Source organism: Lissotriton helveticus (assembly GCF_964261635.1).
Source record: "Lissotriton helveticus chromosome 1_1 unlocalized genomic scaffold, aLisHel1.1 SUPER_1_unloc_18, whole genome shotgun sequence".
Classification (NCBI taxonomy): domain Eukaryota; kingdom Metazoa; phylum Chordata; class Amphibia; order Caudata; family Salamandridae; genus Lissotriton; species Lissotriton helveticus.
Window position 1 is genome coordinate 2,034,029 of NW_027611657.1, and position 72,089 is coordinate 2,106,117.

The window sequence follows — 72,089 nt, forward strand, 5'->3', positions numbered from 1 at the left end:
AGCAGTGGGAGGACAGTGGTGTCTTTCTCTCAATCAGTTCTTCCTCGGCGTCTGTAGTAAGATCGAGAGATCCACCCCTAGGCACCACCAACTCTGAATGCTGTATTAGCGCAGAGTATTGGAGTGACCAGGCAAGGGATAGGGGTTTAGGAGATAGGAACTGCGAGGAGCGAGATTTCAAAAAGAGAACACACATAATATTCAGATGGAACTTGAGTTTTGAGTTCCCCATAAAACTTCCCCCGCTTTTGAAGGATTAGGTTTTTTACCCTGTTTGGTGAACTTAGAAGAACTCTCTCTCTCTCTCTCTATTCTGCTTTTTTGAGGGTTTCTGCTTCTATACTGGCTCTCTTAAAATTAGGCTGTAAGATAAAGGTGATTAGGTGAAGTCACTTGTTCCACGCTAACCTTTTAACACCTTAGCTACACCCGATTCTAGACACTGCTACAAGGATACGTTCCGTAAAGAGTTTCATTAAACATTTCTCTCCCTCTTCTTCAATATTTCAATGCCCCAGGTTAAGTCATCTGGCTGCGAAAGATAGTTATATGAACTGAACAATAATATTCATGAATCATGTTCTTTACTCTTCAGTCAAACGGGTTTGTCTCTATGGAGCTGCCTTCCCTGGAATTGTTTCGACTAATAATGGTCTTTAGTGGTAGCACAAGAAATCAGGTTACATTTTGGCTCTTACTTCTAGTTAGAACCAAAACTATGACGAGGCTTGAAACGCCAAGGAATCAGCTCTCTCTGCCTCTCTCCGCCCTCACTAGGGGGGCATCCACTCTGTCCCAAGTGAAGGCTGGATCACTCACAGCGTGAGCGTACTCACCACCAAAGAGCTCAGCTGAAGAAATGTTGGCCAACAAACTCCGTCAACAAAATGAAGTAATCCAGTTTATCGCGGAAGCTCAGGAAAGAAGGGGTTACTCCGATCATTTCCAGGAGTAGCAATTGTAAGTGAGAGCACTGTTCCAGTCCTAGTCAGTGAGGCTGTTCTTGTTTTTGCGGGCTGGTCTGGTGGGGGTGGGGGTGTTGGACCAGGATGCTGAACTTGATGAGGGCTTGGTCTGTCCAGGAGACTGGTGAGGGCTCCTCGAATCTGATGTTGTTAAAGGTGGTGAAAATAGGATTCAGGAGGAGTCCAGTGACTTGGTTTGGTCCCTGTACTCTTTGGGTTAGACCCATGTTTGCAAAGTCTTATTTTAAGTTGGAGTTGTCGTAGCCTTCCAGACAGAACTTCTCGTCTCCGAGTTGGATGATATTGCTAGTGTCCAGGGCTAGTGGTGTGACGATGTCCGTTATGGAACCAGTGAAGTTTGTGTGCGGTCCTGGTGGTCTGCAGATGAAAATGCCGCTTAGGGTGAAGTTGGCTGTGATGTAGTGTCTTTGGAGGTGGTGTCACTAATGGAGTTCTTGTGGATGATGGTGATTCTGCCTCTGAGCTTGTGAAGTCTGTCTTGCCTGGTGATCTTACACCTGGATGGGGGAAGTGGCTGCGGAGATGCCAGGTGCTGATGCAGGGTTCAGCCAGGTTTCCGTGAGGAAAAGTAGGTCAGTGTTTTGTTGTGCAGTAGGTCCCAGATCTCTTTGGCTTGGTTGGTGAGTGAGCGGATGTTGATGAACTTGCATTCGAGTGCGGAGTGTTGTGTGACTAGTTGCGAGACTGTGTGTGCGAGAGAGTGGGGTGTTGGTTGCTGCTGGTGCGGATGCGGTGAGTGTTGGGTGTGGGTAAGTGCATGAAAACTTGTAGGAAGCGGAAGAGAACGCTCCCTCGATGTTGTGTGGGGCAGTGAGGCACCAGCTTGTGGAAGGGTGGCTGGGGTTCAGGGCACGGAGGGTCCCAGTAGGTAGTAGCCTGTTTACGGGTGCAGAGGAGGAGAGGCCGGTCCAGGGGTGCAGAGGAGGAGAGGCCTGTCCAGGGGGGAGAGGAGGTGAGGTCTGTCTGGAGGAGGGGCAGAGGAGGAGAGGCCTGTCCATGGGTGCAGAGGAGGTGAGGCCTGTCTGGGGTTGCAGAGGAGGAGAGGCCTGTCCAGGGGTGCAGAGGAGGAGAGTCCTGTCCAGGGGTGCAGAGGAGGTGAGGCCTGTCCATGGGTGCAGAGGAGGAGAGGCCTGTCCAGGGTGCAGAGGAGGTGAGGCCCATCCAGAGGAGGTGAGGCCTGTCCATGGGTGCAGAGGAGGAGAGGCCTGTCCAGGGGAGCAGTGTCTCTCTTCGGGCCTGTGCATAGCGCCCCGAGGCCCAGGGTGGAGTCAGAGGCGCTGGATGGGGTGGAATGAACTCTGAGCTCCTCTGTCCTTAATGAGAATCCTTCACTGAGAGGCCTGTCCAGGGGTGCAGAGGAGGAGAGGCCTGTCCAGGGGTGCAGAGGAGGAGAGGCCTGTCCAGAGGAGGGGCAAAGGAGGAGAGGCCTGTCCAGGGGTGCCAAAGGGGAAAGGCCTGTCCAGAGGAGGGGCAGAGGAGGAGAGGCCTGTCCAGGGGTGCAGAGGAGGTGAGGCCTGTCCAGGGGTGCAGAGGAGGTGAGGCCTGTCCAGAGGAGGAGAGAAGGAGAGGCCTGTCCAGGGGTGCAGAGGAGGTGAGGCCTGCCCAGAGGAGGGGAAGAAGAGGAGAGGCCTGTCCAGAGGAGGAAAGGCCTGTCCAGGGGTGCAGAGGAGGTGAGGCCTGCCCAGATGAGGTGCAGAGGAGGAGAGGCCTGCCATGGGGTTCAGAGGATGAGAGGCCTGTCGAGGGGTGCAGAGGAGGAGAGGAGGAGAGGCCTGTCCAGGGGTGTAGCAGAGTTGAGGCCTGTCCAGGGGTGCTGAAGAGAAAAGGCCTGTCCAGAGGAGGGGAGGAGGAGAGGCCTGTCCAGGGGTGCAGCGGAGTTGAGGCCTGTCCAGGGGTGCAGAGGAGGTGAGGTTTGTCCAGGGGTGCAGAGAAAGTGAGGCCTGTCCAGGGGTGCAGAGGAGGTGAGGCCTGCCCAGGGGTGCAGAGGAGGTGAGGCCTGTCCAGGGGTCAGAGGAGGAGAGGCCTGTCCAGGGGTGCGGAGGAGGTGAGGCCTGTCCACAGGGCAGAGAAGGTGAGGCCTTTCCAGGGGTACAGATGAGGAGAAGCCTGTCCAGAGGAGGAGAGGAGAAGAGCCCTGTCCAGGGGGCAGAGGAGGAGAGGCCTGTCCAGGGGTGCAGAGGAAGAGAGGCCTGTCCAGGGGTCAGAGAAGTTGAGGCCTGTACAGGGGTCAGAGGAGGTGAGGCATGTCCTGAGGAGGTGAGGCCTGTCCAGGGGTGCACAGGAGAAGAGGCCTGTCCAGAGGAGCAGTGTCTCTCTTTGGGGCCTGTGCATAGCGCCACAAAGCTCGGGGCAGAGTCAGAGGCGCTGTATGGGGTGGAATGAACTCTGGGCTTCTCTGTCCTTAAAGAGAATCCTTCACCGAGAGGCCTGTCAAGAGGAGGGGCAGAGGAGGTAAGGCCTGTCTACGTGTGCAGAGGAGGAGAGGCCTGTCCAGGGGTGCAGCAGAAGCGAGGCCTGTCCAGAAGTGCAGAGCAGGTGAGGCCTGTCTAGGGGTGCAGAGGAGGTGAGTCCTGTCCAAGGGGGTGCAGAGGAGATGCGTCCTGTCCAAAGAAGTGCAGAGGAGGTGAAGCCTGTCCAGGGGGTGTAGAGGAGGTGAGGCCTGTTGTCAAGGGTTGGGTTTTACTGACAGTGCCGACACTCCCAGGAGCAGAATGATGAGATTTATCGAATTCCACCACTGGTTTTCCCACAGCCACCAACTGAAGAGGTAACTAGTGGATGTGCGAACCCAGCCGGGGGAAAGGGGAATGGGACAGAGAAGAGACTGCCTGACCTTCTGGCTCTTCCACTCTACTCTTCCTTTCTGCCGTACTCTGTTTTATTCCTTTCTTACTCTATCTTCAAGTATGAGTGGAAATAGCTGTAAAAGAAAAGCACACTATTACTAATTTCCTTCAATTCCTTCTCCACTTTCTTACTCTCTTTCTATTTCCTTACCCAGAGTGCCTATGGCTTTTGCTCCTCATCTATTCTTCAATATAATTATTTTATTATTTGGTAACCTGCATTATAAACAACATTTTAGCACCCTTTAACTCTGTGAGTTCATTTATTCTTTTTCACTCATTCGTTCATTCACTCTCTGCCTTACTTTCTTATCTTCTGAATTCTTCTTACTTCTCCCTTAGAAACCTTCTGGAGCCTCCGGCGTCAACCAAGCAACAAAGAAATCAGGAACTGAAGTATTCAATGGGTAAGTATTAATTCTTCTCTTTATATTTCTTTTTTCCTATTTACTTTAAATTGGTATTTCTCTCTAGTTCTAAATTACCAAACTAACTAACCGACGCACCGAAGAGCTCTAACCTGTGCCTAAGCCTGGCACAAAATTGCACTATTTATATCTAACTAGACAACAGAAAGAACGTGACTAATCTCTGAAAATCCGTTGGTGAAGTGCATTTGGTTCTAAAATCAACCGGCGCACTTCACAGCAGGTCTAGACCTCACGCCCGTGTCCAGGAACTCAGGACTAGACCGGCAACTTCCACCGTGGTCCTCCCTGTTGGTAGTACAGGGGAGAATGCCCGGTTCCGAGCTATAATGACCCGCGACCTTTTGCGAGCAGGTGATCTTTGCAATGCCGGTTCAATGGCAGATACTGCAAGACAAAGAAGAGCTTTGATTCCTTTTTCCTGCACCCTGACACCTGTCCAGGGGGTGCAGAAGAGGTGAGGCCTGTACTGTGCTGAGGAGGTGAGACCTGTGCAGGGGGTGCAGAGGAGTTGAGGCCTGTCCTGGGCCGGGGGTGCAGTGGAGGTGCGGCTTATCCAGGAGGTCTATGCCGAGGGATTGAAGGGCAGTGTGTCACTGGCGTCTATAAGTGATGCTGTCATATCAGTGCCCCCTAAGCCTGGAAAAGACCCTGTAAGTGTACATCTTATTTCCCTCTGCCACTGCGTCACAGTGATAAGAAATTCCTGCCTGATGTGATGCGACTCGGCGATCCCTCCTACTAGAGAAAATAGTCTCCCCTGTACAGTTGGGATTTGTCCCACATAAATCCACAGTGGTTCATCTCCGGACGGTATTCGCAGTATTCGCAGTGCTGCATCAGGTAAACCCAAACATGAAGTCAGCTGATGCCGATAAGGCGTTTGACTCCCTGGAGTAGCCTTTTATGATCGAGATGTGTAGGCGGCTTGGTATGTCAAGGAGTTTGAGATCATGTATGAAGCTGCTGGACACACAGCCTATGGCCTGCGTTTACATAAATGGGCTCAACTCAGACGCCATTCAGATCGCCTGGGGCACTGGGCTTAGTGTTATAATTTCTGATGTCTGCGTCTCAAACTGGAAGGTCGCTAATTTGAATCCTGGTTGGTGCACTAGGGAATAGTGACTTGTATATTTTTACAGTGCTGTCACGTCTGCCCGTGAGAGACAGCACTTGGAATAGGAAAGACAATAGTTTAAAGAAAGGATTCACCAAAATATAAAATAGGCTACACAAATTATAGGATGGGCTGTACAGAGTATAAGATCAGGCAAGCATAATTTGCAAAAAGTAAAAACGCGTAAATTCTTACTGTGCTATCAGATTTTAAATTTTTAGTAACCGCAATCATACTGTAGCTAGTGTTACTGCATTAAAGAAGTACGGATAACACCCTCACGGTAATCTTCAAAAGAATTATATCAGCATACTACGATTATTTGCCACCACCAAACAAGCAAACTGACCCAGAAGTTACAAGTTAGCCATTACAGCTCCGGGCCATTGCTTACATTGATGGCCCCACCCAGGTCTCTGGCCCTCTGGCCAGCTATCTAAACAGAGGACATGCCCTTTTGAGAAGCTGGTAACCCCATTGCTTCTTCGAACAGTTCATTTATTGTGGCGCTCCATTTTAAGCGACCAACTCTCACCCCAATGGCCTCCTCAACATGGTGCGATGTTTGGGTGACATTCGTTCCGCAAATTCCTGAAGCGTGCATAAAGCACAAGCACGAAATCCATCAGCCTAAATCTTCCAGGATCAACATCTAACGAGAAGAACAAACGCAGAATTAAAATGTTTTGATAGACCAATGTCATAGTCACAGTTTGATGCACGGTAGTCGTTCACCGTATTAGCAGGTCTTTTGTAATTTGGCTCTCCTACCTGGAGACGGTGGTTATGTGGTCACTATTAATAAGGGATTATTGTCCGCCATTGCGGATACACTGTCTACCTTGATATTTCTGCTTTTCCTTAACCTTTGTGTTGTTCTAAAAGTACCAGTAACCTTTATAAGACAAGTCGGTAAGCTTTATAATGTTGTCTATCAGTTGTCGCTTTATCCCCTTCTTGTAAAATATGCAAACCAAACTTGAAATACGTACACTTTGTTGTGAGAATAGCTATTATTGCCGCTGATTTCTTTTATTGCAGCACAGCAATGCCTCTATTATAAATCGAACATTGATTATTCGAATAGTATTGATTTCATTCCAGAGTGACTTTTGCACCATTAAGGCGATAAATAATACATTGACCTCATATTTGAGTTGTATCGGTTTATCCTGTTAGAGTCCTGTCCTTCGTCGTCGTTTTCTAGTGAGCGGCCTAGGCTCTAGAGGATCATAGGGCTCTGCCCCTCCTTTTGCTTCGACAGTGTTTGCCTTTAGAGATGCTGATATGCAGTGCGGAGACCTGCAGTTAAGCGGCTCTGAACGAGTGAATGAAATCCATGCTGGTGGTTTGAGTTGGGAATGTGCCTTTCATGTTTATTTCTTCCATCCAGCCTCCTTCGAGGTGCAAACATTGTCAGATAAGGGGACAGAGGCACAGAAAGAGTAGGATTTGCCTAGTACTAAACAGTTTAAGTCTGATGAACATAGGACTACTTTTTCCAAAGGTTATTACTTGGCCACGTTACATTCTGGTGAATAGTCGATGAGAGTGGGCGCTGTGTACCCCACCCCCCCACCAGAGGCAATGTCTATGTGGTAATCAAACCCTCGTGTCATCGGTATGCTAAGGGTAAGATTTATTCACCACTCACCCAACTGCACCAGGAACGTAACTGCCGGGAACACTCCTGGCAATGCATCAACAACAACATTCCAGGAGCCGCTGGAAGGAATCTTTAGTTAAAGACGCATCACCACAGTCTGGGCCCATTTTTAAAAGCACAATTTTACTTACAACTTTAGGATGGCTGTAAATACCTCCGATCTTGGACATAAATGGGGGGAGAGGCATAAATTTACTTAGTGATTCCTTAAGCTCACTATTTTACAAATTGGTAGCTCAGGGTTAAACACGTAGTCTCCTGGTTGCACAGTTTCCGAGTGCAGTAAACCACACGTGGGGTGGTGGAGATCGTGAGGGAGAGGCCGAGGGACTACAATACCAGGATAAGGACCTGTATAGTGGCCCTGTCGAGAAGTAACATTTGGTGTTTATTTCCAGCATCTTTAGGTAAAGTGGTAAAGCCGGGATTAGATGTTATGTCTTCCCTCGGCCCCTCCTAGGATGATTGGTCTGTGTGTAAAGGCGCTTTTGTGTACTGCGTACGTGTGAGGTGCAGAGCCCATTTCAGGTGTCTCCCTTGTATCTAAGTAGCCTCTAAAGTTGTGCGCTGTTCCATAACGTTAGTGATGCTCTGCATTCTCTCCTCTCACTGCATGTCCCGTCGCTGCTTTTTAGAGTCACTCCCTGTATTGAAATTCTTTGTAAAGCAGATGACCCTTGAAGGGAAGATTATAATCTCTCTGACAAACCTTGGTACGTAATATCCCATACCTGGGCCAAAAAACAAAAAACTGACTCTGCATGATTTACTATATGGTATTACTTCCTTAAAATATTGCTCATTTTGCCCAAGCTTCAGTCCATATGAAGCTACTCTTTGCCCTCCCACCCTCTAGTCCACACAGTACACTAGATCCCGCCAGGTATTACATGCTCACCTGCATCAGATTCTCCTCGTGCCTTGCCTCTGTTATTGCATTATTTGCATCAGATTCTCTTGCTTCTTGGCTTGTGTTATTGCATTGTTTACATCAGATTCTCCGAGTGCCTGACCAGTGTTATTGCATTGTTTGCATCAGATTCTTCTCAAGCCTTGTCTGTGTTATTGCATTGTTTGCATCAGATTCTCCTAGTGCCTCGCCTGTGTTATCGCATTATTTGCGTCAATCCATGTGCCTGGTCCGTGTTATTGCTTTGTTTGTGTCAGATTCTCATAGTGCTTTGCCCGTGTTATTGCATTGTTTGCATCATATTCTCATAGTGCCTGTTCTGTGTTAATGCATTGTTTGCCTCAGATTCTCCTAGTGCCTGGCCTGTGTTATTGCATTGTTTGTTTCAGATTCTCATAGTTCTTGGCCTGTGTTATTGCAGTGTTTGCATCAATCCTAGTGCCTGGCCTGTGTTATAGCATTGTTTGCATCAGATTCTCCTAGTGCCTTACCCTTGTTATTGCATAATTTGCTTCAATCCAAGTGCCTGGCCTGTGTTATTGCATTGTTTGCATCAGATTCACCTAGTGCCTGACCAGTGTTATTGCATTGTTTGTGTCACGTTTTTCTAGTACCTGGTCTGTGATTGCAGTATATGCGCTGCTTTTGGTGTGTTATTATTCTGATAGTTGCAGCTTTTCTAACAAACATGGTACCTTTTATCCAAATCAAGTGCATCTGACTGCAAGGACACTGCACTCTCCCTGCAGTAGCAATCTACTTCCTATTTATGTAGCAACAGACAGCACAACATGCCTGCCAGAGATATCGTAGGGTCAGAAACAGTACATAGGTCAGTAGTGAGTAAGATTTTAAATAAAGAAGCTGCTGTGATAGACGACAAAACATCCATCTCGAAACAACAGCAGTAGGACAATGGTTCATGGAATGATAATGGTAGAGTTATTTACACGTCTGTGCAGTCCGTGTCACTTAATGTTCTTTTCTTCCACTCTCATGAGATGGTTTTACAAGGCAACTCTGAGCTCACTGGGTGTGGAGCTTCCACGAATCCCAGAGACAGGCCGTTCCAAAAACGGTAACAGAGAAGGTTGAAAGATCTGAGTCTTGATCCTGGCAGATGGACTGGTGATCCCTGAGGGCGTATTTATTTATTTATTTATTTATTTATTATAGTGTTTTGTATAGCGCGAACAAGACCCGTGGGTATCAGAGCGCTTTACAATGAGTGGTAGGTTAAAGATTAACATATATAGTAACAATTTAAGAGCAAACAGATATGAGGTAGGTAATTATATGGTGGCTTTAGGAGGAGAGTATATATATATATATAGCAATACAGTGAGCAAGGGCGACCACGCCCGAAACGCGTCTGTTCGACGTTCTCTGATTTGCACCCCTGCACTTTATGATTGAATAAACAACGATTATTTGAAGACTGGACTTGGAACGTTATTTCGTGTCTGTGCACTGGAGAAAGTGCTTGGGAGGTTTCTTTGCACCGTAACCGGTTGTAGCTATATATATATATATATATATACATAACATGAGCGTTTACATTATGAGATAGGTTAAAGGTTAGCATAAATAGAAGACGATTTAAAAGCAAACAAATATGAGGTAGGTAATTATAAGGCATTCGGGCGGTGAGTATATAAATGTAAGTATTCATATTAGCATGAGGTAGCAGTAAGGATACAACTAGGTCCCATGGAGTGACTCCTGTCCTGAGTCATCGTACAGTATTAATCTTTGTTCAGGTCGGCGTCTTTCCCTTCTAGCGACGTAGATGCTCTGTATCAGGGCAACAATAGATCCTATCTGTGCTCATCAGTCTTCACTATGTGAGGTATTTACTCATCAAGATGCTTTTCACTTCCCTCTTAAATGGTGCTGTATTTTGAATCTTTCTAATGTTTGGAGGGAGTGAATTCCAGATTCTGGGGGCTGCTCCCGAGAACGCTCGGTCGTAAGTTTTTTCCGGAAAATGGCTGGCCGCAACAGCAGCTCCATGGCACTCCTGGCTGGTCTGTTTCCTCCTGATAGTTCAATTTTCCCGGCTAGGTATCTTGGTGTGTTGTAGTGGAGCGCTTTAAGGGTGATACACGCTATTTTTATTTGAATTCTGGCTTCATAGGGTAGCCAGTTTAATGCTTTCAGGTGAGGAGAGATATGGTCGAATTTCCTCGATCCAGTGATAAGTCTTGCCGCTGCGTTGAGACATGCTTTTAGTGGTGCTATGGACGTTTTTGGTAGACCGGCTAAAGTGGTGCATCCATATTCAATCCTTGAGATAACTAAGGATTGGACTGCCAGTTTAAGATCCGCCTCTGAGATGAATGGTTCAGTTTTCTTATGTAGTTCAAGTGGAAACTGGCACTTTTAGCCATTGATTTAATGTGGGCTTGCATGTCGAGGTTCTCATCTAATGTGATTCCTAGCGATTTCGCTGAGTTGACTAGGGTTGTGAGGTACTGGGTTTTTAAGAACCGGTACAGAACCGGCAACCCAGCGGTGTCAGGGTACACCCAGAGACCTCGAGTCCTTTCCTGATTCAGACCACAGAAACTCAGAGTCTTCTAGGTGAAGTCAAGGATCGATTTTATTGGCTGCAACCAAGGTAACAAGTGTCCTAGAAGTACAACACACGGGAAGTATATTCTCACGAGACTGCTCAAATTCACAAAATCAGGCTTCTCTTTTTATACAGAATTTTAAGCTTCAGGCAAACATTCTTCGAATTTACAGTATACTATTCACATTTCTTTGTTACAAAGGAAAAGCAGAGTCATGATGACATGTCCATATTTCACTTAGTCCAGCCCACAACAAATCACCCGGCAAGGCCCAACATTTCATCAGATATCGGTGGACCCCCAATAAAAACGAGCACCTCCCCATCATAAAGCAAGTGAGAGAAAAGAGCAGGGACAGGTGTGAGCAAGATTCGGCAGGGTGTGTGCGATGAAATGGGTTTATAGCCTGTTGTGCCTTGATGCTATCTCATTCGGCCACTGGGAGAGGAACTGACCTAACAGGTGCGGCCTGGGGCAATGGTTCCAACTTGCACAGGTCATAGGAAAGTCGATTAAGGTGTACGTGTCCTTTTGGAATCGAATTCAGCTGGATTATAAGCCTATGTAAAGGGCAACTCACAAAATGGCTGCCATACATAAAATGGAAGCCGAGGGTTCTGAACGATAATGACGATTTCGAGGTGAAATCGTCACTCGAATATGCTGAAAATGCTTGTACATGGTGTACTCGTCATTCTCAGTCTTTTGATACCAAATTCGTCATGTTTCGACGAAGTTTAATTCTCGAGTCCAGAATTATTATATGAGTCCAGGATTTTCAGAACCACAGACCCTCCTTTTGCCCTTACATAGGCAATTAATCTATCCTCATGCTAATCTGAGTCCAGATCTATATTCCTAAAGTCATTGAGATGATGCTGTAACATCATTTTAATACTTAGTTCATCTCTAGATACAGGCTTCCTTACACATGATGTAACACAGAGGCCACATATTGCAGGAGCACACTGTACGCACAGACAGAACAGGAAAAGAATGGCTAAGACCATCCCAATGACCATCAGAATTTTCCATCCCCAGGCGGATATCAGTTCCCAGAACCATCCCATTAACGACCAATCTCCTTTATCCACATGAATAGATTCGGAAATCTTATGCAGTTTGGAGATGGCCTGGTACACTGTTGGAGCGTTATCTGGGATGAAAACACAGCAACTCGATTGGATCAATCTGCATACCCCACCTCGGTCTGCAAGTATGACATCTAATGCGACCCTGTTCCGACTGGAGCTCAGCAGTCAGGTTACTAAGGGCACCAGCAGTTTCTATTACGGTGGACTCAACTACCCTTGTCAATTGCCTTATGTTCCTGCTGTTAGCCATGGATCCCCAGAACGTCAGAAAACCCTTTGCGAAGTCCCCAAATTCTTGTCCCGCAGTGTCTTCTTTACTCAAGACACCTCTAACTATCCTTGTCTTGTGGTAATCTGCCGCTGCTGTGTAGGTGGGAGGCAACAGGAACGAAACAAAACATGAGCCCAAAAAGTCAGGGGGCAACCATGTATAGGCTCTATCATGGCAGATGAAATAGGTACCCTTAGCTGCCAAAAACGCAGGGGAAGTCTGAGACCCAAAAACATACGTTTCAGTACAGACACTCTTCCCTAACTGAGCTCTGGGATTCTTGCCAGTCCCTTGCAGACACAGGTGACCCTGATGGGGTACAATCCAAATCGGGGAAGATATCTTAGCTTGCTGTTTCTCACTCAGAATAGCTCCATATCCGGTCACGTTCCATCCTATATAGGCACGTATCTCATCTTCGGGGGTAGTTGCATAAGAAATACCATCCTTAATCATGTCAACTATACCCTTGACTAGAGCACTATTCTTAGGATTGTCTTTTATAGAGCGTAGGGGGTAGACTTCACGTGCATATATGAACATTGTTCTGTATGCCCACACAGAACCATTGTGGCTGAAGGGCAGAACCAGGTACGGGATACCTTTATCAGTTGTGTGAGGCATAAGACCGCACACCCAACAGTTAGTTGTGTTCATTACAAGTTGGTGTTGGTGCAAGAGCTGAACAAAGGAGTTATTGATAAACTCTAATCTCCTAGCGGATTCGTGTTCAGGAAGGGGTTGGAAAGAATGTGAGGAAACAGTAGAAGGGGGAGGTATAGGCGATGAAGTGGGTGCAAATGTTACTCGAGAAGAGAACAAGACATAACTTATTAAAAATATCATCATACTGAATAACATAAAAATGCACAATATCAAAAAACTTTTCCTTGTCATTATTTGACAGATCCTGTGTTTAAAGTTCATTTCCTTGGCAGGTCTCTCCATCTCGGAAAACTCCATCCTCTCTAAAGTGCTGCCCGCGACGGGAGATTGATTCTACTAAGAAATGCTTCTGTCAGTCCAGGGCAACTCCCTTAGACCAACCAGAACTGCCTACCTAACGTCGTCAGCTGCACCCCAAAGACTTTAAGCAATCGCGGCCCTAGCAGCGGAACCCGGATGGCGGTTCGAAAAACAAAAATAAGCAAGTTTTCTCAGATGGGAGAGCTGCACTTAAAAAAAATAGTACTTGGAGGAAAAAAAGAAATATATTTATTTGTCCATAGGTCTCGGTCTTAAATTGTAACGTTTTCTTCCAGGTACTGTTTGATCCTGAAACAAGAGTTCAGGCTCTGTAGTGTTCAATCGAACTGACGGTGATACTGCTGGTTGCAAAATATTGTCTCTCTCTTGTTCAGTTAGTGTTCCTTTTACACGTGCATCACTGAAAGGTAGGTGACGTGGCACGGTTTTAGTTTCTGAGTCAGCGACACCCTTCTGGACCCACTGGTCATAAGGCAGAGGTAAAGGTATTCTTTTACAATGGACCCCGTGGATCCAGTTGGCCTTCCCCTCCACTCGAACGGCTGATCTTGTGGAAAGAAGGACGAGGTGCGGTCCGGTCCACCTGGGTTGGTCGTTCTTTGTTCTCTGGAAGTTCTTGACCAACACCCAGGATCCAGGGTCGATCCGATGTCCTGGAGTCTCAGAGACCGGAGGCAGGGTGTCGTGAACCTGTTGATGCAAAACACACAATTTAGCCGTCAATTCGTACAGGTAGTCAAGCAAAACAGGGTGTTCAATCTCGCTGAATTTGGTGGGTCGTGGCACTCCCCATATGTTGGCCGGGCGGCCAAAAACAATTTCATAGGGGCTAAGTTTCACTCGGGAATGCACAGTAATTCTGGTGGACAGGAGTGCTAGGGGTAGAGCATCAGGCCATTTAAGACCTGTGCTCGCTTGAATTTTGGCCAATTTAAGTTTTAAAGTGCCGTTGTAGCATTCTACTAATCCAGCTGATTGGGGGTGATTTGCAGCGTGGAACTTCTGCTGGATACCTAGTCCTTCACATACTCTCTTCATCACTCGACCCACAAATTCACTTCCATTATCACTCCAGACCATTCTAGGCATTCCAAATCTGGGGAAGAACTCTTTCACAAGGGCTTTCGCTGTGGACAAGGCAGTATTGTCTTTTAAGGGATATGCTTCTACCCATCTTGAGAAGGCACAAACAACAACGAGTACGTATTTTAAATTGTTGCACCTCTCCATGTGGATGAAATCTAGCTGCAAAACCTCGAACAGATACCTAGGAGGTGCAAAATGACCAGCTGGAGTTGGGGTTCCCCTACCAGGATTGTGTTTCAGACACACCATGCAATTCATGACCATATTCTATGCACACTTGGAAATTCCTGAATTTTGCCATACTGGGGCCAACAACTTGCAAATCCCTTTCACGCCGATATGAGCCATTCCCTGAGCCATTGTAACCACTGCAGGCACATATGCATCAGGTAACAACCATCTCTGATGCTCTGACAATTCAATCCAGCAACCATTTGCATCCATTCTACCTGTACTTTCTCTCCACGTGCTCAACTCTTTCTCTGTGGCCTCAGCTTGAATGGACTTCACACTCTCTATCGTATCTTCACACATTCCAACATCACCAACCCATCTTGCAGGGCCTGCAACATACATTCGGCTCATCACATTCCTTGCAGTTTCTTTCGCGATTTCGTCTGCAAATGCATTTCCACGACCAACATCATCAGTCACCTTTTTGTGAGCACTACATTTCACAATCGCCATTTGCAGAGGCAAGGTCAGTGATTCAAGAAGCTCATTCACCAACTGACCATGCTGAATCTTAGCTCCATGCGAAGTCAAGAACCCACGTTCTTTCCACAATCATCCAAAACTGTGAGCCACACCAAATGCATACTGACTGTCGGTATAGACAGTCACTCTCATTCCTTTGGACAACACACATGCTCTTGTGAGTGCAATCAATTCTACTGCCTGAGCTGAATTATGTGGGACACGTGCAGCTTCAACAATTGTATGCAAAGTCGTGACAGCATATGCTGCAGTCGTGTCACCATTCGGGAGCTTGAAGCATGAACCATCCACCCATAATGTACCATCACATTCAGCAAGAGGAGTATCGTAGAGATCTACTCTCCCTTTCGTCTCTTCTTCTGTTCTAAGAAAAGAATCATGCTGTTCTGAAGCATCTGATTCCTCTACAATTGGCAACAATGTAGCTAGGTTTAAAGTGTTGCACCTTTTTATGTGCACATGACTCGCTAACAATGTTAATTCGTAACCTGACAATCGAGCACTAGTTAAGTGCTGTGTCTTGGTTCTATTTAACAACGTGTCTACTGCATGTGGGACCATCACGACTAGTGTATTATTCATTACTAGACCAGCAGACTGTCGAATAAAAACAGCCGCTGCCACTGTGGCTCTTAAACAACTTGGCAATGCTCTAGCTACTGGATACAAAGTCGACGAAAAATACGCGCATGGACGTTGCTTGTCCCCAAATAACTGAGTCAGAACTGACAATGCACAACCTTCCTTCTCATGGACATACAATGTAAAAGGCTTACTGTAGTTGGGGGTACCTAACACAGGAGCCGAACATAATGCTGTGCGCAATTCAGAAAAACATTTCTGATACTCTTGAGACTAAGGAACGGGATTGGGTGTGTCTTTACACATTAATGCCACCAAAGGTTTGGCTAATAACGAAAAATTTGGAATCCACTGTCTACAGTATGATGTAATGCCCAAGAAAGCACGCACTTCTGTGTTCTTGGCACACTCAATTTCGCTATTGCCTGTATTCTTTCTGGGGTCAGTTTCCTTCCCTCCTTCGATAAGAGGTGACCTAAGTAGGTCACTTCTTGTCGACAATATTGTAATTTGGAAAGTGACACCTTGTGATGCAAATCACACAAATGACGCAACAATGACAATGTGGCTTTCTTACATATTTCCTCAGTATCTGTAGCAATGAGCAGATCATCAACGTACTGTACAAGAGTAGCACCTTCCGGTAAAACAATCGTATCAAGCTGTGTTTTTAGAGCTTGACTATATATTGATGGACTTTCACAGTAGCCCTGGGGAGCGCGTTTGAAGCGGAAGCTGCGTCCTCCTAAACTGAATGCAAAAATATCCCTACTCTCCTCAGCAATCGGGATGCTGAAGAAAGCATTCTTCAAGTCAATCACCGAGAACCAGGTAGCTGAAGCTGGAATCATAGTCAATAGTGTAGTAATGTCGGGGACAACTGGGAATTGTGGCACAACTATTTTATTCACCTCTCTGAGATCAATCACAAATCTGTACACAGGTGGCTGAGAGGGATCAGTTCGTTTTAAAACAGGCAGAACAGGACTATTGCAAACGTTGCCACTTGTCTCTTCAATCACATCTTTTTCAATTAGCTCGTAAACGATCGCTAGCAAAGCTTTTTCACCTTCACTAGAGATTCTATATTGGGGAATTCGTGGCATTTGAACATTGGCTTTCAATGTTACAACATATGGTGGTATTTCTAAAAGACCCACATCATTAGGACCAGCAGCCCAAAGAATATCTGGAAGAAGCGACAATTCTGCTGGAAGTTTATCCCTTGACAAATACATTGGAGAAACCACTTTCTTACCTAAAGTAAGTTGTACTCCTGAAGGGGAACAGTACAAAGTCGCATACAATCTTTTTAACAAATCCAATCCCTACAAGTTTTCACCACAACCTGTTGTCAGGATAAGGGGTGCTTCTAATTCACGAGGACCAACAGAAAGAGACAAAGGGTCAGAAATCGGATTTCTAACTGGGGCGCCAGAAAAACCTACAGAAACATTCATTTCGCCAGACAAAGGTGCGCCAGGGAGTTTGGAGTGCATAATAGAACTCTTTGTAGCACCAGTATCCAACAGAAAAGGTTCTGACACACCTGATGTAATCACCTCAACGTATGGTCCACTCTGATCTACTGGGACTGAAACAACTCCCTCTCTTTGTCTATGGCTGTCCTAGCAATTATTACCTTCCAAATACTCATCTTCTGTATAGTACTCATCAACATAGTATTGAGCTGTCCTGTCAGATGCGTTATTCTGCTGATCGAACCTATTCATAGAATTTTGTGGTGAAAGGGGAGGTGCGTTCTGGGGGACGTTTCCGCGTCCTCTACCTCTAGGCGCTTGTTGAACACCACGACCTCTTACGCTACAAGCACCATTTGCGCGCTGTAACAGAATAGGGCAATTATACTTGAAATGAACCTCTTCCTTGCAGTATGAACACTGGTTGGGGCCTACAGGGACACGTGGCTGAGTGCACTCGACTTTTTGCGAGTTCCTCTGATACTGTTGAGGCTGCTGAAAATTATTCTGATAGTGATTCTGACCGCTATTATTCTGATTACCACCACCACGTGGCGGATATGCTTGCTGTAACAAAACCTTGTTTTCAACTCCTTAGTTTTCTTTTCTGCTCTATCTTTCTCGCCTTTGTCTCTATTTTCATAATATTGTGCAGTAGATAATATCTGTGCTGAAGACGAAACTGCCCAAGAACTTTCTGAATCCTTTAACTTTTTACATAACTCAGGAAGCAGATTGTGCACGAATTTATCGACGAACAGTCTCTGACCACCTTCTGTGGTCATATCTTGACCACTGTGGTCGACAAACGTTTCTTCAAACCTGGTGAAGAAATCTGACACCGTGTCATCTTTCTTCTGCTTACATGAAGACAACTTATCCCAATTTACACGTATTGCAGGCATTATCGTTTTCATGTAATCAACTATTTTACCAGGAAGTTCGGCTACTAAAGGCTCAGGCTTAGCACCACCAACTTGTCGGGCATCTGCAGCAGCAATATTAGCCCATGAGTCACCTAATTCCTGATCATGATCTGTATGACCAACCCTACCCCATAAAGTCTGTGGAACAACATTCCCAAATAACATATCGATATCGGCTAAATTCATGATACATGACCCTGCAGTCTGTGACAACTCTTTGTAATACCCTGCAGGATTTTTACGGGGATCAGGTAATGTCTGTTTAAGGGCTAAAACTTCAGCTCGCTTCCATGGGACATGTACCCACACACACTGAAAGTGTGGCAGAATAGGTGGGTTAACAGTTGTGTCGCCCTCTCTCCATTGTGGGGGAACTTTTCTCATGGGGTATTGTCGCGCCTTTTTCCTACCGGATGCACCATGCTCAGATTGCGATCCAGAAGTGCTCCCCTTACTCCGATATGATAACAATATCTCAACCGCTCTCTCGACATCGGGACCTACGATCATGCCCTCTCCAAACTCGAACTGTACACGACACAACTTTTGCGGGTTGCATTCCAGATCATTGTCTTCCAAATCCTCACAGAGGAAAACACACATTTGTTCAAAAACATATGTGTCGGTGCTTCCCATTGACGGAAGACTTCCATGACAGACTCTACATCATACTTTACAGTATCCATAACCCATTTATGCGCTAAACAATTTAGTAAATCTCTCTCGAGATAGTCAGGCAGTTGACTCCGCAACTGTCTTCATTCTGTGTTAGGGGTCGTAGTAGGCGACCCGAGAAAAGGTGAGAGAATATTAGTAACAGTGTTGGCCATTCTTTGTCGAACGGAAGGAGAAACTGACGGAAGAACGGGCAGAAAAACAGGGTGAGATAAAGCAGAAGTATCGGCAATAGCAGAGGGAGCATTAGGAGAAATAGAAGGTGCACTAGGCAAAGTCGTAGAAAGCACAGGTGAAGTAGATGTGGTCGGTGGGCCGTGAGGAGGCTGCACCGAAGGAGCAGGAGCCAGCTGAAGAACAGCTGGTGGTTGCTGTAGAGGAGCAGGAGGCAATGCAATCACAGGTTGCGCAACTAAGGGTTGATAAGATTAGAGACTTTCACCATTTCCATATAAATCAAACCATAGAACTGCCAGTGTTCTTTCAAAACCCACAAACAGTAGCTGAAAGGGCCTTGCATACTCTAGATGTCAAGAGAGCTCTGCTATATTATATAGATAGAACTAAGGCATTTCGAAAGACAAAACAGTTGTTTGTTGCTTTCTCACCACAACACAAAGGCAACCCTATTTCAAAATCAGGTATAGCCAGATGGATCGTTAAGTGCATCAAGATATGTTATTTAAAGGCAAAACGCACCTTAACAGTTCCCCCTAGGACGCATTCCACATGCAAGCTAGGGGCATCCATGGCTTTCCTTGGAAATATTCCGTTACACGAAATTTGTAGAGCAGCCACATGGTCAACCACATATACATTTACCAAACACTAATGTGTAGATGTACATTCCAAAGAGCAAGCTGCTGTAGGACAGGATGTTCTCAAAACTCTTTTCCAGACTGCTGCAGCTGACATGAGGCACAGGGTCAGACTGATTTGCATATAGCCATGTCTGAACTGGGGTAGAAGAGTGGGCTAACGAACGGTGATGGGTCAAACCCAGATCTTTTGAATGGTTGTGAGTGTTTGATTGGTTCAGATGCGCTGTCCATCACCACCCCCTTTTGTACCGCCTTTGGCCGCCATAAGTGTGGCAGGGTATGCTCAGACGTGAGTCCCTTGCTCACTTTGCCACTGGATTCAAGCAAGCCGGGCTGAAGACGGCTGTAATGCCAGAAAACGGTCCTCAGAAGCTTGTTTCCGGTCCAGGGAAGGCATGGCTTGGCAGTTCGGGCCGGACTGTTCCCATGAGGCACAGGGTCAGACTGATTTGCATATAGCCATGTCTGAACTGGGGTGGCCGAGTGGGCTAAAGAACAGTGATGGGTCAAACCCAGATCTTTTGACTGGGTGTGAGTGTTTGATTGGTTCAGATGCTCCGTCCATCACCACCCCCTTTTGTACCGATTTTGGCCGCCATAAGTGTGGCAGGGTATGCTCAGACGTGAGTCCCTTGCTCACTTTGCCACTGGATTCAAGCAAGCCGGGCTGAAGATGGCTGTAATGCCAGAAACCGGTCCTCGGAAGCTTGTTTCCGGTCCAGGGAAGGCATGGCTTGGCAGTTCGGGCTGGACTGTTCCCATGAGGCACAGGGTCAGACTGATTTGCATATAGCCATGTCTGAACTGGGGTGGCAGAGTGGCTAAAGAACGGTGATGGGTCAAACCCAAATCTTTTGACTGGGTGTGAGTGTTTGATTGGTTCAGATGCTCCGTCCATCACCACCCCCTTTTGTACCACTTTTGGCCGCCATAAGTGTTGCAGGGTATGCTCAGACGTGAGTCCCTTGCTCACTTTGCCACTGGATTCAAGCAAGCCGGGCTGAAGACGGCTGTAATGCCAGAAACCGGTCCTCGGAAGCTTGTTTCCGGTCCAGGGAAGGCATGGCTTGGCAGTTCGGCTGGACTGTTCCCATGAGGCACAGGGTCAGACTGATTTGCATATAGCCATGTCTGAACTGGGGTGGCAGAGTGGGCTAAAGAACGGTGATGGGTCATACCCAGATCTTTTGACTGGGTGTGAGTGTTTGATTGGTTCAGATGCTCCGTCCATCACCACCCCCTTTTGTACCGCTTTTGGCCGCCATAAGTGTGGCAGGGTATGCTCAGACGTGAGTCCCTTGCTCACTTTGCCACTGGATTCAAGCAAGCCGGGCTGAAGACGCCTGTAATGCCAGAAAATGGTCCTCGGAAGCTTGTTTCCGGTCCAGGGAAGGCATGGCTTGGCAGTTCGGGCTGGACTGTTCCCATGAGGCACAGGGCCAGACTGATTTACATATAGCCATGTCTGAACTGGGGTGGCAGAGTGGGCTAAAGAACAGTGATGGGTCAAACGCAGATCTTTTGACTGGGTGTGAGTGTTTGATTGGTTCAGATGCTCCGTCCATCACCACCCCCTTTTGTACTGCTTTTGGCCGCCATAAGTGTGGCAGGGTATGCTCAGACATGAGTCCCTTGCTCACTTTGCCACTGGATTCAAGCAAGCCGGGCTGAAGACGGCTGTAATGCCAGAAACCGGCCCTCGGAAGCTTGTTTCCGGTCCAGGGAAGGCATGGCTTGGCAGTTCGGGCTGGACTGTTCCCATGAGGCACAGGGTCAGACTGATTTGCATATAGCCATGTCTGAACTGGGGTGGCAGAGTGGGCTAAAGAACGGTGATGGGTCAAACCCAGATCTTTTGACTGGGTGTGAGTGTTTGATTGGTTCAGATGCTCCGTCCATCACCACCCCGTTTTGTACCGCTTTTGGCCACCATAAGTGTGGCAGGGTATGCTCAGACGTGAGTCCCTTGCTCACTTTGCCACTGGATTCAAGCAAGCCGGGCTGAAGACGGCTGTAATGCCAGAAAACGGTCCTCGGAAGCTTGTTTCCGGTCCAGGGAAGGCATGGCTTGGCAGTTCGGGCTGGACTGTTCCCATGAGGCACAGGGTCAGACTGATTTGCATATAGCCATGTCTGAACTGGGGTGGCCGAGTGGGCTAAAGAACAGTGATGGGTCAAACCCAGATCTTTTGACTGGGTGTGAGTGTTTGATTGGTTCAGATGCTCCGTCCATCACCACCCCCTTTTGTACCGCTTTTGGCCGCCATAAGTGTGGCAGGGTATGCTCAGACGTGAGTCCCTTGCTCACTTTGCCACTGGATTCAAGCAAGCCGGGCTGAAGACGGCTGTAATGCCAGAAACCGGTCCTCGGAACCTGTTTTCCGGTCCAGGGAAGGCATGGCTTGGCAGTTCGGGCTGGACTGTTCCCATGAGGCACAGGGTCAGACTGATTTGCATATAGCCATGTCTGAACTGGGGTGGCAGAGTGGGCTAAAGAACGGTGATGGGTCAAACCCAGATCTTTTGACTGGGTGTGAGTGTTTGATTGGTTCAGATGCTCCGTCCATCACCACCCCCTTTTGTACCACTTTTGGCCGCCATAAGTGTGGCAGGGTATGCTCAGACGTGAGTCCCTTGCTCACTTTGCCACTGGATTCAAGCAAGCCGGGCTGAAGACGGCTGTAATGCCAGAAACCGGTCCTCGGAAACTTGTTTCCGGTCCAGGGAAGGCATGGCTTGGCAGTTCGGGCTGGACTGTTCCCATGAGGCACAGGGTCAGACTGATTTGCATATAGCCATGTCTGAACTGGGGTGGCAGAGTGGGCTAAAGAACGGTGATGGGTCAAACCCAGATCTTTTGACTGGGTGTGAGTGTTTGATTGGTTCAGATGCTCCGTCCATCAGCACCCCCTTTTGTACCGCTTTTGGCCGCCATAAGTGTGGCAGGGTATGCTCAGACATGAGTCCCTTGCTCACTTTGCCACTGGATTCAAGCAAGCCGGGCTGAAGACGGCTGTAATGCCAGAAACTGGTCCTCGGAAGCTTGTTTCCGGTCCAGGGAAGGCATGGCTTGGCAGTTCGGGCTGGACTGTTCCCATGAGGCACAGGGTCAGACTGATTTGCATATAGCCATGTCTGAACTGGGGTGGCAGAGTGGGCTAAAGAACGGTGATGGGTCAAACCCAGATCTTTTGACTGGGTGTGAGTGTTTGATTGGTTCAGATGCTCTGTCCATCACCACCCCCTTTTGTACCACTTTTGGCCGCCATAAGTGTGGCAGGGTATGCTCAGACGTGAGTCCCTTGCTCACTTTGCCACTGGATTCAAGCAAGCCGGGCTGAAGACGGCTGTAATGCCAGAAACCGGTCCTCGGAAGCTTGTTTCCGGTCCAGGGAAGGCATGGCTTGGCAGTTCAGGCTGGACTGTTCCCATGAGGCACAGGGTCAGACTGATTTGCATATAGCCATGTCTGAACTGGGGTGGCAGAGTGGGCTAAAGAATGGTGATGGGTCAAACCCAGATCTTTTGACTGGGTGTGAGTGTTTGATTGGTTCAGATGCTCCGTCCATCACCACCCCCTTTTGTACGGCTTTTGGCCGCCATAAGTGTGGCAGGGTATGCTCAGACGTGAGTCCCTTGCTCACTTTGCCACTGGATTCAAGCAAGCCGGGCTGAAGATGGCTGTAATGCCAGAAACCGGTCCTCTGAAGCTTGTTTCTGGTCCAGGGAAGGCATAGCTTGGCAGTTCTGGCTGGACTGTTCCCATGAGGCACAGTGTCAGACTGATTTGCATATAGCCATGTCTGAACTGGGGTGGCAGAGTGGGCTAAAGAATGGTGATGGGTCAAACCCAGATCTTTTGACTGGGTGTGAGTGTTTGATTGGTTCAGATGCTCCGTCCATCACCACCCCCTTTTGTACTGCAGATATGAATGTCAGCAGCCCTTCATGCCAAGAACAGATGTATACTGGTAAGTAGCATATTCCTTCTATTGCCCCGCCATACCGCCGGGCTAAGAACATACAAAAAGAGCCTTCTGAGACCCGTAATCCAAGGCCGGTTCAATCGAAACCGAAACTCATCGACACGACTGTCTTCGGACCGAACGTCGTCGAACCGAAGGTGATAAACCCAAAGGGCACCGAGCCGAAGGCCACCGTTCCATATTTATTTATTTATTTATTTATTTTTTACACTTATAATGCGCACAGATACCCACAAAGGGTTTCCCGGCGCCATGGCTAAGAGAACGAAATACAGAAAGCAAATGCCGTCAAAAGATCAACAACCATTTATTTAAACAATTATTTATTAAACAGCCAGGTTTTAACTTTTTTCTTGAAACTGGCGAAGTTTTCCTCTTTGCGCAAGGCTAAAGGGAGGGAGTTCCAAAGAACTGGTCCCAAATGGGAAAAAGATTTACCTCCCATTCGGGCCAGTTTGAATCTGGGAACCACGAAAGTTGCTCCATTTAAGGAACGGAGATTCCGTACAGGAACATGGGGCCTAACCAATTTCTGCAGGTACCGTGGTGCGGTTCCTGCCCTAATCTTGAACATGTAGGTCAAGGCCTTAAACCGGACCCGGTTTTCAACTTTCAACCAGTGTAGGTCTCTAAGGTGCTTCGAGATCCTTGCTGTCCTAGGGATCTTACACAACAGCCTGGCTGCGGAGTTCTGGACCAATTGTAGTCGTCTGATTACGGCTAAATTGGAGCCCAGATAGAGAATGTTACCGTAGTCAAGCCTAGATGTTATTAGCGCATTGACTACGGTCTTCTGGGTGTCCACAGGTAGCATCCAGATAATCTTCCGCAGCCATTTAATGATGGTGAGACAAGTACCAGCCACTTTATTGGCCTGCTGCTTCATCGACAAAGAATCATCGATACACACCCCAAGGTTTCTAACCTGGGTAGCCGGACTGGGGAAAATGCCCAAAGATGGCGGCCAATGCCTATCCTGCCACAGATCACGATTTTTTCCCACGAGAAGGATCTCCGTCTTCTCCCCGTTAAGCTTCAGCTGGTTAGTTGACATCCAGCTGAAGACCTCCTGGAGACCAAGTTTCAGGACTGAAGGGGATGAAGACTCTGAGTTGGTAAGGGAAAAAATAATCTGTGAGTCGTCCGCGTAGGTCATAAGTTCAAGACCTACCCGCTCTGCTAGATCAGCGAGGGGGCGGAGATATAGGTTGAAAAATAACGGACTTAAAATTGAGCCCTGGGGCACGCCATGAGGTGACAGAAAAATGTCCGACTGTGCGTGTGAGGACGAGATCTGAAACGTCCGATTGCTCAGATAGGATCTAATCCAGTCCAATGCGGTTCCATATAAACCTTCAAAGCCAAAGGCCGTCGAATCGACCAAATGGAGTTCGAGTGCCGAAAAAGTCAAAAAGGCTGTCGACGAAGGCAAAAAGGCTACACCCAAGGCGGTCGTCGAACCGAAAGCGAAACCTAAGGTAGACCAACCGAAAGCGGTCGAGCCAAAGTCCATCGATCCGAAGAAGGGCATCGAGCCAAAGCCGCAGGCTCCGAGGACACCTCTACAGCCAAAAGAAGTTGCCGAACCGACGAAACCGATCGGTCCGAAAAAAGTGGTGCAACCTGTAAAAGACGTCGGACCGACAAAACCTGTCGGAAAGCCTCAAAAACCGATCCAGGCACCAAAAGCGGTCGAACCGATTAAAGGCATCGAACCGAAAAAGGTCTAACCTAAAACTACAGCGCTAAGGCAAAAGACTGTGGAAGAGGAGATCATCCATCCAGACCCCTCCACAGAAGATCAGTCCAAGCTATATATTGACCCAAATACTGGGAAAGTGACTGTTTATACAAAAAAGAAAAGACCAGTGCCTGCTGAAGACTTTACTAGAATTCCACTCAAAAAGAAGAGAGACTGTGCAACCTCTCCTATTCTTTTCCAACCTATCTCTCCAGCTATGCCTAACACTCCATATGCACCATACTCACCTGCACGCTCTGACTACAACCCAGATGAAGATCAGGACGCAGATGTGGGTTTTGGATATCCACAAAACCCATATGTAGACCCCAATTCAAAGCCATGGAGGGGGGGAAGAAGGGGGGGGGGGGAGCCAGACACTGAGGGGGCTCTACCCATTACAGACCCAACTGTATACCCAGCTAAGCCATCACCCACAGAAGACACAGTGGCTTTTAACTCTTTAATAGATAGAGCTGCACTCTACCATAATGTAGACATGCATTCAGATGCTATAGAAGAATATTTTCTATTTGATACGCTGGCAACATCAGAAAGAAGTGTCAAAACACTCCCCATGGTAAAGGGCGTCCTAAAGCACGCAAATGCCATATTCAAAGACACTGCTAGGGCACGTGTCATCAACCCTAGAATAGAGAAGAAGTATAGGGCTGCACCAGTAGACCCTACTTACATCAGGGGACAACTGCCCTTACACTCATTGGTGGTATCCAACGCACGAAAGCGTGCTAATTCACAAACTTCTGGAGAGGCTCCTCCTCCTGACAAGGAGTCTAAGATTTTAGAAGCATCAGGCAAGAGAGTGGCAGCTCAAGCAGCAAACTCATGGAGAATAGCCAATACTCAGGCCTTGCTGGCCAGATATGACAGGGCGCACTATGACAGTTTAGAAGGAGTTCTCCAACACTTACCTGAGCCTTTCAAAGAGCAGGCAGATGAACTTATACAGGAGGGAAAGCTCATCACCAATGCCTCCATGAAGTGTACTCTAAACGCGGCAGATACAGCTGCCAGGTCTATCAATACAAGCGTACTGCTTAGGAGGCACGCATGGCTTCGCATATCTGGATTTAAGAGTGAAGTACAGGCCACAATTCTTAATCAGCCCATAAATCCAGATTGTTTGTTTGGTCTAGCGGTTGACTCAATTCTGGACAAAATGAAAAAGGACGCTGAAACGGCAAAGCCCATGGGAGCTCTTCAGTCCCAACAACACAGAGGCTCCTTTCATCGCTCCAACTATAGAGGAGAAGCGCGAGGTAACACATCGCAGCAATCCTCCACATACAAAAGTAATACGCAATCCACATACAATAAAAACACAAACAGGGGTGGATACAGAGGAAATAATAACAAGGGCAGAGGTCGTGGAGGCAATGCCAATAGATCATCCACTAACACCAAACAGTGACTTCTTGGCACTACCCCCAGACCATATAACACTGGTCAGGGAAGACTACAACAGTTCCTGCCAGTCTGGTTAAACATCACTACAGACAAGTGGGTCAGGCAAATTATCCAACATGGCTATTGCCTAGAACTCACATCAACACCACCCAACATACCACCCGTACACTGTCCAATGTCAAAGGAACATATAACATTACTGCAGCAAGAGGTCATCAGTATGCTGCAAAAGGGGGCCATAGAACCAGTCCCACTCGAACATCAAGGAACAGGAGTATACTCACTATACTTCCTCAATCCAAAAAAAGATGGTTCTCTCAGACCAATATTGGACCTCAGGCCCCTCAACCTGTACATTTTATCAGAGCATTTTCACATGCTCACTCTGCAACAAGTCTTACCACTGCTGCGCCAGGGAGACTTCCTAGCAACTCTAGACCTCAAAGACGCATACTTTCATATACCAATACACCCTGCTCACAGAAAGTATCTGGGGTTTACTATTCAAGGACAGCACTACCAGTTCAAAGTCCTACCATTCGGAGTAACAACAGTTCCACGGGTGTTCACCAAATGCCTAGCAACAGTGGCGGCACATCTCAGGAGACAACACATTCATGTGTACCCATATCTGGACGATTGGCTAATACACGCGCCAGCAATGTGCCAGCCACATGTCAAAGACCATTAATCTCCTGCACAGTCTAGGCTACTCGCTAAACTACCCAAAGTCACACCTACAACCCTCCCATGTCCAACAGTACCTGGGAGCAACAATAGATACACTAGCAGCAAAGGCATACCCAAATGCAGCACAGATCAACGGAATGCAAATGTTAATCCAAAGGTTCAAACCACAACACTCATTGCCAGCTCGAGTGTTTATGCAACTAATAGGCACGATGGCCTCATGCATATTCATAGTCCCTCATGCCAGACTACACATGCGTCCGCTACAGGAGTGCCTAGCAAGGCAGTGGAACCAGGCTCAGGGGCGATTACAGGACCTAGTGTTGGTGACCAGTGGGGCATACAACTCTCTGCATTGGTGGAATCCACAAAAACTTTGCAAAGGACGACTGTTCCAGGAGCCTGTCCCACAAATAGTAATAACAGCGGACGCATCCCTGCTAGGATGGGGAGCCCATGTCCTAAATTACACAGTCCAGGGTCTATGGACAATACAACAAAAGAAGATGCACATTAATCTACTGGAGCTGATGGCGATCTTTCTAGCACTAAAAGCCTTCAAAAAACACTTATGCAACAAGACTGTGTTGATCCGGACGGACAACATGACAGCTATGTATTACATTCAGAAACGGGGAGGAACACATTCCCCACAGCTACCACAACTAGCTCAAAGTGTGTGTAAATGGGCCATTCAAAGGAACATGTTCCTCATGGCAGAGCACCTCCCAGGCAAAGACAATCAAATAGCCGACCTGCTCAGCAGGCACAGTCTACAGATGCACAAATGGGAGATTCACCCCAATGTGCTCCAACCATTCTTCCGGAAGTGGGGACACCCGGAGATAGATCTATTTGCCACAAGCGAAAATGCAAAATGCCAGTACTTTGCCGCCAGGTTCCCACATTCGCAGTCGCAGGGCAATGCAATATGGATGAACTGGTCAGGCAGATTTGCGTACGCTTTTCCCCCAGCTCCACTAATACCGCTAGTGGCACGCAAAATGCGCCAACATTCGCTGACGCTAATCCAAGTTGCTCCCACATGGGCAAGGCAACCATGGTACACAACGTTCCTAGAACTGTCAGTGGTGCCTCATCAAAGACTGCAACTCACACCCAGTCTTCTAACTCAGAACCGTGGAGAAATCCAACACCCAGATCCACAACAGATGAACCTGTCGATCTGGCTCCTGAAATCCTAGAGTTTGGAAACCTAATCTTGCCTCCAGACTGTATGAATATTATCAAAGAGGCAAGAAAACCCACTACAAGGGCATGTTATGCAGAAAAATGGAAACGCTTCGTCCTTTACTGCAGAAACAATGACATAAACCCATTAGATGCTTCTACAGAAAACATCATTTGCTATCTCTTGCACCTACAACACTGCAATTTAGCCTACTCCTCCATCAGGATACATTTAGTGGCGCTAGCAGCTTATCTCCAAAACAGGCAACAGCTTTCACTGTTTAGAGTGCCAGCAATTAAAGCATTTATGGAAGGACTTAAACGAGTAATTCCTCCAACGCACCCACCTTCACCAGTCTGGAATCTAAACATCGTTTTCACCAGACTTATGGGACCACCTTTTGAGCCACTACACTCATGCGAAATACAGGTTCTTACTTGGAAGGTGGCTTTCCTTATTGCCATTACTTCACTTAGAAGAGTTAGTGAGCTGCAAGCCCTAACTATTCAAGAACCATACATTCAAGTACATGCAAATAGAGTAGTTCTCAAACAAACCCTAAATTCATGCCAAAAGAGGTATCCCATTTTCATATAAATCAGACAATAGAACTGCCAGTGTTCTTTCAAACTCCACAAACAGTAGCAGAAAGGGCCTTGCATACGCTTGATGTCAAGAGAGCTCTGCTATACTATATAGATAGAACTAAGGCATTTAGAAAAACAAAACAGTTGTTTGTTGCTTTCTCACCGCAACACAAGGGTAACCCTATTTCAAAATCAGGTATAGCCAGATGGATCGTTAAGTGCATTCAGATATGTTATTTAAAAGTAAAACGCACATTAACAGTTCCCCTAGGGTGCATTCTACACGCAAACTAGGGGCATCCATGGCTTTCCTAGGAAATATTCCTTTACACGAAATTTGTAGAGCAGCCATATGGTCAACCACATATACATTTACAAAACACTATTGTGTAGATGTACATTCCAAACAGCAAGCTGCTGTAGGACAGGCTGTTCTCAAGACTCTTTTTCAGACTGCTGCAGCTGGCACAGGCAACCACCGCTAGGGGAGATACTGCTATACATTCTATGCACAGATATGAATTCAGAAGCCCACATGCCTCGAACGGAATATGCTACTTACCAGTATGCATCTGTTCTTGGCATGTAGGGCTGCTGACATTCATTTCGCCCACCCGCCTCCCCGTTGCCTGTCGCAGCTGTAGCATTCACTCTTTGCATGGACATCTCTTACTGTACTATACTCCATCTCTGCCACAATGGCGAAAAACAATCTGGGGATGGAGAGGATGCCCATGCGCACTGTAGTCCAAGGGAGGAGCCACCTATCTCGTGATACTTCGAAGACTCTTCCAGGACAACAATGTGCAATCATCCGGACCCAACAGTAGTCGGCGATCTATGCACAGATATGAATGTCAGCAGCCCTACATGCCAAGAACAGATGCATACTGGTAAGTAACATATTCCATCTCCTTCATGCAAACACAGCAGCTGGGCTTAAAAAAATCAACGTTGATCGCCAACAATGAATTGCCCACCTCATTAAGGGTTTTGCAAAGGTTTTTTTTACATCATTTGCTAGATGTATTGAGCATATTTATAAGGGCCTTCCCACCAATATTTTCATGTAAGAAGGGTGCCGCTCGCAGGCGGAGACTTTGGGCAGTTTCAGTTCTTGTAGCCTACCTGGGATTTCACGAACTTCAACGGAGAAGGCGAAGGATTTAGCTTGCTGCCACTTAATCCGACGCGGGACTGCGAGGACCAGCTTGCTCAGCGGCTCGTCACCTGCCGCAGCTGGGGCCTCTTCCCGCTCCTCCCTTCTGGTGCATATAATGCCTTGCGGCCCCCGCTTCGCGGGAGCCGCTCGCAGGCGGAGACTTTGGGCAATTTCAGTTCTTGTAACCTACCTGGGATTTCACGGACTTCAACGGAGAAGGGGGACTGCTGCCGAATTGGGGCTCGGATTTAGCTTGCTGACACTTAATCCGACGCGGGACTGCGAGGACCAGCTTTCTCAGCGGCTCGTCACCTGCCGCAGCTGGGGCCTCTTCCCGCTTCCTCCCCTGCCTATTTAGACACACCCATTCCGCGGGACGCTCGCGGGCTGTCGCCGGGCGGAAGCCCGGGCCAAGGGCGGGCCCATTGTAGCCCGTTCGAGCCCGGTGGAGACCGGACCGGGCCACCCCTCTTTGCCCTTCCCCGGAGCCACTGCAGCCAGATACCTGTAAGTACCTTTTGTGGAGGGAACGTTTTCCTATTCAAACTGAAGCACACACTTGTAACATGGCTGCACGGGAGTCCAGAAGCAAAGTACTTAACAATAAACTTACAGGAACACTGGATGATTTTATAATAAGAACTAATCTAGCAATCGACCAGGGTATTAAGCAATTGGAACGCAGGGTGTCGCAGGATCTTGCTATGGCCAAAATATCCTCCTTGGGGCACCTTGCGAACGCTCGAACACCAGAGGTCCCCAGGGATCAAAATATGGATAATGCACACATGGTCATTGATCAAACCATTGCCCAAACTGATTCACCTAGAAAGGATCCGGCCCAAACTCCCCCACATACCCAAACGATCCAACAGGACTTTTCAGTGCGATTGGACACACCCACCCTGGGAAAAACCCCGGAGAGACCGATTACCCGCCAGTATCATGGTAACCGCACTGGTGCAATTCCTAAGAAATAGCAGCCCATTGTAAAAAAGACTGGAGCTAGATCAGTTAAAAGCCACCGAAAACACGTAACTCCATCAAGCCCAAAGGACGCTGAGACGCGAAGTTTAACTGTAGTACTCTACTCACCTATGCAGTTGGGAAATTTAGACGGTAATACTGTCAGGCATAGGCCCTTCCAGGGAAGAACTATCGACATGGGAGGACTGCCTATGCATGAAAATTACTGCACATTTGAGTGCCATACTACGTCCACTGGAAGAGAGACTTGCCAGTATTGAAAGCCAACTATTTAACTTCGAACAAGTAACAGTGGCCACCCTAAATAGTTTGGTTAACAATGCATTAGTTCAGGCCAACAGGAATGTGTCAATTGAAGTGGGGGGGGTTGCGACGCAGGAAAATCTTGCCTCTTCTATGACAAAACAGGTTGTTGTTAATCCCACTGAACCCACGGGGGGAGCAAATGCATTGCCAAATATATTGGGTGGGGGGTGTGAGAAGTTGGCCTGATAGGTGATGTTTCCAATTCTGGAACCACCTATTATCAGACCAAACAATCCCTTATGGTGTCAGGTTGTAAGTCAACCTTGTTAGACAAGCTATCCTAGGGGTAGCATGGACTAAGCAGCCTAAAGGCTTAACTTAAGAGGTCGTGTTAAGCGAGCTGTTTTACCACATACAATCCTGTAATATCAAATGAAAGGACACCACACAAGTATATATTATAAAAATATATGTGTTTATTACTAAAAACAATCCCCAGTATTCTTTATGAATAAAGGGGCACAAGCGTTAAATCAAAAGCACAGTTTAAACATACAAGTTGCACAATTATGGATGAGGGCGGGTGGCCACTCAAACCATATACTAAACAAGTGGTATAAGAGATACCAATCGAACAGTGGTTAGGCCTAGGGCCTAGGGAATCGCTGGGAGCAGTCAGGACAAGCAGTGCTGAAGTCGGGAGAGGCCCACGGGATTCGGGAGCAGTGCGGAAAGCGCACGCATGCACCAATGTTAACCAATGGTGCGTAAAAATGACAAAGTTAGAGTTTAAGGACACTTCCGCTGAACCTAGAGGAACAAAACTTAAGACACAGACCCTAGAGGTGTGCACCAGTGTGGGAACACCGGCGGAGCAAAGTTACCTCACCCACAGGAAGCGGGTGCACAGGGTCGAAGTTGAGTCGGGTTTCGTCACGCAGGCTCTTGGTGCTTGAAGCTGAAAGGGCTGCAGGCGGGGTGAAAGAGAAGTGTCCGGTGGAGTCCAAGGGTGGACTCGAGTCAAAAAGTACCTGAAAGCAGAGGGGACAGAGTCTGGGTCACTCAGCAGTGACCAGGGTGGAACCAGGACGGAACCAGGCAATGTCGGGCGCAATCAGGTCGCTGTCGCGGTGCTTCTCTCCGCTGTCACGTGGGCTCTGGGGCATCTACGACGTCCAGGAGCAGGTCACGATCTGTCCCACGCAGGCTCTCACCGTCGGCGCTGTCGGCTTCAAGATTGGAGCAAACAACACTTGGCAAAAGCAATCCACGTGGAACCGGGAGATTGCTTCTCACTCAAACCAGGAAGGTCAAAGTGGGGGCTCCTTTTCAGGGGAGCTGGTGCAGATCTGGAGCAACCAGATTCACAAGTCGGTTTCAAGTTTTCGTTGGCACAGGGGCCACTAGCCGGCTGGCAAGTGACCGGGCCAACGCGTTGAGCCAAAAGTAGCAGAAGGGCCCCACGCAGCACTCGATGAGTGTAGAGGGGTGAGCTGCGGTGCAAGAGTGGCTCAGGGTTGGGGCTTCTCAAACCCCGGTGCACAGCTTCGAGGGTCACTCGTGGGCTGCACGGTCAGCGTCTCGTGGTCAATTCAAGATGGCGTGCCCCACGCTTCCGGTCGCATCCACGGGTCTCAGCTCTGCAGGGACTGTGGATCGGGCTGTTGGAAGGCAGGCAAGCTTGATCTCGTCGATCTCAGTCGCTCGAGTTCCGGCGGGAACTGCAACCAAGTAGATGTCGAGGGCTGGATGGTGCCTGCTGCTGCAGGGTGGTCACTCCTTGACCACAAGGGAGATTCTTCGGGCTTCCACGTTGAGATGGAGGTCCAAGGGTCCAGAGTTTCATTTCTAATGTTTCTTCCAGGAAATCTGCTGTGCATTGGCACTGCTCCCACTCTTATTCGAATCTGGGGGGCGTGATTACCTGCTAGGTCCCCCCCTATGGGTGGGACCCAGGAAGGGGGTGGATACACCCCTTTCCTTTGATCCAGGCCGCCCTGGCACGAGGGCTGGAGTGCCCCAGAACCGGTTTGGCAGGATTATGCAAGGGGCAGCCTTGTGCGCCCCAGGCAGTGTCTGGTTTCTTTCAGACCTCCCTGCTACAATCCACTATCTCCTGTCTGGAGGGTGGTGACACCCTCCTGTGACAGCAAACCCTTTGTCCAGGCCCCATTTGGCTGAGTTTCGGTCAGCTGCAGGGGTCCAGACTCTTGTCTGTGGCAGAGGCATCCATTTTGTGGATCTAAGGCCTTTTGAGAAATTAACCGCATTAAAGTAAAGGAACATGTCTTACCCCTCTAGAGGGGTGGAATGCTATCCCCGTCGCCAGAACTGGCGAGGGGATAGTATTCCAAATCGTATGACACCTTACACGACATGTTTTGATAAAGCCAAACCAGAGTTGCTATATAACCGCGAGGATTATAAGGCACTTAAGAGTATATGGTATGGCATTATCCTGAAACAGCTTAGGGAGTTGTTCCCGACAGCTGCAGACAGGCTCAGCTCATGCCAGAGCTCCATCTCACATTAAACCACGCACTCTGCCTCCAGGATTGATGAAGCCTTCCATAGGAGTGGCTCACAGGTTTATATGTGTCCAGATATAGGTTTAGATATAGGTATACTATACCTAAGTAAGGGGTGATTACACCACCTTACCCCAGCTGAGTGATCAGCCAGTTGTGTCAATTTAAGAACCAGCCAGGGGTGGCAAAAGATATGCTGCAGCCCCTGGTAGGCCTTGGTGGCCCCTATGCCCTGGGCACCTATAGTGCATTATACAGGGGCTGACAAGGAGTCCATTTCCAATTGTGGTATGTGCCTATAGCACATGTATCATTAATTTAGTGAGAGAACAGCAGGCTGGGGGTCTGATCAGCAGGCCCACAGCCTCAGTAGTCGAAAACCAGTGAAGCAAAAAGCAAAAAAGTTGGGGTGACCATAGGATAGCAGACCCTACTCTCCTACACAACCCCCCCCAAACGCAGGGACATTAAACTAACCTTGACCAGATAAGTCTTCATGTTCTAAGTGGAAGTACCTGGAGAGACCATCTGCATTACCATGGTCAGTCCCTGGGCGGTGCTCCACTGTAAAGTCCATCCCCTGTAGGGAAATGGACCACCTGAGCAGTTTGGGATGTTCACCCTTCATCTGATTGAGCCACAAGAGGGGCTTATGGTCGGTCTGAACTAGGAAGTGAGTTCCAAACAAGTAGGACCTCAACTTCTTCAGGGCCCAAACCACAGCAAAGGCCTCCCTCTCAATGGCTGACCAACGTTTCTCTCTAGGGGTCAGCCTTCTGCTAATGAAAGCAATAGGCTGGTCTTGACCATCTTGATTAAGTTGTGAGAGCACAGCTCCCACCCCCAACTCAGAAGCATCTGTCTGTACAATGAACTGTTTGGAGTAGTCAGGACTCTTCAGGATAGGTGCAGAGCACATGGCCTTCTTCAGGTCATCAAATGCCTTTTGACAGCTAACTGTCCACTGAACCTTTTTTGGCATCTTCTTGGATGTCAAGTCATTTAATGGTGTCACTATAGACCCATAGTTTTTCACAAACTTTCTGTAATACCCAGTCAGGCCCAAGAAGGCTCTGACTTGTGTCTGGGTAACTGGAGGAGCCCAGTCCTGTATGGCCTGGATTTTGCTCTCCAGTGGCTGAACCTGACCTCCACCTACTAGGTGGCCCAGGTATACAACCTTACTCTGCCCTATCTGGCACTTGGTGGCCTTGATAGTCAGGCCTGCCTTTTGCAGGGCCTCCAGAACTTTCTTCAGGTGGATCAGGTGATCCTCCCAGGTGGAGCTAAAGACAGCAATATCATCTAGATATGCTGCACAAAAGTCATCCAACCCAGTAAGGACTTGGTTCACCAACCTTTGGAAAGTGGCAGGTGCATTCTTCAAACCAAAGGGCATTACCACAAACTGATAATGTCCACTAGGGGTAGAGAATGCTGTTTTGGCTTTTGACTCCTCAGCTAATCTGATTTGCCAGTAGCCAGCTGTCAGATCAAATGTGCTCAGAAACTTGGCAGAAGCCAATCTGTCAATGAGCTCATCTGCTCTTGGAATGGGGTGAGCATCTGTCCTAGTGACAGCATTGAGACCCCTGTAGTCCACGCAAAATCTCATTTCTCTCTTTCCATCTTGGGTATGAGGTTTTGGCACAAGGACTACTGGGCTGGCCCATGGGCTCTCTGATGGCTCAATCACTCCAAGCTCTAACATCTTTTGCACCTCAGCCTTGATGCAATCTCTGACATGGTCAGGTTGCCTGTAGATCTTATTCTTCACAGGCAGACTGTCACCAGTGTCCACTACATGGGTACACCAGTCAGTCTGGCTGGGTGTGAGTGAAACCAAATGCCTGTGGGCCTGCAAAACTTGTCTGCAGTCCACCTGTTGCTGGTCAGTGAGGCTGCCTGCCAAGGCTACTCCATCAACTGAACCATCATCAGGGTTCTGAGAAAGCAGGTCTGGGAGAGGGTCACTCTCTTCCTCCTGATCCCCATCTGTGGCCATGAGCAAGCTCATGTCCTCCCTGTCCACAAATGCTTTCAAACGGTTCACATGGATTACCCTGTGAGGGCTCCTGGGTGTTCCAAAGTCAACCAAGTAAGTGACTTCCCCCTTCTTCTCAATGATAGGATAGGGTCCACTCCATTTTTCCTGGAGTGCTGCTGGGGCCACTGGCTCCAGTACCCACACCTTCTGTCCTGGTTGGAACTCTACCAGTACAGCCTTTTGGTCATGCCAAGCTTTTTGTAATTCTTGGCTGGCCTCCAGGTTTTTGGATGCTCTTTCCATGTATTCAGCCATCCTGGAGCGGAGACCAAGTACATAGTCCACTATGTCTAGCTTAGGCTTTTTGAGAGGTAACTCCCATCCTTCCTTCACCAAACACAATGGACCCCTCACAGGGTGGCCAAACAAAAGATCAAAAGGGCTGTAGCCAACCCCCTTCTGTGGGACCTCTCTGTGAGCAAAGAGCAGGCAAGGTAAAAGAATGTCCCATTTCCGCCTGAGCTTCTCTGGTAATCCCTTTATCATGCCTTTTAGGGTCTTGTTAAATCTCTCCACAAGCCCATTGCACTGTGGATGGTAGGGGGTGGTAAACTTGTAGTTTACCCCACACTCCTTCCACATTGCTTTCAGATAGCTGGACATAAAATTGGTGCCCCTATCTGATAACACCTCCTTTGGGAAGCCCACTCTTGAGAAAACTGCAATGAGGGCTTTTGCCACCACAGGTGCTTTGGTGGTCCTCAGGGGAATAGCCTCTGGATACCTGGTGGCATGATCCACTACCACCAGTATAAATCTGTTCCCAGAGGCTGTTTGGGGGTCCATTGGACCCACAATATCAATTCCAACTCTTTCAAAGGGAACCCCCACCACAGGTAGTGGTATTAGGGGGGCCTTTGTTGTGCCACCTGACTTACCACTGGCTTGGCAAGTGACACAGGAGCGACAAAACTCCTTGACATTTTCTGACATATGAGGCCAGTGAAAGTGTGAAACAAGCCTGTCCCACGTCTTGTTCTGGCCTAAGTGTCCTGCAAGGGGAATATCATGGGCCAAGGTAAGGAGGAACCCCCTAAACTTCAGAGGTATAACCAACCTCCTGGTCATGCCAGGCTTGGGGTCTCTAGCCTCTGAGTAAAGGAGTCCATCATCCCAATACACAGTATGGGTACCTTGGGCATCCCCAGCAGCCTCAGCAGCAGCCTGCTGTCTGAGGGGTTCAAGGGAAGGGCAATCTAATTGAGCCTGCCTCAGGTCTGCCCTTGAGGGTCCCCCTGTCCCCAGAAACTCAACCTGGTCAGGTTCAAGTTCCTCAGAGACAGTCTCCTCTTGGACTGCAGAATCAGTTTCCTCTGAAACTTGATCCTCAACCTGGGGCAAGGTGGAAGGCTCAGCCTTTCCTCTCTTGCTCCTTCTCTTGGGTTGTGGTTGGTCTATTGTTCCAAGATCCACCACTGGTTCAGGAAGGCACTTCTTAGCCTGAGCCCTTGTCATGGCAAGGACATGCTCTGAAATCCCTAGCATTTCTGCATGAGTCCTGTACTCCACTTCTGACCACGCTGAGCTTTCAAGATCATTGCCTAACAGACAGTCTACTGGTAGGTCTGCACTCACAACAACTTTCTTTAGGCCATCTACCCCTCCCCAGGAGAAGTTCACAACTGCCACACTATGGGAAGTAGTGGAGTTGCTTGCATTGGTCACTAGGTAACTCTCACCTAGTACAATCTGTGCAGGGTCCACAAAGTCAGGTGTCACCATTGTGACACTGGCACATGTGTCCCTGTAGGCTTGAGCCAGTTTCTCATTAATTAAGGGAGTCTGCCTATATTTGCCCAGGTTACTGGGACTTACTGCAGTGGGCAAATCTATGTCCACATCATATAAGAGAACTGCCTGTGTAGGGGTTCTGAGTAGGCCAGATCCTACTTCAATACCCAGGGTCAACCCAGCTACACCCTTGGACTGTGTTCCACCACTGCTTACTGTACTAGGGGTTGCAGTTGCTTTAGGAGCTGGAGTGGTGGAGACTGGATTTGCCTTAGTGCATTCACTGCCCCAGTGTGAAACTGATTTGCAGGTATTACACCAAGGTGTCTTTGGACCTTTATTCTTCTTCTTCTTGTTTCCATTTTGGGAACCACCCTCCTTACTACTAGTTTGGGGGCCTGACTTCTGGTCTTTTTCTTTATCTTTATCTTTCTGATTTCCACCCTTCTGGTCTGTTTTCTTCTGGTCACCACCTTGGTTCTGGGGTTTCTGCTTAATCCTTGTTCTGACCCATTTGTCTGCCTTCTTTCCCAATTCTTGGGGAGAGGTCAGATCAGAGTCAATAAGGTATTGATGCAACAGCTGGTTTGTACAGTTATTAAGGATCTGTTCTCTCATTATAAGATTGTACAATCCTGTATAGTCTGAAACTTTACTTCCCTGCAACCAACCCTCCAAAGCCTTAGTGGCACACTCAACGAAATCAGTCCAGTCTTGAGTCTGTGCTTTTTGGGTGTCTCTGAACAACAACCTGTATTGCTCAGTGGTTAGGCCAAACCCTTCAATAAGAGCACTCTTCAAAACAGAGTAGTTTTTGGCATCCTCAGGTCTAACTGTGAGGAGCCTGTCCCTCCCTTTCTCAGAAAAGGAGTACCATAAAATTGCAGCCCACTGATCCTGAGGAACCTGCTGTACCATGCAGGCTCTCTCCAGAGCAGTCATCCATTTGTGGATGTCATCCCCTTCCTTGTAGGGGGGCACAATTTTTGTCAGGTTTCTAATATCATAGCCCCTGTCTTTTTCTTTAGGAATATTGCTGCCACCAGTGGCATCTAAGCCACTCAATTTCTGCTCTCTTGCCAAGGTAAGTCTAGCTTGAGCCAAGGTAAGTTTAGCTTGAGCCAGGGCTACCTCCTCCCTCTCTATCTGGAGTCTGACAGCCCTCATTCTGGCCCTATGCTCAGTCTTTTGAGAGGCAGTCATACCTCTCTCAGATTCTCTTGAGGCACTAGAAATATGAGAGTCCCCTGAGGGGGATCTCACTCTTCTGTTGCCTGGGAGAATGCTATAGGATCTGGGGAGGTGCTGGCCCTCTCCATTCCCTAGTAGGTTTAAGTTGGCCTGGCTAAGCCTGGCAACTCCAACCTGGCTACCCTCCTGACCCTGGTCTTCTGTGTCCTCAACCTCTGAGTCCTCATCCCCCTCTTCTCCTTCTTCTTCCTCCTGAGGGGTACCAGTTACAGGTAGGTTCTCTCCATTTCCTGATCCTAGGGGAATTCCCTTCGCCCTTTCTAAGTCATCCTGTTCTAGAATGGCTATCAGGATTGGACAGGTGGGCTTCTGCCCCTTTTTAACCCTCTTGATTTGCACAAGGCAATCAAGTCCTTTCGGGTTAGTTTGTCATAGCTGGAAGTTGCCTGGGTAAGGTCAACTGTCACAGGAGTAGACCCTGAGGCTTTTCCTGTGTCAGACATGACTCTAGTGTGGTGTAAGTGATGCACCTACCTACACTAAGTGTTTTCCTACTGTACCTTACTAGTGAGTTGTAGTCAGGGTGTGCTAATCCCTTTTATCTACAACTACTAAGTTCAGTAGAACTTAATTTGCTAAGCTTTTGATTTATATGTACCTAGAGGTACTTGATGTGATCTTTCAATTTGATAAAAGATTGCAATGGTAAAACAACAGCAAGCTCAAATCCGCACCGCTGCTCACCAATGTGAGAAGTTGGCCTGATAGGTGATGTTTCCAATTCTGGAACCACCTATTATCAGACCAAACAATCCCTTATGGTGTCAGGTTGTAAGTCAACCTTGTTAGACAAGCTATCCTAGGGGTAGCATGTACTAAGCAGCCTAAAGGCTTAACTTAAGAGGTCGTGTTAAGCGAGCTGTTTTACCACATACAATCCTGTAATATCAAATGAAAGGACACCACACAAGTATATATTATAAAAATATATGTGTTTATTACTAAAAACAATCCCCAGTATTCTTTATGAATAAAGGGGCTCAAGCGTTAAATCAAAAGCACAGTTTAAACATACAAGTTGCACAATTATGGATGAGGGCGGGTGGCCACTCAAACCATATACTAAACAAGTGGTATAAGAGATACCAATCGAACAGTGGTTAGGCCTAGGGCCTAGGGAATCGCTGGGAGCAGTCAGGACAAGCAGTGCTGAAGTCGGGAGAGGCCCATGGGATTCGGGAGCAGTGCGGAAAGCGCACGCATGCACCAATGTTAACCAATGGTGCGTAAAAATGACAAAGTTAGAGTTTAAGGACACTTCCGCTGAACCTAGAGGAACAAAACTTAAGACACAGACCCTAGAGGTGTGCACCAGTGTGGGAACACCGGCGGAGCAAAGTTACCTCACCCACAGGAAGCGGGTGCACAGGGTCGAAGTTGAGTCGGGTTTCGTCACGCAGGCTCTTGGTGCTTGAAGCTGAAAGGGCTGCAGGCGGGGTGAAAGAGAAGTGTCCGGTGGAGTCCAAGGGTGGACTCGAGTCAAAAAGTACCTGAAAGCAGAGGGAACAGAGTCTGGGTCACTCAGCAGTGACCAGGGTGGAACCAGGACGGAACCAGGCAATGTCGGGCGCAATCAGGTCGCTGTCGCGGTGCTTCTCTCCACTGTCACGTGGGCTCTGGGGCATCTACGACGTCCAGGAGCAGGTCACGATCTGTCCCATGCAGGCTCTCACCGTCGGCGCTGTCGGCTTCAAGATTGGAGCAAACAACACTTGGCAAAAGCAATCCACGCGGAACCGGGAGATTGCTTCTCACTCGAACCAGGAAGGTCAGAGTGGGGGCTCCTTTTCAGGGGAGCTGGTGCAGATCTGGAGCAACCAGATTCACAAGTCGGTTTCAAGTTTTCGTCGGCACAGGGGCCACTAGCCGGCTGGCAAGTGACCGGGCCAACGCGTTGAGCCAAAAGTAGCAGAAGGGCCCCACGCAGCACTCGATGAGTGTAGAGGGGTGAGCTTCGGTGCAAGAGTGGCTCAGGGTTGGGGCTTCTCAAACCCCGGTGCACAGCTTCGAGGGTCACTCGTGGGCTGCACGGTCAGCGTCTCATGGTCAATTCAAAATGGCGTGCCCCACGCTTCCGGTCGCCTCCACGGGTCTCAGCTCTGCAGGGACTGTGGATCGGGCTGTTGGAAGGCAGGCAAGCTTGATCTCGTCGATCTCAGTCGCTCGAGTTCCGGCGGGAACTGCAACCAAGTAGACATCGAGGGCTGGATGGTGCCTGCTGCTGCAGGGTGGTCACTCCTTGACCACAAGGGAGATTCTTCGGGCTTCCACATTGAGATGGAGGTCCAAGGGTCCAGAGTTTTGTTTCTAATGTTTCTTCCAGGAAATCTGCTGTGCATTGGCACTGCTCCCACTCTTATTCGAATCTGGGGGGCGTGATTACCTGCTAGGTCCCCCCCTATGGGTGGGACCCAGGAAGGGGGTGGATACACCCCTTTCCTTTGATCCAGGCCGCCCTGGCACGAGGGCTGGAGTGCCCCAGAACCGGTTTGGCCGGATTATGCAAGGGGCAGCCTTGTGCGCCCCAGGCAGTGTCTGGTTTCTTTCAGACCTCCCTGCTACAATCCACTATCTCCTGTCTGGAGGGTGGTGACACCCTCCTGTGACAGGAAACCCTTTGTCCAGGCCCCATTTGGCTGAGTTTCGGTCAGCTGCAGGGGTCCAGACTCTTGTCTGTGGCAGAGGCATCCATTTTGTGGATCTAAGGCCTTTTGAGAAATGAACCGCATTAAAGTAAAGGAACATGTCTTACCCCTCTAGAGGGGTGGAATGCTATCCCCGTCGCCAGAACTGGCGAGGGGATAGTATTCCAAATCGTATGACACCTTACACGACATGTTTTGATAAAGCCAAACCAGAGTTGCTATATAACCGCGAGGATTATAAGGCACTTAAGAGTATATGGTATGGCATTATCCTGAAACAGCTTAGGGAGTTGTTCCCGACAGCTGCAGACAGGCTCAGCTCATGCCAGAGCTCCATCTCACATTAAACCACGCACTCTGCCTCCAGGATTGATGAGGCCTTCCATAGGAGTGGCTCACAGGTTTATATGTGTCCAGATATAGGTTTAGATATAGGTATACTATACCTAAGTAAGGGGTGATTACACCACCTTACCCCAGCTGAGTGATCAGCCAGTTGTGTCAATTTAAGAACCAGCCAGGGGTGGCAAAAGATATGCTGCAGCCCCTGGTAGGCCTTGGTGGCCCCTATGCCCTGGGCACCTATAGTGCATTATACAGGGGCTGACAAGGAGTCCATTTCCAATTGTGGTATGTGCCTATAGCACATGTATCATTAATTTAGTGAGAGAACAGCAGGCTGGGGGTCTGATCAGCAGGCCCACAGCCTCAGTAGTCGAAAACCAGTGAAGCAAAAAGCAAAAAATTTGGGGTGACCATAGGATAGCAGACCCTACTCTCCTACAGGGGGTTTAGGGCTGACAAGCACACAGTGTCCAGTAGTGTAGGAGGAGTACAGATTGACACTACTTCTTACGATGGGCGTGCCACTTTGGATGCAGGTATAAGTAGGAGAACTTGAAATGAACCCCAAGTGGACTTGCCACCTCAAGTCAGTCCCTATTTAATTATTCTCACAGTGGTGCCAGAAATTAGAACGTCGAATGTTGAATCATATTCAACCTTAAAAAATAAAGTTATTCATTGGCTTAATGCGTATAGACCCCTCCCTCAACATATGAGTACTGAAATATCTATGGCCCGAAGGGTGGGTTGGGTAGGGTGTACTCCCAAAACTCTAACTGGCGATTGTATATTGGTCAACTTCAGAGACCCACTTATTATAGACTATATATGTATTTGGAAATCAGCTAGTGTAGGCACAAAGATAGAAGTCAGACCTCTCTCCTATTTTTATCCCAGTAAACAACTGACAAACCCAGATGAGGGTTGGTCCCTTGTATCTCATCGTCGAACAGCGAGGGGAGGGAAGAACAGGGATGGTCACCAACCACTTGTCCAGAATCAGATTTCATGCTGCAATAGGTTTAGTGGCCTGGACCAGGTCGACTGACTCACTAGGGTCAACCAGGATATACAGGATGAGGCCCAGACTAACTGTGTGGTTGTTGAGGATGGCCAGATTCTGGTGGAGAGAGACCAGGTATGTGAGTTGCCAGGAGCCCAGTATCCCCCAATAGGGACCCCCATGAGTGGTAACATGCATTTTTTGGATAGGGCGGTCGATGATTACTCACCAATATTGTCCCCACCCACCATCGGAATTGATAATTTAATGGGGAGAGTTAATATCACAATGGATCGCACACGGTCCAGCATAGGGAACTCAAAGTGTATGTCAATTCTATCATGGAATGTGGCAGGCTAACCAAACAAATAGGCCGCCCAGAGTGGGGCACCTTTGTGGACGGCAGTGATATATGTGTATTCCAAGAAACCTGGGCTAGGGAGGACCAATACAGAGTGGGTTTTGCAGCATATAATATTCTCGCACGGTGGGGAGGCAAGGGACGCCCACCATTTGGGTTGGCCTACACTTGGGCTGCTCGGGCGAGATTATCCATACCCACTCCGATGATATTCAGTGTGTTCTCCTGTCCTGGCAAAACCTCTACAAACTTGCCATCGTAAATGTCTACTCACGCCCAACAAGCGTGGCAAGCGAGTCTAAAACCATTGAAGAGATATCATTCTTCCTTGGCTCCCTTGGTACGGACATACACGACTTAGTGGCCGGGGACCTGAGTTGCCACTATGAGCCACTAGTGGTCTAAATGAGGGAGCCCTGACGGGCGAGGATGAAAACTGGGGAATTCCGCCTTGCCAGGCCCCACGTCCTGCTCCCCTCTGGCCATTCAGATCACGACCCTAACTCTGAATAATTCTATCAGGGCTTGCAACGGTCGCATGCCATCTGACATTCTGTCCAAGTGTACCTTTAACAAAAGGGGCCATGAGTCAAGACTGGACTACATTATGGTGGAGGCATGTTTATGGCGGAAGGTCGTTGACTTCGAGGTATTGTTTAGGGTGGACAGTGATCACAATGCACTGAGCCTGAGGATAGAGTGCCCACGGCCCAAGGCAAATGGAAAGGAAACAAGCCTGGACGCGGTAGAAGGGTTGGCCATAACCAACAACAGGCGCAGAGTTAGGTGGGATTGACTGATCGTATCACGAGATGCACTACCTAAACTATATAGTGCAGTTGTACCTTTCTTCGAGAAGGTGGGCTCTTTAATTTCTCAGCCCGTGGTACCAGACTTTGCGTGCACCAGGATCTAGTAGCCTACCTAACAGAATTTCTTAATCCCCCGGGCTCCAACAGGAGGCGTAGGGTGCCTGTTTCTACGTGGTACAACGCCTCTTGTAGGAAGGTAAAATCAGAGCTTATCGGGGCCCTTAAAGATGGGAGAGATAAAACAATTATTCGCTCCCTAAGATCACAATACAAAGAAATAATGAACCATGCTAGGAAGGAGTGGGATATGGACAAATGGTCTAATCTCTCCTCCTCATTAGATGCTAGAGATGCACGTAGATTATGGGCTATAGTCAGTACAGGGTCAGGAGAGCCTAGATCCGCAATTGAACCGAATATAGAGGCGGCGGTCTGGGAGCTCCATTTTAAGTCCCTATACGCAGTAGTTGCAGATCTAGAAAGTCCACTGGTACATACATTGTAGTGTAGTTCCTATTATCCCAATAGGCTCTGCGCATTGGAATAATACCTTCAATAGTATAGACCCAGGACGGAGGTTAACTAGGTCTTCTACTGACGATATTAGACTTAAAGTTTTGGGTTTGCCAGCTAGCTCAGAGTTCACTAGAAACTTTCTCGAATAGGCAAGGAGGAGTTTAACCTCCCTGGATAGACAAGAAGGGATTTAGTTTCTGACAACCATAGAACATGACAACTTTGCTCTCCCCTAATCAAGAGTGTATCTCTAGAGTCGTGTGAAAACAAAAGACAACTTATTTTACTCAGTCAGTTCAGTGCATTCTTAGTTTCACCAGATTGTAGAGAAAAGGAAGAGACGGGCGTGTTCAATAAAAGATGTTATTTATTGATCCGTCTCTTTTCTCGTACAAGAGAAATGAATCGATATTATTGTGATACTTATGGTTAAGTAAAGTGCATATAATAAAAGCAGGAGTATAAAATAATACTGCAGAAGCATTGATATGGTTTCTAAGCCATATGATATTTAAAATTGATAAAATAGATACATACATATATACATTTGACTAATCGTACTCAACTGGTGCTTCTAACCACGCCTACCCCAGTGTACCTGACCTAAGCCTAATACGTGGGCGGGAGTAGATAAGTAGCAGTTTAAGTTAAGTTTGTTTTGCCAAGTGACCGACTCAAGAATTCTCTGCAAGGGGTTGTTCAGTTCTGTACCTGAGATCTAGAGAGGTTGAGGGCTGGTATCTCTCGTCTCGATATTCCAGCTGCCCGCGAGGACCGCTTGGAAGCGCCGGAGCTGGATTTCTCGGCAGGAGAAAAGCAGCGTCTCGTTCTCAGCGAGTCAGGAAGGCGGGGCAGCGCGTGTGGGCTTCGCTCTCTGCTGGGCTCCTCACCACGTCTCGCTGCTCCGATCTCGTCACCACCACGTGTGTTTGCTTAAGGCAATGTCGGTAATATTTATACCTGTAAGGTGTCGAGATTGACGTAAGGATGGACATAGATACGTCAATAAGGATGTCATACGGACTGGTCGTTAGCACATTCTTTACTGAAGTTCTCGGTGAAATCAAAACAATGGCCGCAGGGATTTTCCCAGGTTGTCATAGGTTTGATTTGTTTTCGAGAACTCCGTATGCCTTATCAGGGGCTGGAGGAATATCGTTTGTCTAATTAGATGGCATGCGTTATGACCTAATCAGATAACACGTTTCTGTGCCGTGGTGTGGTTTAATCAGATAACGGTTTTTGCACCGTGGAATGGCTGCTAGTTAATTATTAACCAGAACAGGGTCAGGAATAGGGGGATCGATACAGAACCTATAGGAATACATCACAACATCTAGACTGGGGGAAGGCGATGAGCATGAATTCTCAGTCCAAGAAGTCTTTACTGCCATAGGGAATTTGGCCATGGGTAAGGCCCCTGGCCTAGACAGGCTCCCCTGTGCCCTTTTCAACGCGATTTTGGGAGATATGGAGATACCAGGTACTTGGTTGGGAGCGGAGATTGTCCCAATCTTTAAGAAGGGCTCTCCTCTGCTCCCAACCAATTACAGGCCCAATAGCCTCATAGACGTGCCTCAAAAAATCTTCTTGCGACTAATTCTGGATCGTTTACAAGAGTGGATTGAGGAGCATGATATCCTCAGTCCCTATCAGGCCGGATTTAGGAAACAAACATCTACTGTGGACCAGATTTTCCACCTCATAATGCTATTCTGGAAGACGGCCATACTGGAGGGTGGCAGCCTCTATATGGTCTTCGTGGACCTCCGGTGTGCGTTCGACCTAGTACCAAGGGGCAAACTGTGGGCGGTGCTCTTGGACATGGGAGTTCCAAACGCAATACTGGTGGTACTGATGAGGCTGCATACACAAAACTATGCACAGGTTAAATGTGGGAGGGATGGGGTGTTGTCTCGGTTTCCAGTTTCCAAGGGGGGTCAGGCAGGGGTGCGTCCTGGCACCAACCCTGTTCTGCCTTTATGTGAATGGTGTCATATCGCACTTGGATGCAGTTCCCAACAACGACGCACCCAGATTGGCAGGCAGGAGGGTGCCAGCGATAATGTTTGCCAATGACACCCTCCTGCTTTCCAAGTCCCCCATGGGGATCCAGCGTGTGCTGGATGCATTTATCGAATTTTGCCGTTGCCGTGGACTGGAAGTCAACGCCGATAAGACGAAATTTATGATTTTCAGTCCTCAGGCACTCACCCGCCCAACTCCGCTCCTGGGCATGGTTAGATTGGAGAGGGTACAGACTTTTCAATACCTGGGTGTGACAATCAATGAAAATCTTTCCTGGGGTCCCCAACAGGTGAAATCTAAACTCAAACTTTCCCAACTAGTGGGTGGCATCCTTAAAATGACAAATACGTCTACATTCAAGCCAGTGAGCCCCGCCTTGGAGATCTACAAGGTTAAGGCGAGGGCATTGGCCCTTCATGGTGGGGAACTTTGGGGGCACTCCTGTAGACCGGGAATTGTTAATGTGGAGAGTAAGTTTGAGGCAGTTACTTGCACTCCCACACAGCACTCCTCTCCTCCCACTGAGATTGGATTTAGGACTGAGTTTTATCCAGGATGAGCAATCTCTGAAACCTTTAAGGTTTTGGCGCAGGCTATGGATAACCCCAGAACTGTCCAATTATAGGCTTGAACTAAAGGATGTGCGGTGTCATGGTAGAGCAGCAAAAATCCCTTGGCTTGCATTCGTGAAAAACGAACTAGGGAAAATGGGACTATCGGACCTCTGGTATGATCCAGAACGGGCATGCAGGGGGGTTTAAGGCAAAATGCTTGCGAAGTCCTTTATTGATCACAAACAGAATATATGGCTGCAAGACTCCAAAGCTGGCTCTTTGACAACAGCCTTTTTAACAATCAAACACTCTTATGCCTTTGAGGAGTTTTTGAATATTATCTATCCAGTAGGAGCAAGGAAGCTTTACATCCAATGGAGGCATGGAACACTGCCACTAGGGGCATTTGTAGGCAAGTGGCCGACTTCCACGAGCAAATCCTGTCCTGGATGCGGCGCGACCAAGGAGGATGAACTGCACATGCTCTTCTTCTGCCCCGCTTACAGAAAGGCCAGAAAGCATTGGCTGGTACCCCTAAGTAAGAATATGCGATTTGATAAATGCTCTGTTGCAATGAGTGTTTAAGACTGACACATCACCTCATATAGTGTTTGCACTCTCAAAGTTCCTTTTAGCAATGTGGTCCAAAAGATGTTCCCTCATTACAGCAGTACCCAGGGTTGAATCTACATAGTGATTGCATAATTCGCTTGATAATCTGCTTTTATGAAATGATAATTTTATGTTTTTTGCTCATGTACACTGTTTTTACTGTAATCTTTTATGACTGAAAATTTTTCGAAATAAAGATTCAATGAATAGTAAGAAGTTTGAGTCCTTTCTTTTAGCCGTGGAGCAAAAGCTGCTTGTTGTAGGGGACTACCTTCCCCACAACCAGTCCATGACACTACTGACTAGAGTAGTCAGTTTCCAATAACATGTCCCTGAACACCTACTAGCTCTTCCTTCTATGTTTTGTGGTTCTGAAAATCTGGACCCTGTTGTTATCCCGATATCGAGGTCCAATACCCGTGTCACAAAATATCGACGTACCATGACGAATTTGGTGTCAGCGAACCGATAATGATTAGGACATCATTCCCATACATTTGCGTCATAATCGAGGGTCGCCAACACCCCCAAATCGTAGTTTCCGTCCCGACCCCTTAGACTCCATTTTGTGAACGACATCCATCTTACGTCTTGCCCTCATGATAAGTCAATTAAAGGTCGAGCTTGATCTAAAAGGACACGTCCTCCTTCCCTGACTTCCCCCTGACCTGTCCCAACTGACTCCATTGCCTTTAGCCAAACCTGTTTGGGCAGCCCCTCGCCCAGTTGCCAAATACGATAGCATCGATACATAACATTCCTCAAACCATACACTACATGCAAACCATGCTTTCTACAAACACACACCTGTCCTGTTCCCTGTTTATGGCCAGTTTTATGACTAGGAGGTGCCTTCCTTTATTGGGGTTTCATCGATATCTGATGGGAGTTCCGGGCTTAGCTGGGTAATCTATCACGAATTGGACGTCTAAAATACGGGCTTGCCTACATGACTTCGCTCTTTTGTATTATTGTAGAAATATGTGTATAGCCATATCATAAACTCAAGAATTCTTGCTTGCAGCTATTATTTCTGTATATAAGGAGAAGGCTGGTTCTGTAAAAACGAACAGTCTCCTGAGAACACATGACCCGTGTTTGTCGTGCTTCTAGGACACCTGTTACTTGGTAGCTGCCAATAAAACTTGATCTCTGACTGCGACTAGAAGACTCCGTGTTTCTGTGGTCCGGAACAGGGAGAACTCAGAGGTCTTCGGGTGTTATCCCCTGGCACCAAACGGGTTCCTAAAAACCCGTTACCTCAGTTGGTGCCCCACGTGGGGCGCCAATTGTGGTTCTAGAAATCCTCAAACTCCTTCTCAGGGATCTATCCAATAGTTTTGCATTTAAAAGCAGCAAGGAATTGACAGAAAATCTGGAATATGAAAAGACATCTTTATTACATTTAATTGTGAGGCTACGTCGCCCAGCCACGCCTAAAAGCGACTGAATGAGATAGCCTTCTGAATGGTCTGAGCACAGGCCCTTTATACGAATTATTATGCCCTGGGCACATATTTGAAGTACATTCCCAGAACGTGCACACAGATGCAAAACCCACTTTCAAGATAAGTCCAGCCATAAACAATGTCCACATAATGAATACATTCTTTAGCTGACAAGGCCGGCTAAGCCCAAAACAGTAAGATCACAGCCCATGTCATAAATAGCTCGTGGAGGCAGGAGCAGGGACAGATGGAAGTAAGATAAGGCAGGGTGTGTGTGCGATGAAAAGGTTTATGGCATGATGCTATCTTGCTCGGCCACTGGGAGAGGAACTGACCAAACAGGTCCGGCCTGGGGCAATGGTTCCAACAGGCTCAGGTCAGGGGAAAGTCAATCAAGGTGTACGTGGCTTTTTGGAATCGAATTTAGCTGTGTGTTATAGCCTATGTAAAGGGCAACACAAAATGGATGCCAAGGGTTTCAGAACGAAAATGACGATTTCGAGGTGAAATTGTTACTGGAATATAACGAAAATGCTTGTACATAGTGTACTAGCCATTCTCGGTCTTTTGATATAAAAATCGTCATGCTACGACAAAGTTTATTACACGAGTCCAGAATTTTCAGTACCACAGTTTGTGTTCTGAGCCCCTCCTTCTCCCCCCGGACCCACCAAGGATGTTTGGTCTGTGTGTAAAGGCGCTTTCGTGTACTGGATTCATGTGAGGTGCCGAGCCCATTTCAGGTGTCTCCCTTGTAACTACGTAGCATCTAAAGTTGTGCGCTGTTCAATAACGTTAGTGACTATCTGCATTCTCTCCTCTCACTGCATGCCCCCCGCTGCTTTTTAGAGTCTCTCCTCGTATTGACATTCTTTGTAAAGCAGATGACCCTTGTAGGGAAGATTATAATCTCTCTGACACCCCTTGGTACATAATATCCCATACCTGGGTAAAAAAAAAACAGACTCTGCATCATTTACTATATGGTAATCCTTCCCTAAAATATTGCTCATTTTGCCCATGCTTCAGTCCATATAAAACTAGTCTTTGCCCTCCCACCCTCTTGTCCACACAGTACCCTGGATCCCGCCAGCTATTACATGCTCACCTCTCAAGAGAACTTACAGACAGAATAGAAGTTTTCTTGCTGGTGGACACTAAACACTTTCTGTTAGTAACTCCACTGGGTGCAATCCTATTGGTGCCTCGCCTGTGTTATTGCATTGCTTGCATTAGATTCTCCACGTGCCTGGCCTGTGTTATTGCATTGTTTGTAATAGATTCTCCACGTGCCTGGCCTGTGTTATTGCATTGCTTGCATTAGATTCTCCACGTGCCTGGCCTGTGTTATTGCATTGTTTGTATCAGATTCTCCACGAGCCTGGCCTGTGTTATTGCATTGTTTGCATCAACCCTAGTGCCTGGCCTGTGTTATTGAATTGTTTCCACCAACCCTAGTGCCTGGCCTGTGTTATTGCATTGTGTGCATCAGATTCTCCTAGTGCCTGGCCTGTGTTATTGCATTGTTTGCCTCAATCCTAGTGCCTGGCCTGTGTTGTTGCATTGTTTGCATCAACCCTAGTGCCTGGCCTGTGTTATTGAATTGTTTCCACCAACCCTAGTGCCTGGCCTGTGTTATTGCATTGTGTGCATCAGATTCTCCTAGTGCCTGGCCTGTGTTATTGCATTGTTTGCATCAATCCTAGTGCCTGGCCTGTGTTGTTGCATTGTTTGCATCAACCCTAGTGCCTGGCCTGTGTTATTGCATTGTTTGTGTCAGATTCTCCTAGTGCCTGGCCTGAGTTATTGCATTGTTTCTGTCAGATTCTCCTAGTGCCTGGTCTGTGTTATTGCATTGTTTGTGTCAGATTCTCCTTGTGCCTGACCTGAGTTATTGCATTGTTTGCATCAGATTATCTTGGTGCCTAGCCTGTGTTATTGAATTGTTTGTGTCAGATTCTCCTAGGGCCTGGCCTGTGTTATTGCATTGTTTTCATCAATCCTAGTGCCTGGCCTGTGGTATTGCGTAGTTTGCATCAGATTCACCTAGTGCCTGAACTGTGTTATTGTATTGTTTGCATCAGATTCTCCTAGTACTGGCGGCCTGTGTTATTGCATTGTTTGCATCAATCCTAGTGCCGGCCTGTGTTATTGAATTGTTTCCACCAACCCTAGTGCCAGGCCTGTGTTATTGCATTGTTTGCATCAATCCTAGTGCCTGGCCTATGTTATTGAATTGTTTCCACCAACCCTAGTGCCTGGCCTGTGTTATTGCATTGTTTGCATCAACCCTAGTGCCTGGCCTGTGTTATTGCATTGTGTGCATCAGATTCTCCTAGTGCCTGGCCTGTGTTATTGCATTGTCTGCATCAGATTGTCCTAGTGCCTTACCTGTGTTATTGCATTGTTTGCCTCAATCCTAGTGCCTGGCCTGTGTTGTTGCATTGTTTCATCAGACTATTCTAGTGCGTGGCCTGTGTTATTGCATTGTTTGCGTCATGTTTTCCTAGTGCCTGGCCTGTGTTATTGCATTGTTTGCATTACGTTTTCCTAGTGCCTGGCCCGTGTTATTGCATTGTTTGCATCAGCACTAGTGTCTGGCCTGTGTTATTGCGTTGTTTGCATAAGATTCTCCTAGTGCCTGGCCTGTGTTATTGCATTGTTTGCATCAGATTCTCCTAATGCCTTGCCTATGTTCATGCATTGTTGTCATCATATTCTCCTAGTGCCTGCTGTGTCATTGAATTGTTTACATCAGATTCCTTAGTGCCTGGCCTGTGTTATTGCATTGTTTGCATCAGTTTATTCTAGTGCTTGGCCCATTTATTGCATTATTTGCGTCAGATTCTCCAAGTCCCTGGCCTATGTTATTGCATTTTTGTTTTTTTAGCAGAGTTATATATAGCGCAAACTTGACCCGAAGGTATCGGGTATCAGAGCGCTTTACACGAGCACCAGTTGCATTACATGAGGACACATTAATTTTTGTTAGGCACGGGGAGATTAAGTGATTTGCCCAGAATCACAGGATGTTGCGCATCCTTGCCGAGACGCGAACCTGGTTCCACAGAGTTGAGGTCGACCGCGCTAGCCATTAGGCCAACTCCTTTCTCCATTGTATTGAAGTGTTGCATTGCATTGTTTGCATAAAATCCTTCTAGTGCATGACCTGTGTTATTGCTTTGTTTGCATCAGATTCTCCTCGTGCTTGGCCTGTCTTATTGCATTGTTTGCGCCAGATTGTCCTCGTGCCTAGCCTCTGACTGCAAGGAACACTGCACTCTTCCTGCAGTTTGAATCTACTTCCTATTTATGTAGCAACAGACAGCACAACATGTCTGTCAGAGATATTGCAAGGTCAGAAACAGTAAATAGGTAAGTAGGTATGATGGAAAACAAACTGTTGAGTAAGATTTTCAATGAAGAAGCTGCTTTGATAGACGGCAAAACATCCATGTGTTAAATATCATCAGTAGGACAATGGTACATGGAATGATAATGGTAGGTTTATTTACACTTCTGTGCAGTGCGTGTCACTTATTGTTCTTTTCTTCCACTCTCATTGGATGGTAGTAATTTTAAATATCTTTACATCCAACAGAAAACCATCCTTGAATGTATGAAATGACCATCTATAATGAAGCTAATGTCGTAAGTCTTCAATAATAGCTGAAATAATGAGCTACAGTATTCAGCAAAACATCAGTGCAGTCGGCGACAGAGGAACCTGCACACAAACTGACAGATCCCGGATGAAACATCAAGGGCAGTTCAGTGATTGTAAGAGGCTGAGCTGTGCACCTCCACGCCACGAGACGAAGAAATGACCTCTACAAAATTATGGCAACACCAATAACAAACCGCCTCCTGTATAAACAAGAGTCCAACACCAGCTTTGATCGTGGGATCAGTATGATGTGATTACGGCAGAGCTCTGTTTTCTAATATAATGACAAGCCATCATTTAGTACTCTAGGTGAATTGTAAACTCTTTCTGGGTAACTCACAACAGCCAGAGAAAAGCACAACAGAGCGGAGCCAGACAATTGACGGGTAAAGGAAAGAGGAGTTCTTGTATCTACAATACAACAGACTATCGCAATTTGCACCGGCCAAAAGGAAGATACATCTTTACCCGCAAGCGTGCATAGCCATAATCCAATATAAAGGCACAATCACCTACAAAGACACCTTCTACGTATTAGGAGTGTGGCAAATGTTTGGTGGCTATTGCATTTTATTGTTAAAACAGAAATCAAATGTGTAAAATACTGCACACACAGTCAAGGGATATAGACAAATATATACCCGACCCACAGACACTAACCAAGAAAGAAGATTCATACACATGCAGCAAGAGCTTTAGTTTGTCATCACTACTCAAGCTTCATCAGCACACGAACACAGGACAAAAACCTTTCAAGTGCAGTGAATGTGTAAAGAGCTTTAGGCGATTATCAGTGCTTCAAAGTCATCTGCACACACACATGGGGGAAAAACTATTCAAGTGCACTGAATGTGCAAAGTACTTTAGTAACTTATCAGAACTACAAAGACACCAGCGAACACACACAGGGGAAAAGCCATTCAAGTGCAGTGAATGTGTGAAGAGCTTTAGTCAGTTATCAAGCCTACAAGGACATCAACGAACACACACAGGAGAAAAGCCATTTAAATGCAGTGAATGTGCAAAGTGCTTTAGTGAGTTATCAAACCATCGAAGACATCAGCGAACACACACGGGGGAAAAGCCATTTAAATGCAGTGAATGTGGGAAGCGCTTTAGTCGTTTATTAAGCCTACAAAGTCATCAGCGAACACACACAGGGGAAAAACCCTATCATTGTAGTGAATGTGACAGTAGTTTTCGTGACTCTTCAGCATTAAGGAATCATCAGCAAACTCACACAGGAGAAAAACGATTCAAGTGCAATGAATGTGGGAAGAGCTTTAGTCGATTATCAGACCTACAAAGTCATCAGCGAACACACACAGGGGAAAAGCCATTCAAGTGCAGTGAATGTGCAAAGTGCTTTAGTGAGTTATCAAACCTTCGAAGACATCAGCGAACACACACGGGGGAAAAGCCATTTAAATGCAGTGAATGTGTGAAGAGCTATAGTCAATTATCATACCTACAAAGTCATCAGCGAACACACACAGGGGAAAAACCCTATCATTGTAGTGAATGTGACAGTAGGTTTCGTGACTCTTCAGCATTAAGGAATCATCAGCAAACTCACACAGGAGAAAAACGATTCAAGTGCAATGAATGTGGGAAGAGCTTTAGTCAATTATCAGTGCTTCAAAGCCATCAGCGAACACACACGGGGGAAAAACCATTCAAGTGCAGTGAATGTGCAAAGTGCTTTAGTGGGTTATCAAACCTTCAAAGCCATCAGCGAACACACACGGGGGAAAAACCATTCAAGTGCACTGAATGTGCAAAGTGCTTTAGTGAGTTATCAAAACTTCGAAGACATCAGCGAACACACACGGGGGAAAAGCCATTTAAATGCAGTGAATGTGTGAAGAGCTATAGTCAATTATCATACCTACAAAGTCATCAGCGAACACACACAGGGGAAAAACCCTATCATTGTAGTGAATGTGACAGTAGTTTTCGTGACTCTTCAGCATTAAGGAATCATCAGCAAACTCACACAGGAGAAAATCGATTCAAGTGCAATGAATGTGGGAAGAGCATTAGTCGATTATCAGACCTACAAAGACATCAGCGAACACACACAGGGGAAAAGCCATTCAAGTGCAGTGAATGTGTGAAGAGCTTTAGTCGGTTATCAAACCTTCAAAGTCATCAGCAAAGTCACAAAGGATTAAAGCCATTCAAGTGCAGTGAATGTGTAAAGAGCTTTAGTCGGTTATCAAACCTTCAAAGCCATCAGCGAATACACACGGGGGGAAAACCATTCAAGTGCACTGAATGTGCAAAGTGCTTTAGTGAGTTATCAAACCTTCGAAGACATCAGCGAACACACACGGGGGAAAAGCCATTTAAATGCAGTGAATGTGTGAAGAGCTATAGTCAATTATCATACCTACAAAGTCATCAGCGAACACACACAGGGGAAAAACCCTATCATTGTAGTGAATGTGACAGTAATTTTCGTGACTCTTCAGCATTAAGGAATCATCAGCAAACTCACACAGGAAAAAAACGATTCAAGTGCAATGAATGAATTTGGAAAGAGCTTTAGTCGATTATCAGACCTACAAAGACATCACCGAACACACACAGGGGAAAAGCCATTCAAGTGCAGTGAATGTGTAAAGAGCTTTAGTCGGTTATCACAACTTCAGTGTCATCAGCAAACACACACGGGGGAAAAGCCATTTAAATGCAGTGAATGTTTAAAGACCTTTAGTCGATTATCAGCGCTTCAAAGCCATCAGCGAACACACACGGGGGAAAAACATTCAAGTGCAGTGAATGTATGAAGAGCTATAGTCGATTAACATACCTACAAAGTCATCAGCGAACACACACAGGGGAAAAACCCTATCATTGTAGTGAATGTGACAGTAGTTTTCTTGACTCTTCAGCATTAAGGAATCATCAGCAAACTCACACAGGAGAAAAACGATTCAAGTGCAATGAATGTGGGAAGAGCTTTAGTCGATTATCAGACCTACAAAGACATCTGTGAACACACACAGGGGAAAATCCATACCATTGCAATGAATGTGTGAAGAGCTTTAGTCTGTTATCAAGCCTTCAAAGACACCAGCGAAGACACACATGGGAAAAGGCATTCAAGTGCAGTGAATGTGCAAAGTGCTTTTGTCGCTTATCAAACCTCCAAACACATCAGCGAATACACACAGGGGAAACACCATTCAAGTGCAGTGAATGTGCAAAGTGCTTTAGTTGCTTATCAAACCTCCAAACACATCAGCGAATACACACAGGGGAAACACCATTTAAGTGCAGTGAATGTGCAAAGTTCTTTAGTCAGTTATCACAACTTCAAACACATAATCGAACACACACAGGGGAAAATCAAATTCAAGTGCACTGAATGTGCAAAGTGCTTTAGTCATTTATCAAGCCTACAAAGTGATCAGCGAGCACACACGGGGGAAAAACCATTCAAGTGCAGTGAATGTGTGAAGAGCTTTAGACAGTTATCAGACCTACAATGTCATCAGCAAACACACACGGGTAATAAACCCTATCATTGCAGCGAATGTGACAGTATTTTTGCAGCTCTTCAGCATTAAGGTGCCATCAGCGAACTCACACAGGAGAAAAAACATTCAATTGCAGTGAATGTGCAAAGTGCTTTAGTTGGTTATTACAACTTCAGAGTCATCAGCGAGCACACACGGGGGAAAAAACCCTATTATTGTAGTGAATGTGACAGTAGTTTTCAGTTCTCTTCAGCATTAAGGTATCATCAGCGAACTCACACAGGAGAAAAACCATTCAAGTGCAATGAATGTGGGAAGAGCTTTAATTGATTATCAGAGCTACAAAGTCATCAGAAAACACACAGGGAGAAAACATAGAAGGGCGCTGAAAGTGTGAAGGACTTTTGATAGAAGACCCGACTAGCAGTAAAGAAGAAAAACAAATAACAGTATTTTCAAAGTTAGAAAAGTGTTTGTTTCCAGAGATTGCTCACTTGCGTACACAAAGCAAAGCAACATGCTGCAACAGGATACACAGTTGGAGGCGAGCACAATGTGGATTAAAAGAAAAGAAACATTCTTGATTTTTATTTGGTGAAGGAGAGATACAAAGAAAAAAATTAAATCGCACCTGATCACACTTCCTGTAAAAGCAACACTGAACAATACTGGGACTAACAATGGTATTTTCAGCTAACTTGTGGGATTAGTGATAAAACCTATAAACCCATCCCACCCAGAGTGGACATGTCAGGGCTCTGGAGATGGAAGCTTCATTGATAAAATGTATGTAAGCACAGGTGTTCAAGAAATAACCTATTTTTAGATATAAAAGAGCATATAACACTTTATAAATACAAAAATATACCTTGTTTTTAAGTAACATTTGCTGAATCTTTTACACACTGTTATCGGTTGATGGATCAGCTCGGGCCTTATAACTAAGTGTGACCCGTGGCTCCTCCCCGACTTGGCTCTCCCTATTCATTTTGTGACTTGCTAAACTCTACTTTTTACCATAATTGAGCAACTGTAAGCAGCAGACACTGGTTTAAGAATGTGGTGAAATAGTGAAATCCCACATCAAAAGCATATATGTGCCAGGACAATCCGTTGCACTCTCAGCAACTCGTCTTCCACACTGATTGTCCCTTGTTCTCAAATGTGCTGAAGGATTTGTCGTATGAATGCCAGAGGTGGCAGTGAGATTCATGAAGCTAAAGCTAACAGGAGTGTTAAGGAGATAGAGAAGAGGAGAGATAAAGTAAGCGAGAGAGACAAAGAAAGGGGGAGTAAAAGAAAGAGAAATGGAAGGAGGGGGAACGGCAGGTGATTTATATTCACCTAAAAATAGAAGAAGCAGCCGAATACATGTCAATGTATGACATCACCAGCTAAATGGGCTGATCACCTGTGAATTTATATATTTATTTTTAATACCTATAGACCCATGTCATACCAATAAACAGCGCACAAGTAAGGAAAATAGTGAAGAAGCCCATTATCATATGCAAATCACAGTGACGTCACATGTAGTGACGTCACAAGAAGTGATGTCAGGCCCTTATAATAATTTTCACATGAAAGGTCGATGGCCTGTTTTAAAAACAAGAAACTTAAAATAATGTAAGAAGAAGTTTTTGGATTCAGTTTTTATACATCATGTGTTTTGCCCACTATCAGTTTGTAACTAAACTCAGAAATGACTCAAAGTGTAAATATTTGTAAACAGATATGGGGAACTTGGAAATTACATTTTTGAACAGTTTTCAGCAGATAAATAAAATGTGCTTTTAATTTGCATTTGTTTCCTGACGTTATTCTTTATCCAGCCCCTAAGCCCCAAAGTGTTTCACATTTACATTGTATTAAGCAGCAATTGAAGGGCTAATTTTGTCAAGTTTCTGTCCCTCTCTTGCGCCACTCACACAAATAAATAAAGGGGACGCTGCTAGTGGGACGGATAGTTACAAACACTCTGAGGCCTGTGTCTGCAGTGCTGGGGCAGAAAGTAACAAGTCGCAGGCTAAGGAGCTCGGTGGAACTGAGTCCCTTTTCTAGATAATAGTGGGGGACCCCATCAAACTCTGCCGACCCCCGACTTGTTCCGTGCTGATAAAGCAATAGTGAATTTGAGTAATTTATAAATTGAACTGAGAGAAAGAGAAGAAGAGAGCAAGGTGCAGGATATATTCAAGAAAATGAAAAAAAGAGACACGAGACAGGGAGGAAGTAGCAAGGGTGAGAAACGAGAGGGAGCGCTGTGGGAGAAGGTGGAATGGAAAGCAGAGAGAGAACAGAGAGCATGGTTATATAAGAAGCAGGCTTGATAATTACCTGTCTTTCGTCAATAAGAACCAGTGCTTACTTTGTAAAAGGGGTGCAGCCGCCACTACTGAGTATCGGGTGCTGAATACCAATGCAGTGTAGTCTTGATTCCACCTGATGCCTCTTTAATCCACCACCAGACCCTCTCTGCCTCTTTATCCTACTCTAGCAGGTTTCTGCGTTTCTTCCTCATATTTTCTGGGTTTTTCTCTTGGTTTTTTTTCTTTCTATCTCCTGTGTGACTTTCACCATTTTGATGTGGAGCAGACTATAATGAGGAAAACAAGTTTAGTTCCAACAAAAATTAGTGTGATGTGCCTTACCTGCAACCACTGACTCAAATTAAGCACTGACAACAACCTGTGTATTAGGGTGTGATGATTAACACGGGAAACATACAGAATATGGAAGGAACGCATGCTACACTGGGCAATAACATATAGTTATGCAATATGCTGCAGTAAAAGGGACTTTTCACAGAGGTGAATGGGACAGAACTCTATCCGCAGAGATCAGAGTGGGACACAGCTCTGTCCGCAGACAGCAGAGTGGTACACAGCTCTCTCAGCAGAGAGTAGAGTGGTATACGTCTCTCTCCACAGACAGTAGAGTGGGACACAAATATAGCACGTTACAATGCGTACCTGTATAAAGCAGTACTTTACAACGTGGTTGTTACAACGACCGTGTTGTAACCTCGTGTGTCATTAAAACGCAAGTCATTGCTCTAGGGGGCTCGCTGGACTTAGGAATAGTATTAATTACTGTTCCTACTCCAGTTTGCGCAACAGCAGGTAAGGCATTAGAATTAAAATCCAACACATTCGCTGGTGTTGAAACGACTTGGGTTGTAATGACACTCGTGTCAACAACATGGTTGTTGTAAAGACCACGTTGTAAAGTAATGCGTTGTGTCTGTTGCGTAGTAAACATTGTTTCCTGTGGGACACAGCTCAGTCCTAAGAGAGTAGAGTGGGACACAGCTCTCTCCGAAGACAGTAAAGTGGGACACAGCTCTGTCCGCAGAGAGAAGAGTGGTACACAGCTCTCTCCACAGACAGTAGAGTGGGACACAGCTCACTCAGCAGAGAGTAGACTGGGATGCAACTCTGTCTTCAGAGATTAGAGTGGCTGCACTATTCGCAGAGAGTAGAGTTGTACACAGCGTTGTCCACAGACAGTATAGTGGGATGCAGCTCCGTCCGCAGAGAGTAGAGTGGGACATAGCTCTGTCCGCAGAGAGTAGAGTGGGATGCAGCTCTATCTGCAGAAAGTAGAGTGGTACACAGCTCGGTCCGCAGAGAGTAGAGTGGGACACAGCTCCATCGGCAGAGATTAGAGGCGGAACATGGCTCTGTCCACAGACAGTAGAGTGGGACACAGCTCTGTCCACAGACAGTAGAGTGGAGAGCAGCTCTGTCAACAGAGAGTAGAATGGGATACAGCTCTGTCCACAGAGAGTAGAGCGGTACGCAGCTCTGTCCGCAGAGAGTAGAGCGGGACCTAACTCTACATTGTGGGCAGTTTGCACTTCAAGCAACTTCTGTGCATCTCGTCACCTTCTGAGACTGATTCAGCGAAAAACCTAGCATCAAATTCCAGTGTTAATCATCACCGGAGACTGAACTTACCTTTGCCCCCTCGAGCATTTCTAGTGAGTTCAGGTACTATTTTGTGTGCACCTTAACCGCATGCGTGCGGTAGGATTTCCGCCCGTACGCTGGGTTTTACGGATTCGCACTTTACATGACGAGCTGGGCTCGTCATGAGCGTGCGAGGAGGCTACCTCATGACGAGCCCAGCTCGTCATCAGCGTCGAAGGGGTTAAACACTGATTCAGTGGACCTGCATTTTTTTTTATTCATTTACCTTTTTGTTTGGTTTAGAGTACATGACTAACAGTATCTGTTATTTCCTTTAGGACAGTTGTTTTTGCTAATTATTAATCCTTAAATCAGAGACCTTTTGATTTTGCTTCTGAATAGTTAACAAATATTCTTGTTTTTCTAACCTTGGTTTGCATCTTAAAGTTCTTGTCTCTTTTTAATACACTGTATTGAAATTTGTGACTTCCACTGTGTTGCTTTACCTTTGACTGTGCCTTAGACTGTACTACTCAAGTCACGTTATCAAAAGTGAGTTAAGGGCACTTTAGTAGATGACACTTTTACCTTTGCCGACAGAAGCAAAGCAGGCGGATTCCAGGAAGCAGACCACCGAGCTGAAAAGGTTATGGTCTTAGGTGGAATCTGCACCAACTGTAGATGCAAAAAGTAAAAACCATGAGGAGTGTTGTTGGTAGCTGTGTCCCCAGAATTTGAGACTGCCACCCTCTCTCAAGCAGTTAAAAGAGCTAAAGATGCACCCTTCAGACAATCAGGTCTAAAAAACTAAGACTGCCCGCTCCTGTCATTCAAAACTCACACTGTTACCTGAAGCACTTTACCCTGTTATGTGTACAAGCGTTTTACGTACATCACTTGTGCTGTACGTTGTGAACAGGCTGTCACCCCTGTTTGTATGTAAATGAGCTTCAATGACAAAACACCCCAGGCTCCCATCTCTTCCAGTGGGGATGATAATGTGATCACTGTAAGGGAATCACAAACAAAGGATATATTTAGAAATAATCGGCTTCCAGGTCACACAGCGGTGAATATGTGGTTCTTATTAGTTTTTTTTAATGTACTTTAATTTGCAGCAATTCTCCAAGTTACTTTTTCTCAGTATATTGTTTTATATCGCTCTTTGCTCTCCATCAGTTTAACGTGCGGTTTGATGTAGGATTTGTTGTTCCTAGACCATGTCCCAATCCCTTTGTCCTCGATTTGTCGGCATGTGTCTTGTCCACACACTGCTCTAGGATAGGCCTTCTCAAGGTAGAAGGCACTGTAATAGGAATAATAAATCAGACATATATGAAATTGTACGTAAACAAATATGTGCCTTTCAGTTATCAGGCACCATCAGACTCACATCTACACATGTAATTGAGCACCAGAATAAAGTGACTCCTCCCTGTATAAATATGTGCCATCAGTAATCGGGCTGATAGTTCTGCTGATGCGCACAGCAAATTATGTTTCTGGGAATACGCGCATTGGCCTACATTTTAATTGCTGAAGTTTCACGCAGTTTCGCTGCTACGCACAGCTTATAAGGTTTGTGGATATTACGCACTGTAAGCAGATCACTGAAGTTCACCCTTAAGTAGTAACTAGGTGTAAACAGAGTATGTACATTATGCAAAATGTCACTGCCCCTCCCTTCTTTTTAAAGGTAAACAGTGGTTCTGTCGGGGATATCAACTGATGTGTGATCGGTACTTAATCCTTTGAAAATAATATGCTTTCAGTTATATAATGAAGTAACACACCAAGAGAAGAAACAATTTCTGTCAGAACAACTAAGTTCCTTTACTTGGTATTTTATGTATATACAAATCAATAAGCGGCTGTCAAAAACGAAAAAAGGTACGCATACGGTGAATGAGCCAATGGATGTGTGGTACAGGTAGTGGCTTTTTCTGATATTGTGACAGAGGGGCTGATTCACAGAACTAACTTAAGACAAAATCCTAAACGTACGACTTTTGGTCTGTCTTAAGTCTGTCTTAAGTCTGTCTTAAGTTTGTCTTAAGTCAAACTTAAAACAAAATCCTAACTTTACTACTACTAAATGTGTTCTGTGAATATCAAAAGAAGTAAGTTTAGGATTTTGTCTTAAGTTAGTTCTGTGAATTGGGCCCAGAGTGCTGTACAGGGGTGGCTTAAAAAACATATATAACACACAAAAAAATATTTAACATGCGAGTCCACAGTTCATTGCATATGCCCCACCGGAAGATACGATTCTCTTGTTCAAGTCAGGGAATTGCGTGGACTCATGAAGACGACAACGTCGACGTTTCGACCCTAATAATTGTGCTGATTAAAGTCTTCATCAGGTCAAGAGGAGGATGACAGCCAAACGACTTGAGGTCCTACCAATTGTGCATCTAACTTTGTCGCAATATTCAGGGAGGTTGTCAGCCGACACCTCCTGTTCACTTCAATAGATAGTGATCTGTTAGAGTAAAAAAATTATTTAATTACCAGCCGGTGTGTTGTAATTTGGCAGCGATTAGGTTAGCATTAGCGAAAGCCATCCTGTATTTAGAGGCTATCTTGTCCGTTTTGTGGAATCCATTTTGTATTTCTGGCAGCCATCTTGTTTGCCGTGTGCTACCGTTTGCTCACCATGTGCTCTGTCTTACCTTGCTGTTGTCTGCCCTTGAAATCTGCCTAGAGACACGTTATATTTAGCCTCTTCTACTTCACACATGCTCAGTTGAGCTTGCATCTGTCTAGGCAGCTGCTGTTAGTATGTAACTGTCCGGATGTGTTTACCAGAATTAGCAACTGTTAGCTCCTCCCACTTGTTGACTGTGCATTTTCTGTATAATCTTATATGTATCTAAAACCTTCTTCTTGTACTTATACCGCCTTCTTTTGAGCCCCTGCGTGGGTATAAATGGACCAAGCTCCTTCCATTCAGTGTGCTACTTCATACATTACCGAAGGCCTATGGTCCGCTTTCCAGAGGTAATGATAGAGGTAGACGTGGATCTTATGGTTCGTCTTTTCCGTCTTTTACTCGTTCGAATTTGTCCATTGACCAGTGTGCTTACTGCAGGCAGTTTGGACATTGGATTTCAGATTGTCCGGTGCTGCGTGCTCAGCAGTGTCCACGTGGTCTGGGACGAACGAGAAATCACTCTGAATATTCAGGGCCTAGAGGAAGCATGGATGATCGTGCTAGGTTTGATGCTAATACACGTGGGCAGGATAGGTTAACACGTTTGATAGACGGAACCAATATCAAATGTCCGACTATGTGCCGTCTGATTTTCAAGATTCTGCTTATGCATTGGATTGCCTACGATGGGGTAAGAAATCAGTTGAAGTTCCAGTAGATCAGAAGGGTCCCTATGTTACAGCACATGTCTTGGGTTCTACTGATCAGTTTCTGGTTGATACAGGAGCTACTCCTAGCGCTTTATCTAAACACTTGGTTCCTAGGGCTCCCCTGTCTGGCTTAACCATTATATCGATAGGTTTCAATGGAACACCTTCCCTTAGCCCACTGTCACAGCCTCTTGCATTCCATGTTGACAAATTTCCTGCTCCATGTCCGTTTTTACTCTCTCCGAACAGACCAGACAATATTGTGGGTCTTGATATGCTCAAATATTTCAGGGCTACTATACGATGTTCTCCTGAAGGAGTACGTGTTATTTTGAATGACAATTACCCCGTGATTGAGAGATCTTGTCTTGTTAAAGAAGATACTGCATTAGCTTCACTCCCTAGTACTTTGTGGGCTACTTCAGACACAGATGTAGGACTGATGGTTATCCCACCAGTGCATATTAGTGTCAAGGAGGGTGCTTCATTGCCATGATTGCCTCAATATAAAATCTCTCAAGGAGGCGAAGAAACACTTACACGCATTGTCCATGATTTGATTAAAGTTGGGGTTGTGGAGGTAGTCCCTTACAATGTTTGCAACAGTCCTATTCTTCCTATTTTGAAAAAAGTTACTGACACTAGGATTTACAGATTCATTATTGATTTGCGGGAAGCTAACAAGATTGTAGTACCGCAATATCCCGTGGTTTCTGACATAACAACACTACGTACTTTGGTTCCTCCGACAGCAACTACATTCTCCGTGATAGACTTGAAGAACGCTTTGTTTTCGATCCTGATAGCTGCTATTTGTTTAGTTTCACTTTGAATAATCGATCGTATGGATTTTGTAGAGTTCCTCAAGGCTATACTGAGAGTCCTAGTATTTACAGTCAAGCATTGAAGAGACAGCTTGATTCTTTCGTTTTGCCTAAAGGAGTGGCTCTCATGCAATATGTCGATGACATCTTGTTGGCAGCCAATACGCCTGAACTGTGTGAAGAGTGTACTTTGTCTTTGCTTTCTTTTCTTGCTGTACACCGTCATAAAGTGTCACGAAAGAAATTGCAATATTGCAGACCGAAGGTAAGCTACTTAGGTCACCTTCTGTCTAAGGAGGGCCGTGCACTGACAACAGATCGCATTCAAGCAATTTTAGACACACCAGTACCTTCTACTCAGGAAGAGGTTTGTGCCTTTATTGGTTTGACTTCATTTTGTAGGCAATGGATATTAGGATTTTCACACATTGTTAAACCTCTGCTAGCGCTTTTGACTAAAGACACTCCAATGCCCATTCCATGGACGACTGAATGCCAGAATGCTACGTCAAGCTCTTTCTTCTGCACCAGTGTTAGGTGCTCTAGATTACACGAAGGCCTTTACACTCTATATACACAAGAAAGATGGGTGTGCATTGTCAGTTTTAGTACAGACACACGGTGATAAGCAGCGTCCCTGTGCATACTTTTTAGTGGTTCTTGATCCTGTTGCTCGAGCATTACACGGGGGCTTTCGTTCATTTGCAGCAACAGCTGTGTCCATGCGTCAGAGTGAAAGGATAGTTTTGTCACATAAACTGTTGGTGCTAGTACCCCATGCAGTAGATGCCCTTTTGAATCAGACTAAGACACAACACTTAACTAGTGCTCGCCTGACAGGATATGAATTGACATTGTTAGCACCTCATATTACCTTGAAGAGATGTGCAACACTAAACCCAGCCACTTTGTTGCCACATCCTGCGACTCAGTCTCAGTCAAAGGAGCCTCACTACTGTATATTTCTTACTGAGGAACAGACAAAGGGTCGCATCGACTTGCAAGATACGCCCCTTTCAGATGTAGATGCGGAACTGTGGGTTGATGGGTCCTGTTTGAAGTTACCAGATGGCACGACCTCAGCTGCATATGCAATTACGACACTTTAGACAGTAGTGGAGACAGCTCGCATACCACAGAAGTTGGCTCAAGCAAGCTCTGAAGACCTAGCTTTTTCTCTCTGTCTTAAATAAGTGTCATTTAGGCACTATGCCCTTGCACACTTTCTACTGTGAACCACTCTAGTGAACAGTTACCTGCAACAATCCTAAACTGTGCAGTGTGCCCCCGCATGCTCCTTGATGTTGTCCCTTATGCATTTTAGTGAATTGTGATCCTCTCAATATCTGCACGGCTCCCTTACACCCTTCTGTCTGTGGAACTCACGAGTACCAGTAAACGGTGCCCTGTGCCCTTACAATGCAAACAAGCATTGGCATAGCCAATAGGTCTCGGCGTTCGGACCTTATAAGTGTTTAGCAATGCAACAGTTGATGTTGTTGCACCAAAGATATTGTGCTGCTTAAATAAATATTTATAAGGTCCCAAAGGCGAGACCTTTTGGCTATGCCAATGATTGTTTGTTTTTGACAGCCGCTTATTGATTTGTATATACATAAAATACCAAGTAAAGGAATTTAGATGTTTTGACAGAAATTGTTTCTTCTCTTGGTGTGTTACTTCATTATATGACTAAACGCATATTATATTCAGAGCATTAAGTACTGATCACACATCAGTTGATATCCCCGACAGAACCACTGTGTTTCTCTAGCATACTTACTCAGGTTCTGAGGGTTACTGGGTCACCCCATTATCTTTAATGGCCTCCCTTCTTTTTGATATCTCCAGGAGTTCCTCCTCTCTTGTGGCTGAAGTGGAAGAAGGTTTTCACACATTATGCTCCTGTCTGTGGCACCTCCTTAAGTGCCGAGAGGAAAGCCTCATTGTTAATGCTTTGTTTGGGCTCTGTTAGTCTGAAAAATCCCTTAGCTGTGTTATCCTTGCACTGTGCTACATTAGATTAGCATTATATAGCTAAGTTAGTAGCCGTTGCCACGTTTGTATGCAACCCGCTGAGTTATCCACGTAATGTGCAGGCCTCAGTTAGCAAGTGTGACTCCATTTTATATTTAGTAATTCTTATTAGACTGCCTAGGCTGCACCCACATTAGTACCATGTATCCAGAATTGCTTGCCTCAGAAGAACACTGCATTTCACTGTTATTTTCTTTTCTGCCCAAGGTTGTTTCTCAACTTGCTAATGAATAAGTTGTTCTCCCTTCAAATACCAATCTGAGCGTGTAGCTCTGCTCCCACGTTTAGAGACGCTGAGGCCCAGCACTGTAACCTTGAGTCGCTGATAAGGTGTACCCACTTAGCAAGTAGTAGCGCATCTCTCTGTGCCCCCATTCTTCAGGTCCAGCTCTTTTCCACGGTGGGTGGGGCTAGAGATGGCTGGAAATGTTCTTTACCTACTGTAACCCGTTGGGAAGGCAGTCCCCTCAGCGTCCATCTTAGGGTGCAGGTCTGACTGGGGCTCTCTATGCAGAGAACTGATAATAAAGCCTGTTTATATTCTCTACTGTCTGACTGACTCTTCAATCCTGGGAAGGCATAGCAGGTGGTACTTAGTAACCCGGGTCACCCCTAAGGGCCACTTCCTTCAGTTGGTGCCCACACAGGGACCCCACAAAGTGTGGCCCCCTCAACCGTAACTGGGTCGCAGGGGCCAGGGTGGTGTCTGGTCGGTCGGGCGGATCGGGCCACATACATAAGACCGAGCTTAGTTCTCACAGCTGCCCCGACCTCCCGATTGGGCGGATCCTCTGCTAGTGGGCACCGGCTTGAGTACTGAGAAGGCGAAACCTTGGAGACAGACTGTTTTGTCCGAAGAGTCGGCAGTGGAGGATAATCTGAATCAACCTGAGTGCACCAGGTGAGTGATTTGATTCTTGGTACAATGTGGCGCCACTCCTGAACGACACTAGCCAGTGGGGATGTGTCCTGATTCTATCTGAACCGCACTAGCCAGTGGGGCTGTTTCCTGGTATTGTCTGAAGGACACTAGCCAAGGGAGGGGCTGTGTCCTGGTATTGTCTGAACGACACTAGCCAGTGGGGCTGTGTCCTGGTATTGTCTGAACGACACTAGCCAGTGGGGCTGTGTCCTGGTATTGTCTGAACAACACTAGCTGGTGGGACTTAGTGCTGGTATAGTCTTTGGACTGTCTTGCTTGAACCTGGTGGATTTGCGGACCCTTAAACGACACAGGGTGTTTGCAAACATACTGCCAGACCAATCGGAAATTTGTCTGACTCTTTGAAAAGGTCTGGGGCTAGTGAGGCCTGTCTTTCTGAATCTGGTGCAGTCTCTGGACTGTGGAATAAGGTTTTCGGACTGCTTTGGTTTGGTTTACAGACCATTTTGTTGGTCGGGGTTTTATCTGTCCATTGGGGACAGTGCATGTGTCTTATATTAAGATGCCTTGTTTGAGTAAGTTTGCGTGTTTTGGGTGTCAATGTTGTCCAACTGATGCTCGATTGGAAGAGAGACAACCTGCACCTCCGGAGGGATCTCCAAATGTTGACGCACACGTCAAACATGGTATTGGCCCTATTATGTTTAGCACATTGTGGCATAAATATACGAGGGACAATGCCGAGCTTCAATGGCCACTTACTGTTTCGTTTGATGAACAAAATTGAATTTCTTGCAAAACGAATTGTTCGCTAAGTAGAGCAGGCAGTCGATGTTTGTTTCTCTGAGAGTGTGGCAGAAGGAAGTGAAGCAGCGATGTATGAAAACAGAGAACGAGGCCTGGAGGGGGCAGACACAGACGATAACGCAGAAATCAGTGGCCTACGAGAGGGAGAGAGTAGAGAAAGGCATAGAATGTACAGACAGGAAGTTCCGCTTACAGACTGATAAATGCTATGTTGCGAGAGATGAAGGTGATGATTTTGTTGAGGAGTTATTGGATGCTCGTCCTCCACCCCCTATGCTCTTCAGCGGATATACCCCACAGTCCCTTCGTCCCAGTCTTCGGCTCCTAGTGCCGCCCCCTCTGATGCCTCAGTGTCCGGCTCCACTGCCACGGCCCGACCCCCCTTAACTCTCCTATGCATCTGCAAGTGACGGGGTTGGGAGCCGTTCGCTCTCCTGTTCTGCCTATCGGCTCCAGCGTTCCTGCACTCCCTTTTACCCCTACAGCACTGTCCCCCTCGCTATCCCCCTCCATGATGATGGCCGTTTCTGCTTCTGCTCCCTCCCCTTTGGGTACGATGCCCCCCAACTCTGCTGCATGTGGAAACGCCTGTGCGGGGATACTTGCAGGGAATTGGGCACCAGCGAGAGACCGCATGGAGAGAGTGTTCGTGGGTTCTGCGTTGGGTGGTGAGGAAAAGATAGTCGTGGTGAATCAAGTCGCCCAGTGGGCTCGGAATGTGATTTATACCACGGAAGATGTGTGGAGTGTGATGAAAGATTATTAGCCGTTGGCTCTCAAGCACATGTCGGCCACACTGATAGGGTTGTGGGAGCAGTGCTTTCATGGCGTTGCTCCGCAGAATATTTATGACATAAGAGACAGGGTCATGTGACAGGTATGGCTCCGAATGAAGTCTATAGCAATTTGATAACATTAGTGGGGTACCAGACTGCCCCAGAAGGTTCTGCTGATAGGGGCGCAGCACCCTATGAGGGAAATCCATCCCATTTACCATCCTGAAATTCCAGAACTGCACGACTCCATGGACACAATAATTAGGCCACTGGTGGATGCTCGGTTCCAGAAACAGTGGATCTATACTCATTGGAAGAGGAGTGAGGTCCAATCTTTAAAAAGCCAGTTGCCGGATCCCCGAAAAACCCCACCGCAGATTATAAAAAGTTGACGGAGGCGGCCTCCTCCATTATGATGACGTTGGCTGACATAGAGTTTTTTTTCGGCCTGCTGGTGCTGGTAGATATAAGGCTCATAAAAGGGGGTGGTGATGGACAGAGTATCTGAATTAAGCAGAACACTCCTACCCAGTCAAAAAATCAGGGCTTGATCCATCACCGTTTTTTAGCTCACTGCACCATCCCAGTTAGGAACCTGGCTACATGCAAATTAGTCTGGCCCTGGCCCAGTGCATCATGGGAACAGGGCAGAGCAAACTACCAAGCCAATTCTTTACTGGAAAGGAAACAAGCTTCCGGGGACCGGTTTCTGGCATTGCAGCCGTCTTCGGCCCGGCTTGCTTGAATCCTGATGGTGCAGTGAGCAAGGGACTCACATCTGAGTATACCCTACCACACTTATAGTGGCCAAAACGATTCATAAAAGGGGGTGGTGATGGACAGAGTATCTGAATTAAGCAGAACACTCCTACCCAGTCAAAAGATCAGGGCTTGATCCATCACCGTTTTTTAGCTCACTGCACCATCCCAGTTCAGAACCTGGCTACATGCAAATTAGTCTGGCCCTGGCCCAGTGCATCATGGGAACAGGGCAGACCAAACTACCAAGTCAATTCTTTACTGGAAAGGAAACAAGCTTCCGGTGAAGGACTGGGCTAATTAAGGCCCAGCGGTGCCAGGGGACAACACCTGAAATCTTCGTGGGTTACCTGTTCTGGCGCACTAATGACAGAGACACGGGACACTTCCTTCGGCGTCAAAGATCAGCGTTTATTACTGCAGGGATACAGAAATCGCAAGAAGTACAACAACGTGTAGGTTCTGAGAGTCTGCTTCAAATTGTAAATGTGGATCACTCCTTTTATACGTGGAGTAGTGTGGCTCACTGGTTAGAGGCAGCAGGCCTGAGAGCAGAAGTCAGCCCGGGACCAGGGTTCAATTCCTGACGCGGCAGGGTCGTGGACCTTGGTCAGCGGACTTGATAATTCTCGCTTCGGTGCTTACTCTAATCAGGGGTTCCACTCGGCAACTCTGGGCATTAGCTTGCCTATTCTCCACAACGGCCCCACCAATTCCGGGGATGCCTGGCTCCACCTTGGGGACTCCCAGCAAGGGACCATCCCACAGGGAAAGCCAGGACGGGTTCCCCAGAGTTATACAGCGCCGGGACGCCCCGTTGCTGGGGCAGCTGTGCGCTTTACAAGTATACTACATTTACATTTACATATACACGTTTTCGACATTGCACAACATACGGACAAAAGGTTACAACTCAGTTCCCACAGTAAAACTTCAAAAGGGCTTCTTTCATGTTTTCAGAACCCCGGAACATAATTACAGTAACATTGCCGGTTCCCAACTGTAAAAGCACATCTTCTCACCGTTAGGCACATTCCATTTTAGTTGTAAACGAGCAAGAGAAAGAGACAAGAACAGCTGCAAGGAAGACAGACATCAGTAGAGAAAAGAGTGTGAGGGTAATATCGGAAGCATGATCACAGGATCAAAGGATTCGATCCTAGCACATGCACGGCTGAAACAATAGACCGGCACGGCAAGATTACCCTCGAGCGGAGCCATCTGCCTTTGCAGTGTCATTCCCCTGGTCATAAAAGACGCATGAAAGGAATATGCGTCTTCCGTAAGGCTTGGGAACTAAAGGGTCATGAGGCGGACAGTTGCCTGCTTGCTGACTACGTGAGGGCAAGAAACAAAATGGATGCCGTATCTAAAATGGAACCCGGGGGTTCAGATGAAGAAACACGTAAATAAGGCGAACCCTGCCAAGTAGTGTAGCGAAAACGAGTACACTTACTAAACTCGTCATTTACGGTTCATAGATACCAAACTTGCCCATATTCGATCATGCCCAAAACATCATAACAATTCTCACGGAACCTCACCGGGGACCGGTTTCTGGCATTGCAGCCGTCTTCGGCCCGGCTTGCTTGAATCCTGATGGTGCAGTGAGCAAGGGACTCACATCTGAGTATACCCTACCACACTTATGGTGGCCAAAACGATTCATAAAAGGGGGTGGTGATGGACCGAGTATCTGAATTAAGCAGAACACTCCTACCCAGTCAAAAGATCAGGGCTTGATCCATCACCGTTTTTTAGCTCACTGCACAATCCCAGTTTGGTCTGCCCTGTTCCCATGATGCACTGGGCCAGGGCCAGACTAATTTACATGTAGCCAGGTTCTGAACTGGGATGGTGCAGTGAGCTAAAAAACGGTGATGGATCAAGCCCTGATCTTTTGACTGGGTAGGAGTGTTCTGCTTAATTCAGATGCTCTGTCCATCACCACCCCCTTTTATGAATCGTTTTGGCCACTACAGGTGTGGAAGGGTATGCTCAGACATGAGTCCCTTGCACACTGCACCATCAGGATTCAAGCAAGCCGGGCCGAAGACGGCTGCAATGCCAGAAACCGGTCCCCGGAAGCTTGTTTCCTTTCCAGTAAAGAATTGGCTTGGTAGTTTGGTCTGCCCTGTTCCCATGATGCACTGGGCCAGGGCCAGACTAAATTGCATGTAGCCAGGTTCTGAACTGGGATGGTGCAGTGAGCTAAAAAACGGTGATGGGTCAAGCCCTGATCTTTTGACTGGGTAGGAGTGTTCTGCTTAATTCAGATGCTCTGTCCATCACCACCCCCTTTTATGAATCGTTTTGGCCACTACAGGTGTGGAAGGGTATGCTCAGACATGAGTCCCTTGCTCACTGCACCATCAGGATTCAAGCAAGCCGGGCCGAATGACGGCTGCAATGCCAGAAACCGGTCCCCGGAAGCTTGTTTCCTTTCCAGTAAAGAATTGGCTTGGTAGTTTGGTCTGCCCTGTTCCCATGATGCACTGGGCCAGG

At 46.8% G+C, this 72,089-nt stretch overlaps 1 protein-coding gene across 1 annotated transcript; it reads left to right on the forward strand.

Moving 5' to 3' along the window:
• The first annotated feature begins 4,148 nt into the window (after window positions 1–4,148).
• On the forward strand, window positions 4,149–55,272 carry LOC144805668 (uncharacterized). Its single transcript, XM_078672180.1, has 2 exons — window positions 4,149–4,239; window positions 52,674–55,272. Exon 2 carries the CDS (start codon window positions 53,332–53,334, stop codon window positions 55,270–55,272), a length of 1,941 nt encoding a protein of 646 aa, XP_078528306.1. The 5' UTR covers window positions 4,149–4,239; window positions 52,674–53,331.
• Window positions 55,273–72,089: the final 16,817 nt, after the last annotated feature.

Excerpts from the sequence above, each read along its gene's own strand:
- LOC144805668 (XM_078672180.1), top strand. The coding sequence starts at position 53,332 with ATGTGTAAAATACTGCACACACAGTCAAGGGATATAGACAAATATATA.